Raw genomic sequence first — 65,318 nt, forward strand, 5'->3', positions numbered from 1 at the left:
CACAGGGACAAATAGCCAAATGAATGGAAACACATGAACTATGAACCAATGGCTGAGGGGTCCCCACTGGATCAGGCCCTCTGAATGGGTGAGACAGTTGATTGGCTTGATCTGTTTGGGAGGCATCCAGGCAGTGGGACCGGGTCCTGTGCTCATTGCATGAGTTGGCTGTTTGAAACCTGGGGCCTATGCAGGATTGCTTGGCTCGGCCTGGGAGGATGGGACTGGACCTACCTGGACTGAGTCTACCAGGTTGATCTCAGTCTGTGGGGAAGGCTTTGCCCTGGAGGAGATGGGAATGGGGGAGGGGCTGGAGGGAAGGTGAGGGGGATGGGAGGCGGGAGAACAAGGGAATCCGTGGCTGATATGTAGAACTGAATTGTATTGCAAAATAAAAAAAAAATGGGAAACATTTTTTACAATGGAAGGAAATTAGGCTTTGTTTGATAACACATTAGGCAGTCTAAAAATGGAACAATAAAATGAGAGGATAATTAATGTTCATGGGATGTGTGTAACATCAATTATGACTATTATGTGTTTAATTATCCTTATATTAGTTTTTAAAAGGTTGGTCAATTTAAGTGCCAAGATAAAAGTTTTAGAAAAACCTGTTAAAATGAATCATGGAGAAATTCACACCCAGACAGTAAAATTCAAAGGTGAAACTAACTCCGGAATGACTTTAGAAAAACCTGTTAAAATGACTTATAGAGAAATTCAGACCCATACAGAAGAATATAAAGGTGAAATTATTTCAGGAGTGAATTATACAGTTATAGAGAGACAGCCTATTTTCAAACAACCAAACTTAAACTATTTGGTAACCGTACAAGAACTATGCTCAAGGGCATGTACAAGATAATTGGACTCCAGTGGAAATGTTAGATTTAAGGAATTTAAGGAAGCTATAATATCATATCTCATACATTCTTCATCTGTAAAGCAAATGTTAAACTCGTGGTCAATTTGTAATATGATTATTCCTCAGGACTGGAAGGAATTGGTTGCAGTGGTGCTAGAAGCCAGTGAAACCCATCCATGTGCCAGATTTCATTCTTCTGAGTACCCTTTGGGTTACATCCGGCTGGTAATGGAGTCTGATTGTAAAAAGACATTTACAGTGAAAAATTTAGTTTAAGGAGGAGGCTAAAATGATAGAACACCAATGTAGAACTAGAGGTGTGGAAATTTCCCACGATCAGCTTCTTGGAGAAGGCAAATATTTGGATATAAAAATACAACGTTTATATGATAACCAAACCCTAATTCTATGCCACATGGCAGCCATGAATGCATGGGACAGAATTGAGGAAGCAGGGAAAAAATAAAATCATTCACAAAAGTTATACAGAGCCCCAGAGAAACCTTCACAGATTTCTTACAAAGGCTGTCTTCAGCAGTAAATAGAATGATACCAAATTCAGAAGCTAGAAAGATAATAATTGAATCTTTGGCTTTTAAGAATGTGAATGCAGCATGCAAAAGAATAATCAGGCCATTAAAGGCAAGATTGGCATCCTTGGAGGATTGGATCAGGGACACAATTAATATTGAGTCTCTTGACCATGATGATATGTGGATAGGGGAGTGTAGCTAAGTTTTCCTGCCTGGCCCACAGTCAGGATAAATCTCTGCCACCCGCCAGTCCCACAACCGCTCAGACCCAACCAAGTAAACACAGAGACTTATATTGGTTTCAAACTGTATGGCCATGGCAGGCTTCTTGCTAACTGTTCTTACAGCTTAAATTAATCCATTTCTATTAATCTATACCTTGCCACATGGCTTGTGGCTTACCAGTACTTTACATCTTCCTTGTCCTGATGGCGGCTGGCAGTGTCTCTCTGACTCAGCCTTCCACTTCCCAGCTTTATTCTCCTCCTTGTCCCGCCTACACTTCCTGCCTAGCCAATGGCCAATCAGTGTTTATTTATTGACTAATCAGCAACACATTTGCCGTACAGAACATCCCACAGCACTTCCCCCCCCCCCTTTTTTCTTCAAAAAGGAAGGTTTTAACCTTAACAAAGTAAAATTACATATAATTTGGGAATTTGGGCGTAGCTTCTCTTACTACTTCCTGCTGGAGGGGGGCGCTGTATCTTATGAGGACACAAAGAAAATTTTAGGATTATGGAATAGTCCATGTGGCTGTATCATCTGAGCCAGTTGCCTTGAAACCATTCTGGATGTTGGATCATCTGGGCCATGGTGTCATCGGAGACCTTTCAGGAGGTCTTGGCTGGTCAAACCTGATGTATCTTAATCTGGAACAAATTCATAGCCTCTGGCTTTCTGTGGGAACAAAAGCAGAGTCTCCTTTCCAAAGTAACAAATCCTTATATCCAAATTTTGAAGTCAAGGTACCTTTAAAATATACATATTGGTTTAACTCAGCTTCCTTTACAATCAAATATCTCTCTGCAGTTAAGAATCCCAAAGACAACACAATCCAGATTCTCTGTGTGATATCCATCTTTATGGGGCTTATTTTCTATATTAATTTTACTGTCTCTTTAAAGACTTTATTTTTAAAAACTATGTATTTGTTTCTATAACTGTATATATCACCTTTTTTGTCTCTTTCAAGCCTACGTATATTTTACACACATTTTAAACTATTACATCTGAATCTGTCTTATTGTGAATCTATTGCTTTAAGCTGCAGCAGCTGTGGCTGCTGGCTGCGCCCACCTCAGCATCCCAACATGGCGGTGGTTACCGCCAGCTCTAGAGCTATTGTGGGTCTCTATGTTTTTATCCAAGCAGCGTGTAGCCCAGAAACCTCTTTTTTTGCTTTGTACTAGCAAAGGCTAAATCCACCATGCAGCTTAATGTGACACTTGTAAAGACCTCAATCCCGCCATACTGCAGGTCCAGCGCACATGCTAGGAACCCACCAGTAGCTCAAACCGGCAGCTGCCGCTCATTTGAGAGAGACAATTAGGAACTGTTTTTAGCTCCGTTTTAGAATCTTTTCTCAGTTTTTAGGTGGAAACTCTTGCCACCACGTTGGACACCATTTGTAACTAGAGTTTTCCTGCCTGGCCCACAGTCAGGATAAATCTCTGCCACCCGCCAGTCCCACAACCGCTCAGACCCGACCAAGTAAACACAGAGACTTATATTGGTTTCAAACTGTATGGCCATGGCAGGCTTCTTGCTAACTGTTCTTACAGCTTAAATTAATCCATTTCTATTAATCTATACCTTGCCACGTGGCTTGTGGCTTACCGGTACTTTACATCTTCCTTGTCCTGATGGCGGCTGGCAGTGTCTCTCTGACTCAGACTTCCACTTCCCAGCTTTATTCTCCTCCTTGTCCCACCTATACTTCCTGCCTAGCCAATGGCCAATCAGTGTTTTATTTATTGACTAATCAGCAACACATTTGCCATACAGAACAACCCACAGCAGGAGAGAGTATATAAAAAGTTTTGAGGGAAAATATCAGATGTTTTGGTTGTGATAAACAAGGCCATTTGAAAAGGGAGTCCAAACAGGACATTTCTAGAAAGAATGTTTATTCAAGGAACAATGGCAACAGAATGCCCTTCCCTTCTAGATTATGCAGAAGGTCTGGTAAGGGTAAAAATTAGACCAACCGATGTAGATCAACAAGGACAGACAAGGTAATCCTTTGCCTCAGCCCTCTGGAAACTCCCAGAGGCGCCTCATGCAGTCTCCTACAGCAAATCCAGTTCAGACCATTACTGCCATCAGAGAAGAAACCCCTTCTCAGAGCAATTAAATAACTAAATGCCTATTGGAATAAACAAAGGCTGCTCAGGGTGATAGAACAGCTCCAGCAGAGCGAACAGGAAATTCAGGAGAAACCATAAAGCAATTTTTTTTGGGAGAGATTAACAGCAAGTATCCCAAAAGCTATAGAATTGAACTTATAAAGAGAGTTGATTGGATTCTGCCTTGCATTATATGGGAAACACCCATATCTGGAGTTCGTACATTTTCTACAGATAAAAAAAAAAAAGTAAAGGCAGGTTACAAATCAGAAAAGTTAGGTAAAGTGGTTCAAAGTCCTTATAATTCAGTTCAAAAATTGGAATTATATGCTATTCTGTTGGTATTAATGGATTTTTCAGAACCTCTCTACATAGTTACTGACTCTCAGTATGCTGGAAGAGTGGTATTATATATTGAGACTGCAGAATTTATCCCTGATGAGTCAGAATTAACTTCACTATTTATTCAGTTACAAGATATAATCAGGATTAGGAAGCATCCCTTATATATAATTCACATCCAATCCCATACGAGTCTTCCAGGCCCTCTAGCACAAGGTAATAATGAGATTGATAAATTATTGATAGGAAATATGCTGGAGATCTCAGAATTTCATAAAAAACATCATGTTAATGGTAAAGGTTTAAAAAAGGATTTTTCCATAACCTGGCAACAAGCCAAGGAAATTGTAAGGAAGTGTCCTACTTGTTCTTTTTACAATCAGACTCCATTACCAGCAGGATGTAACCCAAAGGGTACTCAGAAGAATGAAATCTGGCACATGGATGGGTTTCACTTGAGAATTTGGAAAACTGAAATATGTACACCACACCATTCATACTTATTCAGGATTTCAATGGGCAACTGCTCAGAGTTCTGAAAAGGCTGATTCTGTAATCATGAATTAGCTAGAAGTTATGGCCATCATGGGTTATCTGCACAAATTAAAACTGACAATGCTCCAGCATATGCTTCTGGTAAAATGAAACAGGTTTTTTTTTTTGGCTTATTACAATATAAAGCATATTACAGGTATACCACATAATCCTACAGGCCAAGCAGTCATAGAAAATCAAATTGAACTCTAAAGTATATGCTAAATAAACAGAAAGGTATAACAAACCCCCCCGAAATAGATTACATAATGTTCTATTAACTCTGAATTTTCTTAATGCTAATGAGAAAGGAACATCAGCTGCACAGAGACATTGGATAATAGAAAAAACTACAGAATTAAATCAGCCTATATACTTTAAGGATGTGCTTACCTCAGAATGGAAACCAGGATATGTGTTATGTTGGGGACCAGGTTTTCCTTTTGTTTCTACAGAAGAGGATAAGCTGTGGATACCATCAAAATTGATAAAAGTTCAATTTGAACAAGAGAGACCTCTTAATTAGAAGAGGTGATAGTTCATCACCCAGCATGACCGTCCAATTTACACTAATTTATACTACTAATAAATGTTTTTCATTTAATCAGATATAACTTGCCAAAAGGGAACCTCCACAAAGTTAGGTTAGGAGAAGGGTTTTGGTTTTTGTCTTTCAGGAGAATGAAGACTAAGGAATCTGAAGAACACTAGACAAATGAGACATCTGAAGAAAAAGGACAAAACATCTAGAACAAAAAGTCCCAAGAAAAAGAATAAATTGGCCTATTGGTATATCACATATAAAATTTCATAAGTCTTCCTAAGGTTTGTTTCTGCTCTTCTCTACAGACACTTAACACAAATGGTCTTTTTGTAGTCCCAGTTAAATTAAAAAATAAAGCTGGTGTTGGAGTTGGAGAATGGCTCTCTACTTCTCTAAACCAAAGCATGTTGTTAAAAGGAAAATGCAAAATCTCTGTATCATGTCAAAATAAAGCACTATCTTCCAATATGGGACAGAAGAAAGTCAAAAAATTAAGGGACTATTCTATTGCCACTAATCTCAATTCTTTGGTTCTATTTTTATTCTTTAAATTTCTCTTGTTATGAATTTTATATCAAAATTTATAAGATACATATACATATATTTTACTTTTGTTTTGATATTTATGGTCATATAGAGTACTAACTAATTCTAGAAAACGGGCTTCATTTAGCTGCCTATACATGTTTTTGTGTTTGAGTCTCTATCAGTTTTCTAAGGAAATCAGGACCAGGCCTAGCAGCAAATTTGGAGTTTCCAGAATGATGATGGGTCCCCACAATGACGATTCCACGTGGAAAATAATAATACCACTAAGCTGACAAACATCACCCAAAGATCAGCTTTGGACTATAAAACTATGCAGAGCAATTTTGAGATTGCAGCTGAGATGATCTAGCCTCATAGACTACTTGAACAATGACTTGAGATAAGCCATGCACTTTGGCATTATGCAGAGACTGGACAACAAATGATATAGCCACCTCTCCTGGAACTTGACAATTAACCCAAAAATTTTCTATTCAGGATCCCCTAAAGATGCCTTCACCCACAAACAGCAGGAAGCAATTTTAAGAACACAACGCCCACATTCCCAAGAGGTAGGGTAGGTCAGGTGGGTTTTGGTCTTTCAATTGGTTTCAGGTTTGGGATAGTTGTTACTGTTTAGGAGGGTTGGTTACATGTTGTTGTGGTTAATGCTCAGGAAAAGGGTTAGACAAAGGAGGTTAGATTTAAGGTTCTTTTTGAAAAAAAGAAAAGGAAAGGAAAAAGAAGATATAGATAAGAGGTAGATTATTGAATCTACTCTAAAAAAAGAAATATAGAAATGATAGAATAAAGGCTAGATTATTGAATATACTCTGAAAAGAAAAGAAAGGATATAGAAATGATATAGATAAAAAGGTAGATTATTGAATCTACTTTTAAAAGACAACTGCTAGTTTTAAATACTTTATATTGAATTGGATTTTTATATATTGTATACAAATTATATATATTGAGATTGAGGTTGCTAGAAAATGCTGTACCTATATTTCTAATCTTGTTCAGGATATTGTACTTATATAGTTCATATAACAATATAATACAATTTGCTAATCCTTGAGAGTTATTATTACCAAAATTTTGGGGTATAAAGAAATGAAAGTTAGCAGTTAGACATTACAATCAAACTTGTAGTCATATTAGGTATATTTTCAAGGTCAAGCAGAGATATATTTTAGATAGACAGGTCATCTTCAAACCCTTCAGAGATCTACAGAATATGGCATTTAAAATGTTTTAATAACTTAGATTTTTTTTAATTTTTTTTATGACTATGGGACATGTCAGCTCCTGGCAGCACCAATCTACTTCAGAGAAGGTATGGGCATTGAAGAATCTGCATATGTAGTTAACTTTTATTGTGGTAAAAGTTAGCCACTGGTCAACAAAGTGCCCTCACATTGCCTACTGATAGTATGCTATCCAAAATGGACAGACAAGACATAAAACAAAGGACTACCAATCCTTGCAAAACAAATGCAGTTTCAGCTTTAGCAACAGGAGTCCTCTGAGCCCAGAACAATATGGCACCACACTGAAGTGCTTTGCAATTCATAAAAGGAAAGGTGCCCCTTTCTTCGATGGCATCTGAACAGGCAGTGTACCAATGTCTTCTGGTGTGCAGTGGAACAGTAGCTGAAACAGTTATTCTTGAAGGAGTAACTAGGCTGACAGAGTCTAACCTCTCAATGGTAGACTGGCATTTAATAAAGGAAATGAAACCACCTAAAAATCTGAGAAGTATAGGCACCTGAATTCCCAAAATACCAACAATTTCCAGAATTTAAAATTCTGAATCATGACAGGACACTGACCAAATTCAAGTTTATCTGGTACATGGAATACTCACACCAAATGTGAGGTCAAGCTATAGACTTTACATACATCCTGCTTCACAAATGAGTCTGTCAGATAAGCTAAGCCTGTAGGCTGAAGATGATATCCCAACTTGTGGAAAAACCTCAGGTGACTGTCCAGGCAGCTGGCTGTTTCTCTCAACTCATATATTTTGGAGGTCACTTATTTGCACTTTCTGCTTTACTAGGTAATATTATTTACTTCTCAGATTTCTGAGGAAGTTGAAGATTAGATTGTTTTAGTTATAGTTTCTTTGTTAAGAATTTCAGAAAAAAATCTCACTAAGAGGTGTCAAGTGTATAAATCTGAAAAAATTGTAAGATAGTTTTCTGTTAGTAATATGTTAGGATAGAAAGTGAATCAGGTACATTTTTGGACTTACCAAAATAGGGTAGATAATGGAATATTTTCTCTGAATTTGTCAAATGCAAATGGACTAGACATTGTTGTTGTATTTATTACTTGTATATATTATATATAGTTATTGTACTAATTGTATATAATTTTTCTTTAATTTTTTTATTTTATTAGACAAAAAGGAGAAATGTGGTGATAATTTATCTGTGCCACCCAATAAAATTTATCTGAGGATCAGAGGATAAAGGTCAGCCACTATAAGTAAAAACAAAAGTCATGCAATGTTAGCATATGCCCTTAATCCATCTGGACATCTGTGTGTTCAAGGCCATACTAGGGAACAGAGCCAAGTGTGGTGACACATGCCTTTAATCCCAGTACCAACCATAGAGACCTGGAGGTCTGTACAGACAGACAGTGACAAGGAAGTGAGGTCGCTGGGCTAAGATAGCCAATGAGAGGGCAGAACAACAAGGCAATAAAGGCATGGGAAAGACAAGAAGTAGCTCACAATTTGGAAGCTGAGGTGTGGTGAGGTAAGGTTAGCTAATGGCTGTTCCAATTCACCTGATCTCTGTCAGATTTTCACCCCTGTTTCTGGCTCTGTGTTTTTTTTATTTAATAAGACTGTTTAGTGTGGTGATATTTTATTTGTGTTGAAATGTGATATTCTATTTGTATGTTAATAAATAAAGTTGCCTAAAGATCAGAGGTCAAATAGACATAAACAAAAGTCAGGTGGTGGTAGCACACCCCCTTAATCCGATCACATGGCAGATGGAGTCTCTGCATGGTCAAGGACACAGCCAAGTGTGGTGACACGAGCCTTTAATCCTACTACCAAACATAGAGACCTGGAGGTCTGTATAGACAGGCAGTGATGAGAAAGTCACATGGCTGGGCTTAAAGCCAATGAGAAGGCAGAACAGGAAGGCAATAAAAGCTCAGTTTAGACAGGAAGAAGCTCTCTCTGTGGAAGACACTGCTGGTGGTAAGCTAAGGTTAGTCGTGGCTATTTGGTCTGATCTCTTCAGCTATTCTCTCTGTATTTGGCTCTGTGTTTTTTATTTATTAAGACTGTTTAGAAATTCATCTACACCTTAAAAGTTTGTCTACAACTATAGAATTTTCTAGGCAGGTCAGTTTTTCTTAAAAGTAGGCACAGATCTTATATGCCCTTAGGAACCATGCTTTGAACTTACAGGTATTGATTACTCTGTTGAATGATGCCCAGCTCAGTCTGTAACTACCAATATGTGTCATTTAACAGATGAAAATTTAACAGAATTCTTTTTCGTTAGAAATATTTTTATGTATTTATGTATGTCTATAAGAATGTATGCCACATGTATGCAGTTACCTGAGTAGGCCAGAAGAGGATATTGGATCCTCTGAGCTAGAGTTATGGGAGGCTTTGAGCCATCTGACTTGATTACTGGGAACCAAACTTGGGTCTTCTGTAAGAGCAGCATACACTCTTAACTGCTGAGCCACCTCACCAGCCACTTTTATTTTCCATTAAAAATATATTTTAGCCGGGCGGTGGTGGCACACGCCTTTAATCCCAGCACTTGGGAGGCAGAGTCAGGCGGATCTCTGTGAGTTCGAGGCCAGCCTGGGCTACCAAGTGAGTTCCAGGAAAGGCGCAAAGCTACACAGAGAAACCCTGTCTCGAAAAAAAAAAAAAATATATATATATATTTTATTTTCTCTTAACTTCTCATTTCTTTAAAAAGACATATTTTAATATTATGGACATGTTAATTTCTTTTCTTTCTTATTTTAATAGTAAATAGAAAGTTGATTTTAAATTTAGCATGTAAATAATTGTGGTAATAAATTTCTTCTGTGTGGTTGAAACTTAGCTAGCCTTACATTTATGATTTTTAGTATTATCAAAACATCTGATACATAGAATGTGTACCTTGTATATGATAAATTATATGCATATGGATTCTATATGGATACCTTAAAATATATGGCAAAGAGCCAGAGAAGAGAAATTATGTTTTAGTTCTTTAGTTCCTAGAGTTTTGACAAAAAATGACCAGCTTTATTAAATTAATAAAGTGTTTTAAAACATCTAGCAAATTATGGAGCTAAACATTTTCTAATAACATTTACTATGAGTAAAAATATACAATATTATTGTCAGTGTATATACTGACTATAAAGCCATGTTAACTAAAACTATTTTCTGTCCTTAAAACATACACACATACACACACACACACACACACACACACACACACACACACACACACATGCATGTATTCAAAATATCTGTGCATTTCAGTGCTTCTTAGAATGCTTTTATTACTAAACTCTTTTGTATGTCAACTTTAATTTTTCTTTTGAAGACATAAAGAGAAGGACATTCTGTCCAAGCACTTCTCAAAGAGGCAGCTAAAAACTTTCAGTTATTAAGAGTTGAGCAATATTCAAACAGCTTAGCTCCTAATGAACCAGAGCAGTAGCTTAGGGCCCTGAACTGCCCACAGAACTGACTTTTAAACTGATAGCAGTAATTAGACTAACTGTGCCTTCCTGGCACCCAGCAAGCAAAAGCTACAGGGGTACTGGAGGTAGCAAATGTGGTTGGCCTCACAGAGTAGCTTTAACTGACTTCTGCATCAAACCAAGATGATGGAAAGTGGTTAATTGTTTGTTTCTCCATTGGCCCACGGAAGTGGAGGTCAGTTTTAACACTCATGATCCTAGGCAGAAGAGTTTCCATTCTCACCTCTATAAAATCCCCAGAAGACAAAGACTCAGGCATTCTGATATTTGTACTCTACTGTATCCACCTTGACCTTTCAAGGATTTCTTCCTACACCCACCGTATTGTAATCTCTTCTATTCCTTGTTTTCTGCTTCATTCTTTGTGGAAGTGCTCAGGGGTAGATGTTCCTAACTTTAGGCCACTTCACTCAAGGACTGAATATCCAGTATTACTCTCGTGTGATTTTGGCCAAGGAAAGAGTCAAAATGCAAAATTTGTGGTATGATTTCTAAGGAATGAGTGTTGCCTTTGTATCATTTAAAGCTATTCACAGGTCATCCCACAGCAAGTAATGGAGGTCACAGGTGTTTTCAGACTTGAATTTAAGTAATTCTTCAAAAAGCATTTGGTTTCTATATTTACCACAATGGTAATGAACTGTCAGCTTGGTGGGATTTAGATCTAGGAGGCAAATCTCTGGGCACATCCTGAGTTTGTTCCAAGAGGTTTGTTCCACAAAGGAGGGAAGAACCAAGAATGTGGGTGGCCCTATTGCATTCATTGAGGTTTTGCACTGAATGGAAAAGACAAAGGGAGCTGAGCTCCAGCTTCTCTTTATGTTTCCTGACTGTGCCATATGACCCGCCACCTTACTGTCCCCTTTTCAGGCTTTCTCACCTCTGCCCTTTTCAAACTGTGAGCCAGAATAAACCCTCCTTGGTGAAGCTGCTTCTCTAGGGTATTTGTCACAGCAATAAGAACAGTAACTAATCCAGGTGTTACCCAGGGTTTTCTGATATTTGCAAGCTAAAAGTTCTGAAGTTCATCAGTACAAACTTATTAGATTAAAAGATAAAACACCAAAACCCTCTCAAAAAATTAAATAAATAAATAAACAAAAAAGACAAAATATTGCTAAACTAAAATCTCACTTTTATTCTCAAAATGAAGAAAATACATTATCGGAAGAAATAAAAATTTTCTTGTAATTTTAATCTTTATAAACTACATGCTTATGATTCTAGCTAACCCTTCAATGGTCATATGTACTACTTTCTATCTCCTCATCTTTCTGTATATATCTTATACATATATACATATGAATATGAATCTGGAGTCATGGTGATATAATTTAGATAATTTGGAGTTTGTTTTGCTTCTACAAAGAAGATAAATTTGGACTAAATTACAGATACTTGCAGATTTTTAGAAAGTATTTTTATTTATTCTTTGAGGGAAAATATATGCAATGTATTTTGGTCATATTAACCCCTCACTTCTCTCCCCAGTTCTTCCTGCACCCCAACCCCATCTCTTGCTTGCTGTGGAATAGTCATTGCACACTGTGAAAATTTGTTGCTCTCATTGTTAGCAAAAAGCTGATTGGCCAAGAGCAAGGCAGGAAGTATAGGTGGGACAACCAAACTAAGGACTGTGAAGAAGGAGGGTAGACAGACTCAGAAAGACAAACATGGTATGTACTCACTCATAGCAGGATGCTAGATGTGGAACAAGGATGACTTGTCTGCTACTCACATCACCAGGGAGGCTACCTGGAAAACAGGACCCCAAGAAAGACGTGGGGATTGCCCAATGAAAGAGAAATGGAATGAGATCTACATGATCAGCCTGGACATGAGTCGGGGTAGTGAAAGGCGAGGGTCGAGGGAAAGAGAGCTTGGGGGAGCGGGAGATCCCAGCTGGATCAACAACAGAGGGAGAACAAGGAATAGGAGACCATGGTAAATGAAGACCACATGAGAATAGGAAGAAGCAAAGTGCTAGAGAGGCCCACAGAAATCCACAAAGATACCCACACAACAGACTGCTGGCAATGGTCGAGAGACAGCCCGAACTGACCTACTCTGGTGATGGGATGGCCAAACACCCTAATTGTCATGCTAGAAACCTCATCCAACTACTGAGGGATCTGGATGCAGAGATCCATGACAAGGCCCTGGGTGGATCTCTGGGAGTCCAATTAGCGAGAAGGAGGAGGGTTTATATGAGTGAGAATTGTTGAGACCAAGGTTGGATAAAGCACAGGGACAAATAGCCAAATGAATGGAAACACATGAACTATGAACCAATGGCTGAGGGCCCCCACTGGATCAGGCCCTCTGAATGGGTGAGACAGTTGATTGGCTTGATCTGTTTGGGAGGCATCCAGGCAGTGGGACCGGGTCCTGTGCTCATTGCATGAGTTGGCTGTTTGAAACCTGGGGCCTATGCAGGATTGCTTGGCTCGGCCTGGGAGTAGGGGACTGGACCTACCTGGACTGAGTCTACCAGATTGATCTCAGTCTGTGGGGAAGGCTTTGCCCTGGAGGAGTTGGGAATGGGGGGGGGGGGCTGGGGGGAAGGTGAGAGGGATGGGAGGGGGGAGAACAAGGGAATCCGTGGCTGATATGTAGAACTGAATTGTATTGCAAAATAAAAAAATAAAATAAAACAAACAAAAAACAACAAAAAAAAAAGAGGGTAGAGTCAGAGGAGTCACCAGCAAATACAGAGAAAAGCAACATGGGCACGCCAAACTGAGAAAAGGTAAGATAAGAAGTGTGGGTTAATTTAAATGTCAAAGTTAGCTAGTAAAAAGCCTGAGCTATTGACTGAGCATTTATGATAAAAATTAAGATTCTAAGTGATTATCTGAGAAGTGGCTATGGGAACAGAAAATCTCTACCTACATTCAAATCCCTGTCCTGTTTTTGTCTTTCTTTCTTTTAAATAACACAGTGAGTCTATACCACCCTTCATCCTTGTGTAGGCTCTGTACTATTCTAAAACCTCATGGCTTTCCTGAAAAGCATTTCCAGCCCAGGTGATTAACAGGCCCATTGGATTGGCTCTGGAGGGAGTAAAAACTGAATTCTTTGTTCTTTACCAGAAAGCCCCTGCTAGATAGCAATCTGGTAATTGTCCTGGCAGTTCAGAAAGTCATGTCTCGACCCAGGGCCAGAGGTAGGATGCAGATAGGATGTGACAATGAAGAAAAGAATTACATAAGAGACATATTGAAAGGTACCAAAGAAGGGGAGGAGAGTTGATTCAACGTATCTGCTGCTCCTGAAGAAGACTTGGTTCAGTTCTCAGCACCCACATGGAGGCTTACAAATATCTGTAACTCCAGTTCTAGGGGTCTGGCACCCTTTTCTGGCCTCTGAGGATGGTAGGCATGAATGTGGCACATATTTATACACACAGGCCAAGTACTTATACACATAAAATAAAAATAAATGAATCTTTTTTAAAAAGAACTTTTTCCATTCCCACCTTCATTCTCTTCATAAAGAATTCATTTTGTCACAGTCCAAATTCTGCCTGAGGATTGGTTTGGATCTTGTCAAGGGATGATGTCTTTTATTGTAGTCTTCCCTTGAGGAGTAGCCTGGCCAGGAATATAAGTGTTCAGCTTTCTGAACCTTAATATCAATAACTTCTAACAGTTGGTATTTCTCTTTCTTACATTAAGATAAGATTTAGTAGTTTGGAAGAAGGATACTCTATGGATCCTGCAAGGAATATAGAACAAAAATAGAGATTATGACTTAAAGAAGTAAAACAATTCTACACATACATACAATTTGCAAAATCTAATCATAATGAAAGTATGATTTTGGGTTGGGTGTTTTGGCACATGCCTTTAATGCCAGCAAGCCAGAGGCAGGTAGATCTCTGTGAGTTTCAGGCCAACTTAGAATTCACAGTGAGTTTCAGGACAGCCAGAGCTACATAGTAAGACCCTATCTCAAAAAATTATACTTGATTGCATGTAAATTCTGGTCTTAAAGTTAGAGTTATGAAAAATGGCATACAGGCTTGAGGCATGCAGAACTGCTGCATATTTTGGATAAGCTAGAACATGTGCTATACTGCTCCCCAAATGACTAGGCATCCTGCAAAAATGGCCAAAAGGGGGCCTTGAGGCCAGCAATGGCCAGCAGATTCCAGAGCCTATCAGAAAGCACCAACTCAGCAATGAACACTAAAGGAGACTTCATCCCCAGGATGAGGTATATAGAGTATATAAGGCTTACCCTTTCCTAAAAGTAAATAAGCTTGTTGCAACCTCCCGGAGTCTGTGTTATTGCCTCCATATCTACTCACCCCTGCCCTCAGGGCCTAGAGACCTCACCAGGCAAACAGCAACACAGGCTGAGATACAGAAGAAAAGAAAGGATAGGCTTCCATGAGATGCCTATAGAACTCTTTGTCACAATTGTAATCTGCATAAATAAAATGTAGGCATAAAGTGAGTTAGAACAACACTCAGAGCTCTCTATCCAATATGGTGGCTTCTGGTCCCCCATACCCACTTGGTAGCTAGAATGTGCCTGGTCTAGATTTAGAAATGCAATAAATGTGTAAGATGCACTAAAATTGAAGATTTGATTTTAGAAAAGCATGCAAACTATCTCAACCACATTTACATTGACTGTACACAGAACTAATGATGTTTTAGTATTAGAAATAAATAATGTAGAGTATTAGTTTTTTAAGAAGAAGGAAATTTTTGAAAAGATATGAGACAATTTTAGCCCATTGTCAAACTCCTCTACACCACAATATAGTCTTTAATGTGGTAGCACCAACAATTTCACAGGTAGCGGCCAACACTTTTCATCAGTGTTAAGTTTCCTATAAACAAAATACCAATATAACCTGAGTGGGTTTTGGTTGCATCTAATAGCAATACTACTCATTCTGTAGTTTCATTTTTAATCTATATCCTTCTGTGAATAACAATTTATCAGATAACCGTCCATTTGAGAATTTGCCAATCCTTCCCTGCAATTGACACATTATCATGGATAGTGTCTAAACACTGTCCTTTGGGTGTATTTCTGCAAGGATTCTAAGAAATATGCACTCTGTTCTTTTGACAATGTAAAGATACAGCTAAATAAGGTTTTCAATGGAAAGTTCATTCCTTCAGGAAGGGCAGGATAGCTCAGCCTAAAGCAGTGATTCTCAACATATGGGTTGCGACCCCTTTGGGGGTTGCATACCAGACAGATATCCTGTATATAAGATATTTACATTATGATTCATGGCATCAAAATTACAGTTATTAAATAACAACAAAATAATTTATGACTGGGGGGTCACCACAACATGAAGAATTGTATTAAAGGATCACAGCATTAGAAAGGTTGAGAACCATTAGCCTAATGACTTCATGCTGATACATGGACCCATGATGGCTGGAGAAAACTGACTCCTGAAAGTTGTCCTCTGACCTCCACATGCTTTTTTTTAGGAGAGTCTTCCTTGGTGGGTTGACCGTGATTTAGTGAATGGTGAGGTGGTCTCTGTAATGACTCCTTTCTTCATTGCTCTTCTCACACTTAAAAGCCCCTCATGTTATTTGGTATTAAACACTGCCTGTTTCTACCCTACACCCTGTCTCATCTAAATTCATTCAACTTATATCACAAATACTAGAGAGGTAAGCAGACTTGGGAGTGAGATCCCAGCAGCAATTGGACAACTGCTTCCTCAAAGTTTACTCAAACAAATAGGAAAAATATGACATACAGTTAAATATTTGATGGGTTCTAGACAGCCTATGGCTTGTCTATGTTAACTCCCCACCATCACAAGAATTGGAAGGCCATTATAAAACATTGTATTATTGATTCTATAAAAAATAAGATGTAAAAATAGACCAGGTATTTCCTGAGAGGTTAGCACAACTGAGGAAAAGAAATATCTAGAGTGACTTAAGGCATTTGTGCTAAACCACACAGGAAGCCAAAGGCTCAAAAGCTTACACTGTATACTCCACACCCAGTGCAGAGAACTTTAACAGAAGGGGCAAGATGACCCTTACAATGCCATCTCTTTTCTCCCTTTCATCCATACAGTAGAAAGGGTTTAAAATTTTTAGAAGTAGTATATAATATATGAATAATATTTATTCAAATCTTACATTAAATCCTTGGAATGATTCAAACTTGTATTCTTTGGGTGTAGGTTCCCACAAATATTAACTTTAGCATTCATGGGAGAATGTGGAATTGCACTAAATTTTAGATTATTAGAAAAATAGTGCTTGTCTGGGGTGGAGGGATGGTTTAGCAGTTTTCTTAGTTACCTTTCTATTGCTGTGACAAGATACCATGACCAAGGGAATTTATAAAAGAAAGCATTTAAACTGAGGATTCAGGATTCCAGAGGGCTAGAGTTCATGACCATCATGATGGGGAGCCTAGCAGGAAGCATGATGCTAGAACTGTAACTGAGAACTTACATCTTATCCACAAGCACATGATGGAGAGCTAACAGGATATAGCATGGGCTTTTGAAAGCTCAGTGCCCACCCTCAGTGATACACTTCCTCCAACATGGCCTTACCTCCTAATTCTTCCCAAACAGTTCTAACACCTAGAGACTAAGCAGTCAAATGCATGAGTCTGTTAGGCCATTCTCATTCAAACCACCATAGCAGGTAAGAGCACTGACTATTCCTCCAGAGAACCTGGGTTGGGTTCCTAGCATCCACATGGTAGTTCATAACTCCAGTTCTAGGGGTCTGACATACTCTTCTGGCCTCCAGAATCAATGAACACATGTGACACATAGATACATATGCAGGCAAAGTATCTATATACATAGAACTTAATTAATTAATTTTAAAAAATATAGTGTTTAGGTCCAAGAGTTGATTTTTAAAAAATTATTGCATAGGAGCTGTCCAGTATATTTTTAAAATACATATTTTATTTTTATTTTCTGTTCATTGGTGTTCTGCCTAGACCAATGTCTGTGTGAGGGTGTCAGAAGCCCTGCAACTAGAGTTACAGACAGGTGCAAGCTGCAATGTGGGTGCTGGAATTGAACCTAGGTCCTCTGGAAGAGCAATCAGTGTTCTTAACTGATGAGCCATCTCTCCAGTGATTTTTACAATGATTTTTCACAAAAGTTTTGCTTTATATTCTGTATCATGTAAGTAATTGGTTGATTATATGTTTTACTGAAAGAAAATAACAGAATCCTTTCATCATGATCAGCTCTACAGAAATCAGCCTTGGGTCATTCTCGGTGCTGTCACCCACATTTCATCCTCAGGAAGCTGAGTCAAACTGGTCTGTACCACCTTCACGGTCTAAATAGTTGGTTTGGGGGAGGGTTAGGGTTTTTTTTTTTTATCTTTTTTATCATTGTTGTTTGACATAAATCATTATACTGATTCCTCACCAACAGAATAGTAGGGGTGTTATTATCATTTCTTAGTGAGAAAAATCTGAAATTTAGGAATATTAGGGGGCTCATGATAGCATCTTCAATGGGTAAATACACATTTATACATTTGTGTTGCATACTTGTTTGTTGTTTTTTAGATAAGGAATGAAGGTCAATAGTGAACATTGAAATAATGAAAAAAGAAAATAGGAGCAATGAGGGAAAATGACAGAAAATCTTTTGGAATCTTGCTACAAAATTATACCAATATATCTTCTTTCTTTCCTCTACAGAACACAGCAAGTGTTTCACATTGCTTTGTAACCTTGCTTTCTAATTAACATCATATTAGATGCTTCTATTAAATCATTGATTATTTATCTTAAATTTTCATCCTTATCAATTATATGATTACATCAAATATTGTTTTTGTTTGTTTATTTGGTTGAAATTTTAGTTTTTAAATTTTGCTTTTGTTGTTATTGTTATTATTGATGTTTTCTTGGTTGTAGATTTTTGTTTGTTGTTTTTCAACACAGGATTTCTCTTTGTAGATCTGGTTGTCCTGGAACTGGAACTTGCTCTGTAGATCAGACTGGCCTCAAACTTGGAGATCCATCTGTCTCTGCCTCCCAACTGCTGGAAATAAAGATGTATGATAGCACACCCTGTTGACTGACTTTCTAGGTCCCACTCAGCCCCATTTTGTCTTGCCCAGGCAGCAGCCATTTTTAAAATAATCACTCAGAGGCTTAATATTAATTGCAAATAGTTTGGTCTATGGATCAGGCTTATTGCTAACTACCTATTACATATTAAATTAACACATTTCTGTTCATCTATATAATATTGTCATGTGGCCATGTTGTTACCGGTCTACTGGCTGGTATCTTGCTTCTGGGAGGCTGGATGGCGTCAGTCGTCTTTCTGCCCTTCTTCTCCCTGTGTCTCTGCTTGGATTTCTCACCTGCCTCTTATTCTGCCTTACTACAGGCCAAAAGCAGCTTTATTTACTAACCAATGGGAGCAACAAATATCCATAGCATAAAGACCATCCAACAGAATTTCCCCTTTTCTTTCAAATCAAAAATGACGGTTTTCATTTTAAACATAGTAAAATTACATATAACAAAACAATTATCAAGCAAGAATTACAGTTATAATATTTAGTCTATTTATATTTGGCAAATTTAAAGAAGACATTCTATCATCTATCCTATTTTTATGATTCTAAAGTTTTATATCTGATTTATCTTTTATCATGACTAAGTAAACTATAATTATAAATATCTAGTCTTCAGTTCCATCAAAGATCTGTATTTCTTAATTATATATTCCAATGAGTTTGTAATATATAATTTTAAATTTTAAAATGAGTTGCATAAACATAATACCTTAAACAAGATTAGAATTATGCATATAGTATAACAAAATTAACTTTAAATTTGTGTCAAAAACTAAAATCTATAGCAATGTAAGATATTTCAAATGAATTGTTGCTTTTTAAAAGTAGATTTAATAAACTACCCTTTCATCCTATTATATCTATAACCTCTTTTCTTCTATAGAAAGAGATTGTATTTATAATCAACCCCCTTTAAATAAAAATAAACGTTAATAAACAATGGGAATTTGGGCACAGCTTTTCATACTATTTCTTGCTGATTTGGCATGCTAGCAATCTTATGGATATCCTGAATAAATTAGAATTATAGTTAAATCTTGGCTGTAGTAGTCTGTGAGGCCATATCATCTCAGTCAGTTGCCTTGAAGCTGTTTTGATGTTGAATCATCTGGGCCGTGGCTCTCATTTGAAACCTTTCAGGAGATCTTGGTTGGTCAAAACATATTAGCCTGGAAGCAATCCACAGGTTCTCATCTTCTGTGGAAACAAAACAGAACCTCTTTTCCAAAGCAGCATATCCTTAGACCCAAATTTTAAAGTCAAAATTTACCTTTAAAACATATATGTTTGTTTTACTCAGCAGCCATAACAATCAAATGTCTTTCTGTAGTTAGTTCATTAACAGTGAAAAATTCAAAGAAAACACAATAATAGACATAATCCAGACTATCTGTGTATTTTCCATCCTTACATGGCTTGACTTCTACATTATTTTCATTGTCGATTTAAAGACTTTATTTTTTAAGGATGTTTATATCTTTATATAACTGCCTATATAGCTTTTGTTCTCTCTTTCAAGCCTACGTATATTTTCAAGCATCTTTAACCTGTTTAGAATTTTTTTTTCCATCTCAATCTATCTTATTGTGTATCTGCAGGAGATTTTTTAAACTGTTAAACTTCTTGGCTAGTATGAAAACGGCATCAGCCCTGGCTGCTTGCTCTGCCCTGATCAGCTTTCCAACATGGTGCAGGTACCAAGAAGTCATGCTTACCTCCCTAGTTCTGAGAAGTGGTATTAAGTAGTATGGCTGTGTGTTTTAAGCCTGTAGCTGTACTCCCAAGCCTGTAGGCAGCAGCTGGGAGAAGCCTCTTAGTATCTTGGCCTGTGAGAGACCACAGGAGCTTGCCATGTTGCTGCTGAAGCCCACTGTGGCCAGAGAACGCGTCTCTGTACCATGGCTGGAAATGAGAGACATGAACTAGGAAGCTGATTTTAGCTTCATTTTAGAATCTCTTTTTAAGTTCTCTCAGGTTTTAGGTGGAAACTCTTGCCACTACACCTGGGTGCCAAATGTAGCTGGAAGTTTTCCTGTGTGTATCTGTAATCCTTTTCTAGCTAGCTCAGTCAGTAGAGCATGAGACTCTTAATCTCAGGGTTGTGGGTTCATGACCCATGTTGGGTGCCCAATGTAGACTGAAGTTTCTCAGTCCTGCTCTGTCCCATCCAGGCAGCAGGCATTTTTAAAATAATCATTCAGAGGCTTAACATTAATTACAAACTCTTAGGTCTATGGCTCAGGCTTATTGCTAGCTAGCTATTATATCTCTAACCCATTTCTATCAATCTATTTACTGCCACATGGCCATGTCATTATCAGTCTGCTGGCATTTGATCCTTGGACAGCTGGATGGCATCTGCTCTTACTCTGCCCTTCTCCCTGCGTCTGTGCTTAGATTTCCCACCTGGCTCTTATTCTGCATTACTCTAGGCCAAAGCAGCTTTATTTACTAGCCAATGGAAGCAACATACATTCACAGCCTACAGAAAGACATCCCACAGCAACACCCAGCATGATTTTAGCTTTTTGAGATAGGCTATCACTCTGTAACTGAGGCTGTTCTCAAACTCGTGATAATCCTCCTACCTCAGCGGCCCAAGTTCTGGGGTCATAGGCATAAACACTGTGATCAGGTTTATCAAATACTCTTAACCTTTACTGTTGGGCACGGGTTTTATCTGGTATTTGGCAATATAACAGATGCTAAGGAGAAGAAGTATGGGCATTTTATAATATATGCTATATTCTGAAGATGGATTTCAAAATTTACTTTTCATTTTCAAGGTATTAATATATTTTGCTAGTTTATGTGCACGAATACTCTACTAATATTCCCAATTGCAGCATCTGAGAATAAACTTATTAAGACTCATTTCCAAATTTCTGAGCCTTGAGTTTATGTGATTTATTGCAGATGCCCTCTGGTGGCCACTATGAAAAATCACAATATCTGGTGAGCTCTTGAGCAAATTTAACACAAAAGTGGACAAACAATACAGGTCTCACAGGTTCAAAAGACATACTTTCTATTTGGATCTAAAAATTCCCCAAATCCATTTAAAGTCATGTTACAGACTGCATCACATGGTGCTCATTATTCATCCATTATACCTGGATTCCTGACGTACCTTCTACATGATGGGTTTTCTGCTCATTGACTTTACAGTTTACTGAGGGTATCTATAAGAGAATGTACATTAAAAGGCTTGACCAAGGGCTTTAGATTGTGTGTGTAATTATCCTCCCTTTATAAAATGCACAGTATTTAGTTATTGTTGGCAGTTCTAAAACAGCCACCACCAGTCATCATCACAGCACCCCTTGGCATGCCACTGTGTTATTCTCATGTGAGTTTTCATGCTGGCTGTGGAAGCCCAAGACTCAATTTTGTTACTCAGAAGACAGTTGCTGGAGGATCAAGAGTTTGAGTCCAAACTGAGCCGCATAGAAAAATCATTTCTCAAAAAACAAAAAAAGGTCTTTTTATAGAGACATACCATGCGTGTGTAGAATATGTATATACATACTTGCACATAAGTCTAACTTCTACCAATTATTTAGTAGTAAATGTATACTGTACATAATTTTAACATTTAATCAATCATTAAAGTGCAATTATTTGACTCTTATAACCTAAATACAATTTCTAAATTTCCTTCACTGAAAGCACATTTATTTTTCATTTTTCTTTGGTATTTTAAATAACTTCTAAGTTTTTGTTAGTAAAAATAATTACAAATAAGACTAAAAAGTTTTCATATACAAGGTGTTTTGAACCTTCCAGAATTCCAGGACCATAAAAAACAAGGCAGTTCCTTTCAGTGTTTTTACCAGGATGGCTGGCTGTTGACATAGGAAACATGCTGGGTGTGGGGGGGTGGGGTGAAATCATGAAGATCTAACAAGAAGAAGCTATTGGTATCATTGAGCACAGTCAATGAAAACACAGTGAGAGTTGGGAATGGCAATATCAGTCCAAATGTAACCGGATAAAGTTGTCAACATTATTGTCTTCATAATATCAAGGGCTTGAACAAACTCTATTTAAATCTATGTCAAATAAAATGGATCTTTCTTGTGTTTTCTGTATGTTATCAGTTGACAGATCAAAGAGAAAGTCCTCTTATTTGGAGATTTGGACTCTGCTTTGAAAATCACTATGGATATTTTGAGTATCACTTCTTCACCACTTAAAGGTTCCAAGTAGCATTTGTGTGTATCAAATGGCTGATAAATACTTAGCAGTTAAGCTATGAAGAGAAATACACAGATTTCCTGGGTTGTTGGGCCTGTGAGGTCCTGTTTTAAGCTAATGATTCTTTGAGCATGGTTTTTATCACAATAGCAATAGCATCAACTGCCATAATTTGGGAATTACATTAGCTTCTACCTATTGCCATGAGATTTTACCACTGTGAGAACACCCCACTTATCCAATTCAGAAGAGGAGAGAAAAGCAATGAGATAGAAAAAAGTTAAGGGATCTTCCTCTACAGATGTGCAGGAAAAACAGTACACATATCCACATTATATGTCACATAGAGTTCCTAATAAAAACCATAACACATAGCACACACATCCAAATTATATGTCACAAAGAGTTTCTAATAAACATCACAGCACCCATACCCACACAATGTGTCACTTAAAGTGGCTAGTAAAAAACATTTTTTTTCCATAGATTTTCTTCTCCATCTAAAGAATTCCTCTGAGGGGCCTTTTAGAGTAAAACCTACTTCAACGTTCCCACCCTCTGTGTCGGCAGGCTTGAGCAATGATGTCTGTTGGTGATGAATGAAAAATTCTTTAAGTTCAAAGGAACAAAATTTTAAGGTGTTATCTCTTCAAGGAAATTCTCCTTTTTCTGTGGCTAGAAAAAAATATTAAATTAACAGATCAGTGGACATAAAACAGAGATCTCAGGAAGAGGCTAGAGGTTTGCAGCTTTGAAGGCCTGGGAGACCTAGGGTCCTATTAACTCTTCAACCATAAACAATAAAAATTTCCTTTAGATTGCCGTCTTCTGTGTGTTATAGATCATCTTATTTTGCACATTGGTATCTTTTCAACGTACTACACTGCCAGGTTATAAGGCTAAATTTTATAGCTACAGGGGTAATAAATCCAGAATGATTATGAGGGATCCAAATGCTTTACTTTGCCTATGAGGCCATTCCTACTTCTAGAAATTGCAAGTACTGTTATATTTTTCTGTTTTCAGAAGCCCACTGAAACTCATAACAACTATAAGTATGTAGTCCTTAGGCATGTATTCACACACATATAATGAAAAGTCTGTTTCACCCAGTGGCTCAAAAGCATTTTGAGACCACTGGCTTTCTAAATATCCCTAATTTTTGGTTCTTGTCTTTCTGACAATGTGTGGCTATGGTATACCTGCCATAGTATGGGTCAAGATAGCTAAAATAAAAGTCAGGAGAACACAAGGCATCCAGAAAGTCTGCAGCCAACTTTATCATAGGTTTTCACAGGAGAGGTGGTATCAGTGGCCATGAGGGCAACGAGGCTTCTGGAAGAGTGAATCACTGGTGGGGATGGCAGAAGAAAATGTCCTTTGGGTGGTTTTAACTCCAAGTTGCTACCAACTTATGATAATGGTTATGTAAGATTCAACCAAACACCACTAAAATTTTGAGGCCCTTCCAGAATATGAAAAAGAGAAACCTTATACTGTGTTATTTCTGTAGTATTCTTATCCTCCACTTGGTTTCCTGTAGTAAGTTTCAGTCTAAGAAAGGAAACAAAGTAATTGTGTAAGAGGAAATGTAAAGAGAGAGTTGGAAAAATACTATCTTAGATGTGTCAGGAAGGGATTTCTTGAGGTCTGACAGCTTCATGTGGGAATGAAGGAGTTCTGAGTTTATGGGGCTCAAATCTAGAGATTAAAAGCATAGTTTGGAACTACATAGAATCCTTAGCTTTTTGTTTATTTTAATATTTCCATAGAATTAATTCTTATAGATATTATCTAAGTCACTAACTTCCCAGGGACCCAGTGGCTACAGGTGACCAAAGGTCACCATTTTGGATCAACAGCTCTAAGTAAAGGTCTAACTCAGTTTATGCCTACATTTTATTTATGCAGATTACTGTAGCTGGAAGTTTTTCTGTATCCTACCTGTCCTGCAGCTACTCAGACCCAAATAAACATACAGAGGCTTATATTATTTTCAAACTCTGGCCATGGCAGGCTTCTTGCTAGCTAGCTCTTATATCTTAAATTAACCCATTTCTATAAATCTATACCTTGCCATATGGCTTGGGGCTTACCGGTACTTTACATCTTGCTTCTCCTGGCAAAGGCTAGCAGCATGTGCCCCACTCTCCTTTCTTCTCTCCTATCTTTTGTGAATTTTCCCTCCTGGCTCCATCCTGCCCTGCCATATGCCAATGTAGCTTTATTTATCAACCTATCAGAGCAACACATATTCACAGCATACAGAAAGACATCCCACAGCAGATTACAATTATGGCAAAGGGTTCTATAAACTTCTTGCGAAGGGACTGAAGCAAAGAGAGCAGTGATAATTTGAACCACACGATGAACAGTACTGTTTATTTATGTATATCTCATGAACTCTGTTTAAACCTAAGCCTCGTTTTAGGAACAGCAAAGATGGACTTGAAGTTCACTGAACTGTTTTTTTTATCTGTTCTCAGTTATAGTCACATTGAACACATCTCTTTTCTCTGTTTTTCACTAAACTTGTCACTTTAATAAATCTTCTAGAAACATGACTAAATTGTGAATACCACCAAGGATGGTTTAAATGAGATGTACCATATAAATTTCAGATATTTGAATACTTGATTCCAAGTTGGTGGCTGTTTGGGGAAGATTAGGAGGTATAGTCTTCCTGGATGAAGCATGTCACAGAGGGCAGGCTATGATTTTTCAAAAGATTTCACTACATTTAGAGTTAGCTTGCTCTGCTTCCTGTATGTGATTTGAGATGTAAGATCTCAGTTATTTCCTCCAACATGTCTATGGTCAACCATTATGGAACCTAGCCTTCCTGAACCATAAGCCTAAAATAAACCCTTTCTTCAAAATGTGTCTGAATCATGGTGTTTTATCAAACATTAGAAAAGTAATTCTTATATGAACTTAGGAGGAATGAGTGGAAAAGATACTCCAAGCAAAGGGAACTAAGAAACAAGAAGGTGTACTTTTCTGTTATCTCACAAAATAGAGATGAAACCAAAACTAGTGAGAAGCAGCAGGGGAGGTCATTTCATACTCACTAAAGGAAAATTCCAACAGGCGGATATTCCAATAAACATTTGCTGGCATCATAAAAAGATTTCGGAAGTGTTCCCCTCTCTGTGCTCCAAACTTATGGGTAGCCAGTTTTTATATGAGTGAAATGTAGATTTTTTTTAAGGTATGTCCTTATGATTCCCTATATTTTCTCAGTGTCCATCATGTCTCCCTTTTCATCTCTGACTTTATTAATTTCAATCCTCTCAGTATATTTTAGTTAATTTGGCCAAAGGTTTGTCAATTTTATTAATATTTTCTGTGAACCAACTCCAGGGCAGTCCTAATATCCAAAGGTAGCTGACCAACACAACTATACTCAATGGGTTTTAAAAGGAAAAAGAGAAAGAAACAAGGAGTTGAATGGATAGGAACAGGAATTGAAACAGGAGAAGTGAATATGATTAAAAATATGGCAAAAGAATATGGCATGAAATTACCAAAGAATTAGTAAAAAATATTATTTTTAAAAAGAAGAAATTTGCCAGGCGGTGGTGGTGCACGCCTTTAATCCCAGGACTCAGGAGGCAGAGGCAGATGGATCTTTGTGAGTTCGAGGCCAGCCTGGTCTACAGAGGGAGATCCAGGAGAGGTGCAAAGCTACACAGAGAAACCATGCCTCGAGAAGAAGAAGAAGAAGAAGAAGAAGAAGAAGAAGAAGAAGAAGAAGAAGAAGAAGAAGAAGAAGAAGAAGAAGAAGAAATTGTCGGTTAATGTTTAAAATGTTATGAGGAAAAGAAGGTAGATACAAAGCTGTAATGGGAATAGAACCAACTTACTGTGTAAGAGTACACCGAGGGACAAGGAGAGGGCAATGTTCTGCTTGGATTTAATGGAGGATAAGTAGTGTACTTATTAAAGTCCATATTTCTCAGCTGGACATAGTGTTGCTTGTCTTTAACCCCAGCACTTGAGGGGCAAAAAAGTGTATCTCCATGAGTTAGAGGGCAATCTTGTTGATATAACAAGATTTAGAGTGGCCAAGGCTATATATCTCAGTACTCAGGTGGCATAGGCAGTCAAATCTCTGAGTGCTGGGTCAGCCTGCTATACAGAGAGAATTCTGAGACAGACAGAATAACACAGAGAAACCCTGTCTTGGAAAAAAGGAAGAAACAAACAAAAAAACTATCACTACCAAAAAACATAAAAAACTATTCAAGACTAAAGAACACAAAAAACGATATCAGTACTGAATGCACGTGAACCTGAACATGAAGGAAATACCTAGAGTGACATTATCCAGTCAGTAGATGAGTACATGGATCCTAGATTAGAACAAATTACTGTATCAATACTAAAAGTCCTAAGTTTGATTTCTTGGGGACAGTTGTATAAGATTAAGTGCTGTCCCTGGAAAATACTTTGGAACTTTTAGGCCTCAATTTTGTTTGGTTTGTTTGGTTCCTTGACACAGGCACTCACTGTATTAATTTTTTTAGCAATCTTGTCTTAGCCTCCTAATTGCTAAGATTACAAGTGTAAGCCACTACATCTAGCAAACTTCAATCATTACCATTTCTATAAGGTTTCAACTTATCATAGATGGTTCAAAGAAGGATGGGATAAACTGAGGTTTTGGATAAAATGTATTCAGTAGTTCCTTGAACTATACTTGCAAATGTTTACCAAATTTGAAACTAAATTTTATGGGCAAGTGAAATGTTTATAACAATGAAGAAAACTTCTATGTGAAACAAAACACACAAAATAAAACAGAACAGCAACCAACTAACAACTAAGAAATTGAAGCTTACAACTACACTGTAATTCTTAAGTGTGCTTTCAATTGAGACGATTTATCTTATTGATAATGAAATAGTCAGACTGTTTTTTAGGGTTCTTTATTTAGTTCTATGGGTGTTTAAGTAAACAGAAAGAGCAGATTCTTCAGGGCTTGGGGCAAAGAGTGTCCATGCACCAGAGAAGATGTGTTCTGTGTCTTCCAGGAAGAAAGATGGCCTCTGCTCTGCCAAGTCAGATTTGGGAGAATATTTTCAACCTCTTTCAGCTCATCTCCCTGTTTACACAGAGAACCCAGTCCTGTGACCAAAACACTTGTTCATAAGGAGTCACAAATTATTATAGGAAACAAATGAGGATCAGCACATTCCATTTTGCCTTTAGCTCCTGCTGCAGGATGAATCAGGGAATTTATCCAGTCTCTTCTCACAGATACAGTGGTAGAGTCGATCACAGTTATCATTATTTAGTCTTGCTCTAGATAAAAATGCACATCTTTCAGTAGAATGATCAAATTTCGCTGTGTTCAAGTCACTAAAGTACAAAAATAATAGTCAATTATTTAATTTTGAACATTCACTGAAATGTCATGAATTTAAAATTTCTATTTGCCAAAATATACAGAATATGGAACTATTAATCATAAGTTCATCACTAAAATGTTTTTATTTTCTAAGTTCATTAAAAAGAAATGATCTCTTGATCATACCAAAATCCCCATCTTATTTCACACTTGCAATTTTTGATTAGCAGGTAAAATTGATTTTTAATATTTCCAAGGAATTATTTTATGCTAAACCTTCTTTCCCACTTATATTTTGTCAATAAATGTGCTAGGTATAAACAAATATGTGTAGCACACATAACAGGGTCTCATATGCTTGGGTTTTAATGAGAGAGGGAAGATTTGGAATACAGGCACAGATGAAGGCTTATAACTAGTATTTTGTGCTATTTTCCCTTTCTTCTTCCCCCATCTCATAGTTAATGGGTCTCCTCTGAAACATGATAATCTACTGAATTCCTTGCATGCAATACAACTATGATTTCTACAGGATTGTATATTAGAAGCCATAACTACCCTTCTTTGAAAAAAAATTAAATGCAAAATAAAAAACATATTAAAAAATTAGAAAACAAAGTACATTAGTACATAAGCTAAAACAGAAGGACTGTTAGTTCCAGTTTAACCTGAGCTATGTAACAAAACCAGAAACCAAAAGGTAATTAATTAATAATTAAGATCATCCTGTAAAATCTGACAGAAATCAGATTCCTGCTCAGGCTGAGGTGTTAGCAGATGCTGGAAAAAAAAACTCAAATGGTCAGAGAAGAACTGTAGCCCGTTTTCCCCCTGATAGAGGAAGCTGACTACAGAATGAATTCAAAATGGAGATCCTCAATAATAAATCCAGCCTGGCATAGTTGGGCACAATTATAGTTCCAGTATTTTGGAGATGAAAGTAGGAGAATCACAGTTCAATACATAGGGATTTGAGCACACTTCAGTACATAGGGAGTTTGAAGCTAGTGTGGGCTAATAAGACTCTGACAAAGAAAGACAGAAAGAGAATGAAACCCACTCACACTACATGAAACTGAGAATTCAAAGTCATCAGTTTTTAGCAAAGAAATCATGTTCTTTGAATCTTGGATTTAAGATGGAGAGAAATGGAATATTCAAATTTACCATAGGAATTTAGAAGAAAATAAGATAAATGAAACCAAGTGGCTTGTGGGACACAGATAGGCAAGGTTAGATACATTAGGAATGGAATAAACATTAGACAGCCATAAAACATGCTCATGGGTACAGTCAGGAAATCATGTGTGTATATTTAATGTGTAAAAGGAAGAAATGACACAGAAGATAATAACTGTTCACAAAAGATATTTACTACAAAGAAAAATGTATGCTTACACAGTGACTTGTACACAACTTGGCATGATAGCTTTCATAATTGCAATAACTCATAATTGTCAAAACTTAGGAACACACCATATGTTCACATATGGAGAAATATCATGGTATATTTGTGTAATACAAAAGTGCTTTGTAACAAAAAGAATGAATCACTGGTCTGTGAATTTCAAGAGCCATGGCATTATACAACAGATAGCAGTTGATAGTTCAAGCATCAACACACCAGATGAATAATTTTCTGATGCAGGAACACTGTTCAAGCAAAGCTTATGGTGCCACAAACACTTTGCTTCTGTCTGTAATTTCACATCTGCAAAAACAGCTGTGGTGTCTCCCTAACACCTGCACTATAATGAATAATCTCATGTGATGTGTATATTTAATCTCATGATTACATCTCAATCTTATGGGCACATATATCTGTGGATGGTTAGGAAGATGACTTCTCATTAAGCTGTATAATTCTGATGAATAGAAAGAATACCAGGATTTTTTCATAACTCAGGCTGACATAGGAAAAAAACAGTATTCTCGGCTACAAAGACAGCTTTTTTTAAAAGCTGAGTTTAGACTTTAGAGCAAATTCAAAATGAACTAGTTGCCCCTGCAAAGTAGGCACAAGGACAAATTCCAAAGTGTCTGTTTGTTGAACTTAAAGTCAAGCACAAAGCAACTTTAGTAGACATAATTCTCTCAGCAACTGACTCTCTGCGCAGACTTCCAACCTCAGTTTATGACACAAGGCTTGAGGTTCAGCCACTGAATTGTTTATTGTTTAAGTCCTGAATTTCAATGTCACTTTCTGTTGGGAAATGCTGACCATTCAGTCTATGTGCCTCCTACCTGCTCACCAAGGAGCTTGGTTGACAGCCAAGCATTTCCACTCACTGACTGGCTGGCCAATGTGACATCCCTAGCCTGAAAGAAACTATGATTCTCATGTTATTGAATGGCTCTGACTCTCATAATGTAGCTCATATATTTGTCTGGAATTTTTTTCTCAGAGAGAACTGCTGCTATGTAGAGGAGCTGTGAGAGAGAGAGAGAGAGAGAGCTATGAGAGCTGTTTGAGAGAACTGTGTGGAGAGGAAGATGAGTATTTATGTAGAAGACAGAGCTGTGTAGAGAGATAGAGAAACATCTGTATAAAGATATATGTAGGAGGAGATATGTAGAAGAGAGATGTATAGAAGAGGGCTGTATATAGAGCATATAGAAATAAACAGAGCAGGAGCACAATCTGATGCATGCCATTGGCAATGACAGAAGAGCTTCAGATGGCAATTGACTGGACATCAGGAAACAAAACCTTAATGGGTAAATTTCAGACAGAAAAGTCCCCAAGACCACAGACTCTAGAATGTCTTTTGCTTCTGCTGGGCTTTTACAAGTTTGCTGCTGCCCTCTTCCTCTGGTATCTGGCATAGTATGAATGGGCGTGGGGAGATCCCCACTTCTCTTAATGCAGTATGATCAACTCTTAAAAATATTCTATTCTACTGGGCTTTTTTTTACCTGAGGATTACTTTTGAGATGATATCCTTCTAAACTGTACTGTTTAACTGAAGTAATGATTTTATACAATAATAGTGTTAGTTTGAATAGAATTTCATGATTGGTGGTCTTTAATAAATATAGTAAGGCATTATGATGGAGATTATTTTAGTAGAAAAATTAACATAGGTAAATGTAGGATAAAATGTTGCCTTTCCTCTGATAAAGCAGGGGCTACAGAGGATAAGAATTAAAACAAGAAAGTGTCACAAAGCTAAAACACATGAGTTTTGATTGAGGAGCCATATAGACTGTGGGTAAGGTTAAGCTTAAGTAACACAATTGAGTCCAAGTAGCCAAAATAGCTTAAATTCTTTTAATCTTAATGTAGATAGATGCATTATAGCTGAAACAAAGCCTTAAAATATCTTCAGGTTAAATTAAGATGTTTTGATAATAGCTTTGAGATGAAAAACCCTAGAAAACACTCTAAAGTTCACAAGGACACATAGCTAATTTAGGGATCAAAAAACAAAGCAACCCAATTATTCCACCAAAAGTACTTTCCTTGCTCGGCTTGATTGTTGATCAAAGATGTTGGTTAATTCCTTGTACACATTTCTACCCCCAATCTCCTGATTTTAAAAAACAAAAACAAAAACCTACTAATGAGTGGATATGTACTCTAAGTATTTAAAGTAGGGCTAATTGATTGTTTTCCATATGTAAAAGCCTAGGTTTTTGATTCTTTTAAAATTCCTTAAAAGATTACCCTTTATTATAAGTAATAAACTGATTGATTCTTTCTTTGTAAGCGTAATATGCAGACTGCCAGCAAAAAAACTGGCTGAGAAAAATACCATGGTTGCTCATACCCTGTTAATCTATAACAAGTTATTTAGATGTAAATGTATGTGAGTTCTTGGAATAACTTAGTTTTAATCATGTAAGACAGATGAAAAACACGTTTTTCCCTGTATTCAATATAATCATTCACTTGAAGAATAGAATGCAACCTGCTGTGAGATGTCTTTCTGTATGCAGTGAATATGTTTTATTACTCTTAGTTAAAAAAAAAAAACTGCAGAGATACAAGGAGAAGATGGTGGAATCTAGGAGAAGGCAGTAAACTGCCCAAGAAGCAAGATGTGAAAGTACCAGTAAGTCACCGGCCATGTGAAGATACATAGATTAATAGAAATGGGTTAAGTTAAGATGTAAGAGATAACTAGTAATGAGCATGAGCTATAGATCAAACAGTTTGTAATTAATATTAAGCCTCTGAATGGGTATTCAGGAACAGGCAAGCGGGAGAGATACATCTGTCTACATCTGGTGCTCAGGTGTTTGGCAAGAATTTCTACATAAAACCTGAGAGAGTTTTAAAAAAAGAGAGAGAGATTCTAAAACAAAGCCAGGAGTGGTTTCCTAATTCATGTCTCTCATTACAGGTTGAGGGACAGAATTGTATCCCCTGGCCATGGTGAGCCTCAGCTGAACATGGTGGACTCCCACAGCCCCTCACAGGCTGAGGTATAAAGAGACTTCTTCAGCTGCTGCCTGCAGGCTTGAAAGCACAGCTGCAGGCTTAAGAACACAGCTGCATGATACTTAATACTGCTTCCCAGAGTTGGGGTAATAAATGTGGCTCCCACTGATACTTCCACTATGAAGGTAGGCACTCAGGGAACAAAGGAATGGAACAGAGTCAGCCACCAAAGCTGCTGCTTTGGTCCTAGTGCTTAGCAGTTTAAAGTTGTGGTCAGAAAAGGATTACATATATCCAATGAAGACAAATTCAGATGGAAAAAAAAACTCTAAATGGGTCATAGTATGTCCAAAAAATGTACATAGGCTTTAGAAAAAGGAGAGAATGGGTATAGATAGTCATAAAAATAAAGTCTTGAAAAATAATAAAGTAATACATAAAAAAATAAGCCATGTAAAGATGGAAAATACACAGAATCTGTATTGTGTATGTTATTGTGTTTTCTTTGAATTTTTTGACTGTTAATGAGCTAACTGCAGGGAGACATTTGATTGTGGGTGCTACTAATTTAAACTAACATGTGATATAGGTATAATAGGATAGAAGGGTAGAGTAATGAACCTACTTTTAAGGAGCAACAACTTGTTTAAAATGTTTTACATTGGTATAAATTTAATATTGAAACAAATTTAAAGTTAATTTTGTTATACTGTATGTATATTTCTACTCTTATTTGAGGTATTATGTTTATATAAATCATTTAGATTGTAATGGATAATGAAAAAATATAAATTAATAATTAGTCATTTATGATAATCATACTTGTAGCCATGTTAGTTATGTTTTCTAGGTACACATAGATATAATTCAGTTAGGTAGGTAATCTTCAAACACTTCAAAGACCTACAAAATATGACATTTAAAATATTTTTAAAAATTTAGACTTTCTGGACAATGAGACACATGTCTGCTCCTGACAGCACCATTTTACTTCAGAGAGAAGGATGGATATCAAAGACAATCTGTATGGAGTTTATCTTCTTGACAAAAATAGCCATTTGGACAAAATCTGTTCTTGCCTGGACTGCTTAAAAAAATGTATCAACTGGACATGCAGGACTCAGAGAAAGGTGACCACTAAACTTTGCTTGGCGAAATGGTCCTTCAGATTCCTGTTTTACAGAAAAAACTGCCAGACATTCTACAAGACACAAAAAAGTGACTAAAAGACTCTAGGCCTGTGGGCTAAAGACAGATGCCCCAACTTTACAAAGAAATTTAGATGACTGTCCAGGCTGCCAGCTGTCTCTGTCTACTCTCAAAAGACTCCCCAAAATTGCTTATGTCCTTCTCCCATTTCTCAGGTAATAGTATATCCTTCTGGGGTCTTTGATGTAGTTAAAGACTAAATAGTTATAATTTCCTTAGTTATGATAAAAAATAAGTTAAATATAAAACCTTAGATTCACAAATATAAAATAGATAGGATAACTTCCTTAATTTTGCCAAATACAAATAGACTTGATATTATAAATAGACTAGATACTGTAACTATAATTCTTGCTTAATAATTATTTTGTTATATATATTTTTACTATGTTAAAATAAAACCTTCCTTTAAAAAAAGTGCTATAAATGATTGATTGATAAATAAAATGCTGATTGGCCAGTAGCCAAACAAAATATAGGCGAGACAAAGAGCAAAGAGAAGTCTAAAAAGTAAAAGACTAAAACAAAAAGATACTGCCAGCCACCACCATAAAAAAATGTAAAGATACTGGTAAGCCACAAGCCACATGGCAACTTATAAATTAATAAAAATGGATTAATTTAAGATACAAAAACAGCTAACTAAAAACCTGAGCCATTAAGCCAAACAATTTAAATAATGTAAACATCTGGGTGTTTATTTTATAAGTGGATTGTGGGACTACAGGGGCATGGCGGGACCTGGAGAGAAACTCTCTAGCTACAAATATGTATATTTTAAAGGTATCTTGACTTCAAAATTTGGGTCTAAGGATACGTTGCTTTGGAAAACAGGCTCTGCTTTTGTTTCTACAGGAAGTAAGAGGCTGTGCAGTCGTTTTAGGTTAAGATGGATCAGATTTGATCAAGCAAGGCCTCCTGAACCTTGATAGATGGTGTATATCAACAAAGGTTGTAGCTGATCTTCACAGGACTTGACCATTATCTCAAATTTTCTCAGGATCCCCATAAGATTACCAGTGTCAACAATCAACATGAAGTAGTATAAAAAACTATGCCCAAATTCCCAAAATAGTGTTTATGAATGTTTGTTTTCATTGAAAGGGGGTTGGTTATATGTGATTAATGGTCATAGTCAGTCTCTCTCTAAAGAAAAAAGGGGGGTATGATATAGAAATTATAAGAAAGAGGTAGATTATTAAATCTACTTTAATGTAAAAAATAACTTAATGTCAAAATACTTTACATTGGTATGGATTTTGGTTTATTACTACAAATATATGGTCAATTTTGTTGTACTATATGTATATTTCCACTCTTGTTTAAGGTATTATGTTTATACAATTCATTTAAAAAGGTAATATATAGTTAAAATACAAATTAATAGTCATCTGTAATAGTCAAAATTATAGTCATATTACTTAGGTTTTCTAGATATGTAGAGATATATTTCAGATAGGTAGGATAATCTTCAAACACTTCAAAATATAGCATTTAAAGCGTTTTAAGAACTTAGACTTTTCTGGACATTGAGACATGTCTGCTCCTGGCAGCACCAATTACTTCAAAAAGTGATGAGCAATAAAGAAATTCCATATGGAGTTTGCTTTCAATGTGGCAAAGGCTAGCTATTTGGGCAAGAAACTGTTCTTTCCTGTACTGCTTGACAATTTGTTATATAAACTGGGCAGACAGGACCTATAGGAAAGTGAGCACTGAACTTTGCTAAAACAAGGCAGGATGGTCATTCAGGTTCCTGCTTCACAGAAGAAACTGCAGACATTCTGCAAGACACAGAGGAAAGTGACTGATAAACTCTGCCAATGTAGGCAGGACAGAACTTCAAATTTCACGCTTCACTGAAATGTCTGCCAGATACTGTAGTCTGAAGATGGATGTCCCAACACAAAAGAACTTTGAGTGACTGTTCAAGCAGCCAGGTGTCTCTATTATACCTAAAATTTTAGAAGTTGCTTACAATTCTCTTTCTGTTTACTCAAGTAAATATCCTCTGGGGTCTCTGATGGAGTTGAAGACAGATAGTTATAATTGCAGTTTTTCTTAGTGATGATAAGAGGTAAATTAGAGATGAAACTTCAGAGTCATGAAAACTGGATAGATGATAGAGTATTTTCTTTAATTTTGCCAAATAAAAATAGACTAGATATTATAACTATAATTCTTGCTTGATAACTGTTTTGTTATATGTAATTTTCCTATATTAAAGTTAAAAACTTCTTTTTGATTAGGCAGAAAAGGGGAAATGCTGTGGGATGTCTTTCTGTATGCTGCGAATATATGTTGTTCCCACTGGATGATAAATTAAGCTGATTTGGCTTAATACAGTGAAAAAGGAGGGCAGAGTTGAAGCAGATGCCAGTCAGCCAAAGGAGGACCAAGATGTACTAGAACACTCAAAATATTAAATATTAAATATTTGCCATGAGACATGTGGCAAATTATAGATTAATAGAAATGGGTTAATTTAAATTGTAAGAGCTAGGTAAAAATAAGCCTGAGTAATAGGCAGTTTATAATTAATATTAAGCCTCTGACTGGTTATTCAGGAACAGGCAGGTAGGAGAAAGTTATCGATCTACAGTAACCACATTGTAATTTTTATATTGCCTGAAAGAGTTTGTTGGGGTATATAAGCTGTAGAGGAAATATAAAATCATAGAATACAGAATAGAGAACCCAGAATAAAGAATACAGAAGAAGAAAACTATCAAGAGAGTGTGTGAATGTCTTTCCATTACCCCCTCAGATAAAAAAAAAAAGGTTGAATTTTGCCTACTCTGTGGATTTCTTTCAAGCCCTACACTGCTGGAAGCTGGACCCCAGGCAGGGATAGATGCATATGTCATAAAGGACTGCAGCTTACTGGCCCATTCCCCAAATTTTCTCAGCCTACTTTCTTATAGTCCCCGACACTACCAGCCTAGAAGTGATATCACCTACAATGGCCTGGGGCCTCCCACATTGGTCATTAATTAAGAAAATACCCTAAGGTTTGCCTACTGCCAGATGTTTGTTATTGAGGCACTTTCTCACTTGAGGTTCTCTCTTCTCAGAGGAATCTAGCATGTGTCAAGCTGACATAAAACTAATTTGCAGAATGTTGATTGCAAAGGGATACATATTTGCTAAAACTCATTCCTCATGACCTACAGTGGGTGCATTTTATCACATGCACACTCTAACTTCAAGACTTGATTTTTTTAAATGTAATTGTCAACAGAAAGAATGAAAGAAAGAGAGAAGTAAAGGAATAAATAAAGAAAGTTATGAAGAAAGAAGAAATGAAGGAGGAAAGGAAGAAAGGAAGGAAGGAAAAAGTAAAGGAAAAAAGAAAGAGAGATGGAAAGAAAGTAAGGAAAGAAGAAAGGAAAAAAGGAAGTAAGAAAACAATCATGAGTCAAATCGTTTCAGAACTAATGGACATCACACATAAATGCACTGCATGATACTGAATACAAAGAAATATCAACAGTGACATGACCCAGAAAACTGACAAAAGTGACTAATAAGACCATTGATTATGGATTAAAACATATTAATAAATCATCTACATTTATTGAGTTTGTTTCAGTATGATATAAAAGAAATTGCTTGCCTCTAAAAATATTTATGGATGGCTTATTATTATTATTATTATTATTATTATTATTACCATTATTGCTATTAGGCTTCATGATTCAGAATCTTATTCTGAAGCACACAATGTCCTCAAACATACTATGCAGCCTAAGGCTACCCTCAAACTCATTTACCCATGAAATTATAAGTCTTAACCCAACCAAACTAGTGGGAACTCATGAGCTATGGACCAATTGCTGTAGAGCTTCTATGAGACTGGACTAGGCCCTCTGCGTAGGCAAGACAGTTATGTAACTTGATCTGCTTAAGAGGCCCCCTAAAGTGGGATTAGGATCCATCACTAGGGCATGAGTGGGTTTTTTGGAGCCCACTGCCTATGGTGGGACACCTTACACAATGTTGGGCCAGGGGAACAGGCTTGGACCTGCCTCAACTGAGTGTATCAGGCTCTGATGACTCCTCATGGGAGGCCTTGCCTTGGATGAGGTGGGAATGGGGTTGGGATGGGGGGAAAGACTGGGGTGGGAAAAGGGAGGGGAGGAGATCTGTGGTTGGTATGGTAAATGAATAAAAATTTCTTAATAAAAAAGAAAAGAAAAGATGATTATAAGTCTTGAACTTTCACATGCAGCTGGCCTCACTGAATATTACTGTATCTACAGAGTTTCAACTCATAAACAAATGGATCAAAGAGAGAGAGAGAGAGAATGAGAATACATATGGATTGTGGAAGGTTGTATGAGTGTCTTTTTTTTTTAAGATTTATTTATTTATTATGTATACAGCATATATGACTGCAGGCCAGAAGAGGGCGCCAGATCTCATTACAGATGGTTGTGAGCCACCATGTGGTTGCTGGGAATTGAACTCAGGACCTCTGGAAGAGCAGTCAGTGCTCTTAACCTCTGAGCCATCTCTCCAGCCCCTATATGAGTGTCTTAAACTAGTCTGGAAACTATTCACTAAGTCTGAAATTATTTTTTGCAGCAAATAAATGCACTCTAAAGATGATAAATTCTTCCACAGACAAAAAGTGTCAACCAGTAGCTAACCAACTAACAAACAAACAGAAACCCACAACTGCACCCTAGTTCTTAACTGTGCTGTCAAAGCCATGGATGTTGGAACGGTTTGTTCTTGTGATGATGAAATATGTGTGCTATGGTGATATTTTATTTGTATTAAAATATTATTTGTATGTTAATAAATAAAGTTGCCCGGGGGTCAGAGCTATTAGCAAGCCATAGGAAAGCAGGGCAGTGGTAGCGTACACTTGTAATTCCAGCACTTGGTAGGCAGAGCTGGGTAAGTCTCTGTGTGTTCAGGGATACAGCCATTATTGGATACACATGCTTTTAATCTTAATACCAATCATGGAAAACCTGGAGGCCTATACAGACAGGCTGTGAGGAGGCAGTCATGTGGTTGGGTTTACAACCAATGAGAAGGCAGGACAGGAACTCTATATAAAGACTTTAACACAGGGGTAGCTCTGGTTCGGAGAGGTAGGACCACCGCAGGAGGAAGGGTAAGGTTTTAGCTCTTAGCTCTGACCTCTTGGCTTTCTTCTTTGCATTGGTTCTGTGTTTATTATTTAATAAGAAGGTTGGATACATCTACATTTGGCGCCCAACGTGACAAGAATTCATTAAAAACCGCTTGGCTTGGCTTGGCGGGAGGTCCGGTTTCCAGCCTGGGCGGCCCGGCTGCCTAGCTTGGGCCCAGGCCTGACTGACCCGCAGCTGGAGCTACTTGCAACTGCTACAAACAACTCAGACCTGCCCTGCTGAACAGGGCCCCTGCCTGTAAAGCCAAGGCTTGACTCAGCTCAAGTGGCTACACTTTCTCTCTCTCTCTCTCTCTCTCTCTCTCTCTCTCTCTCTCTCTCTCTCTTGCTGGATTCACACCTCGAACACCAGGTGGCTGTGAAATGCCCTGGGATTCTACTGTTCTACCCAGACTTGGTAAGTCAATTAACATATCTATTTAAAAGAGAATTTTTTTCTACATTAAAAAAAAATGGGCTTTATGTGTACATTGGAAGAAAATTGGGCTTTGTTTGAAATTTTAGGCACTCTGACAATGGAACAACTATATGAAAAGATTAATATTGATCGAATTATTCAGTTTATTACTTTTCTTATCCTCATTTTACTATTTAAAAAGATCGTCAACTTAAGTGCCAGGATAACAGTCTTAGAAAAACTTGTTAAACCAGTAAAAATGAATTATAGAGAAATTCAAATTCAGACAGAAGAAATAAATAGTGAAGTTGTTTCAAAATTGGATCATAAGGTTACAGAAAGAAAGCCAGTTTTCACACAATCACCCTTAATTTATCCAGTAGCCGTACAGCAGCTACCTGATGAAGAGAATGAACAAAATACTTGGGTTCCAGTTGAAATGTTAGACTTATGAAGATTTAAGGAGGCAATAGCATCTTATGGCATGCACTCCCCATATGTAAAGCAAATGTTAAACACCTGGTCAACTTGTAATAGGATTCTACCAAAGGACTGGCGGGAATTGGCACAGGCTGTTCTTGAACCCGGACAAAATCTCCAGTGGAAAATGTGGTTCAGTAATGAGGCTAAAAATATAGAAAGACAATGGAAGAATAGCGGAATACAAGTCTGCCAGGATCAGCTTATTGGCGAAGGCCAACATGCTTCAGTACAAACACAATGTTCATATGATGTCCAAACCCTAGTTCTATGTAAAACGGCAGCTTTGAATGCATGAGACAGAGTTGAAGAACCAGGAAAAAAAAACTGAGTCATTTACAAAGGTTATACAGGGCCCCAAAGAATCTTTCACAGATTTCTTACAAAGATTGACTTCAGCAGTACAAAAAATGGTCCCGAATTCACAGGCTAGTCAGATAATAATTGAATCTTTAGCCTTTGAGAATGCAAATGCAGCGTGCAAAAGAATAATTAGGCCATTAAAGGCAAGATCTGCACCTTTGGAAGATTGGATTAGAGATACAGTTAATGTAGAGGCTTATGACCATGATGATATGTGGGTAGGAAAAGCAATTTCAAAAGGTTTGAGCAATGTTAGATGTTTTGGATGTGGAAAGCAAGGACATTTGAAAAGGGATTGTAAACAGGTCATTCCTAGAAATAATGTTTCTTCAAGGAACACTGGCAACAGAATGCCCCTTCCTTCTGGAGTATGCAGAAGGTGTGGTAAGGGAAAACACTGGACCAACGAATGTAGATCAACAAGGGACAGACAGGGTAACCCTCTGCCTCGAGCTTCGGGAAACTCTCAGAGGGGCCTCAGGCAGGCCCCCACAGTAAATCCAGTTCAAACCTTTCCTGCAGTTGTAGAGGAAACCCCTACTCAAAGCAACTAAATAACCAAATGTCTATTGGAATAAATCATGTTAGTCGAGATGATGAAACAGAGAAAATAGGAAATACAGGAAAAAACATAAAGAAAATTTTTTGGCAAACTTCTATTAATGAACAAAGACCAAAACTAACAATAAAAATAAATGGTGTTTTGTTGTCTGGTCTGGTAGACACAGGTGCTGACATTACCATAATTGCACCAGAATTTTGGCATCCAACTTGGCCTCTTCAGGAGGTAAACATTCAACTCTTAGGAATTGGGACATTATCTAGAGTGAAACAAAGTGTAAGATGGCTTGAATGTATAGGTCCAGAAGGACGGAAAGGAAAATTAAAACCATATATGGCTAACATAGCTATGAACCTGTGGGGTTGAGTCTTGTTACAACAATGGAATACTCAGATTAATATCCCTCCAATCTCAGAAACAAATCATAAATTAGTACATGTTTCTGAGAGAAATATTAAAAGATATTATTCTAATGAGTGCTCACCAGCCATCCATGTCATACAAGAACAGGGCACAACAACTGATAATCTTCCAAAAACATTAACAGCTCTACCTTTAAAATGGTCAACAGACAAGCCTGTATGGGTTCAGCAATGGCCTTTAACAAGAGAGAAACTCCAGGCTTTACAAGAGCTGGTGGAAGAACATTTAAATGCTCATCATATTGAAGAATCAACCAGCCCTTGGAATTCTCCTGTATTTGTTATAAAAAAAAAAAATCTGGTAAATGGAGAATGGTAACAGACCTTAGAGCAATTAACAAAGTAATTCAGCCAATGGGCTCTTTACAATCTGGAATTCCTTTACCTACTCTGTTACCAAAAGGCTGGCCTCTCAGTTATTGATTTAAAAGACTGTTTCTTTTCAATACCCTTACAAGAAAAAGACAGAGAAAGATTTGCTTTCACAGTGCCTACTTATAATAATTCTCAACTGGTTAAAAGATTTCAATGGAGGGTTCTCCCACAGGGAATGTTGAATAGCCCAACTTTGTGCCAATATTTTGTAAAACAGCCATTAGAAGTGGTACGTAAAAAATTTCCTAAATCTATAATTTATCATTATATGGATGACATTTTATTAGCTGATTCAAATGCAGATACTTTAGAAAGAATGTTTGAAAAAGTAAAGAAAATTTTGCCTTGCTGGGGATTACAAATTGCTTTAGAAAAGGTACAAAGAGGAGATTCTATTAATTATTTAGGATATAAAATAGAACTTCAAAAAATTAGACCTCAAAAAGTGCAAATTAGGAGAGATCGACTACAGACTCTTAATGAATTTCAAAGGTTATTTGGAGACATTTCTCATCTAAGAACTATTGTTGGGGTAAAAAATGATGAACTGAATAATTTGTTTAAAACCTTAGAAGGTGATAAGGACTTAAATAGTCCAAGAGAATTATCACCTGAAGCTGGGAAAGAATTGGCCTTGGTAGAAAAGAAAGTACATGAAGGGCACGTAGATCGTATTAATCCAAAGCTGGATTGCATTTTGGTTATTTTACCTTCTAGGCATTCCCCAACAGGAATATTAATGCAAAGGGAAGATATTATATTGGAATGGATATTTTTACCAAATAAATCAAATAAAAAATTAAAAACTTATGTGGAAAAAATCTCTGACTTGATTTGGAAAGGAAAATTGAGACTTCGTCAATTAGCAGGAATAGACCCAGCAGAAATTGTCGTACCTTTAACTAAGGAGGACATTGAAAAATTATGGATAGAAAATGAAGCTTGGCAAAAAGCTTGTAGTAATTTTTTGGGAGAAATTAACAGCAAATATCCCAAAAGCAATAGAATTGATCTTATAAAGAGAGCTGATTGGAACTTGCCTCTAATTGTGAGGAAAAAACCCATATCTGGACTTCGTACATTTTATACAGATGCCAACAAACAAGGAAAGGCAGGTTACAAATCAGAAAATTTAAGTAAAGTGGTTCAAAGTCCTTATAATTCAGTTCAAAAATCAGAATTGTATGCTATTCTGTTGGTATTAATGGATTTTTCAGAACCTCTCAATATAGTAACTGACTCTCAGTATGCTGAAAGAGTAGTATTACATATTGAGACTGCAGAATTTATCCACGATGCTTCAGAATTAACTTCATTATTTATTCAATTACAAGATACAATCAGAAAAAGGAGTCATCCTTTATATATAACTCACATCCGATCCCATACTGGTCTGCCAGGCCCTCTAGCACAAGGCAATGATGAGATTGATAAATTATTGATAGGAAATGTGCTGGAGGCCTCAGAATTTCATAAAAAACATCATGTAAATAGTAAAGGTTTAAAAAAGGATTTTTCCATAACCTGGCAACAAGCCAAAGAAATAGTAAAGAAATGTCCTACTTGTTCCTTCTACAATCAAACACCATTACCAGCAGGATGTAACCCAAAGGGTAGTCAGAGGAATGAAATCTGGCAGATGGACGTGTTTCACTTTGCAGAATTTGGAAAACTGAAATATGTACACCACACTATCGATACTTATTCAGGATTTCAATGGGCAACTGCTTTGAGTTCTGAAAAAGCTGATTCTGTAATCACTCATTTGCTAGAAGTTATGGCCATTATGGGTATACCTGCACAAATCAAAACTGATAATGCTCCATCATATGTCTCTGTTAAAATGAAACAGTTTTTTGCTTATTATAATATAAACCATGTTACAGGTATACCACATAATCCTACAGGTCAAGCAGTTATAGAAAGATCAAACAGAACTCTAAAGGATATGCTAAATAAACAAAAAGGAGTAACAAAAACCCGCAGAAATAGACTACATAATGCTCTATTAACTTTGAATTTTCTCAATGCCAATGAGAAAGGAACAACAGCTGCAGAGAAACATTGGATAATAGAAAAAAACTACAGAATTAAATCAACCTATATACTTTAAGGATGTGCTGACCTCAGAATGGAAACCAGGATATGTGTTACGTTGGGGACGAGGTTTTGCTTTTATTTCTACAGGAGAAGATAAGCTGTGGGTACCATCAAAATTGATAAAGGTTCGATTTGAACAAGAGAGACCTCTTAATTAGAGGAAGTGATAGTTCATCAACTATCGTAAACATCCAATTTAAACTAACTTACACCAGTAACACATGCCTTTTCATTTAATCAGATAACTTGTCAAAAAGGAACATCCCCAAAAAACCTTGGGGAAAGGTTTTTGTTTTTGTCTTTTAGGAGAATGAAGGTTAACGAATTTGAAGAACACTGGACAAATGAGACAACTGAAGAAAAGGAACAAATCATCTATCCTAAGAAACAGAGTGAAATGGCGTATGGGTATGTTATCTAAAAAAATTTTATGTCTTCCTAAATGTTTGTTTCTGCTTTTCTTTAAAGATTTAACACTATTTAACTTCTAATAGTCCCAGTTCAATTAAAATTTAAAGCTGACTTTGGAGTTGGAGAATGGCTCTCTCCTTCTTTAAACTCAAGCATGTTGTTAAAAGGAAAATGCAAACTCCCTGTATCATGCCAGAGGAAAAGAGCCATCTTCTGCTATGGGACAGGAGAAAAGCCAAATTAATTAAGGGACTATTCTATTACGAATCTCAACTCTTTGATTCTATTCTGATTCTTTAAACTTTTCTTAAAGTATGAATTTTATATCAAAATTTACAAGATCAATATATATAGATATATATACATTTTAAACTTTGTTAAGATATAAATGGTCATATAGAGTACTAACTAATTCTAAAAAGTCGCATATATAGTCTTTGTGTTCGAGTCTCTTATCAGTTTTTTGCAGGAAATCACGGTTAGACCTAGCATCAACTGAAGTCTCCAGGAAGAAGATGGGGCCCCACAACAACAACAATTCCACGTGGACAATAATAACATCACTAAGCTGACAAACATCATCTACAGATCAGCTTTGAACTACAAATTGCTCAGAGCAATTTTGAGAAGAGCTAGCTGAGATGATCCAGTCTCAAAGACTACTTGAATAAGGATTTGAGATAAACCCTGAATTTTGGCATTATACACAGACTGGATAACAAAGGATATATTTACCTTTCCTAGAATTTGACAATTAGCCTAAAATTTTTCTTTCAGGATAAAGATACCTTCGCCCCTACCCAGCAGGAAGCAATTTCAAGAATACGACGCCCACATTCCCAAAGAGGTGGTGTGGAGTGGTTGGTTTTTTTTGGTCTTTTAATGGGTTTTGGGTCTGGGATAATTTTCATTGATTAGGGGGGTTGGTTACAAGTTGTTGTCAAGGGTTAGGAAAAAGGCTAAGCAAAGGAGATTAGATTTAAGGTTCTTATTAAAAAAAAAAGAAAGAAAGAAAAGAAAAATGTAAATACTTTACATTGGATTGGATTGTTTTATATTGTATACAAATTATATATATTGAAATTGATATTGTTAGAAAATGTTATATATATTTTTCTAATTGTACCGTTCATCTAACAATGTAATGCAATTTTCTGATCCTTGAATGTTATTACCAACTATTAGGATATAAAGAAATGAAAGTTAGTAGTTAGATATTATAATAGAACTTGTAGTTATATTAGGTATGTTTTCAAGATTGAGTAGATATATTTTAGATAGACAGGTTATCTTCAAACCCTTCAGAGATCTACAGAATATGGCATTTAAAATGTTTTAATAACTTAGAAAATTTTTCTTTTTTGTTATGACTATGAGACATGTCGGCTCCTGGCAGTACCAATCTACTTCAGAGAAAATATGGGCATTGAAGAAACTGCATATGGAGTTAACTTTCATTGTGGCAAAAGTTAGCCACTGGACAACAAAGTATCCTCGAATCAACAGGACAAAATGGACAGACAGGACTTAAAACAAAGGATTACTGATTCTTGCCAAAACAAGTGTGGTTATGGCTTTATCAAAAGGCATCTTCAGAGGCCAGGACAATATGGCACCATCCCTGAAGTGGCCTTCGCAATTCAAAAAAGGTACAGTGCCCTTTTCTTCGAAGGCAGCTGAACAGGCAGTGGGCCGATGGCCTCTGATGTGCAATGGAACAGCAGCTGAAACAGTTATTCTTGAAGAGTAACTAAGCTCATGCCTCTCAATAGTAGACTGGCATTTGATGGAGGGATATGGAGAAGAATGGGATGCTGAGATGAAGCCATATATACACAGCCAAGAAGAATGGACAGCTGAATTAAAAAACCATCAACAATTTCCAGAATTTAAAATCCTGAATCATGACATGACACTAGTGGAATTCAGGTGTTTCTGGTACATGGACTACTCTCACTCAATGTGAGGTTGAACTGTTGACCTTGTGTACATCCTATTTCACAAATGAGTCTGTCAGATATGCTAAGCCTATAGGCTGAAGATGATGCCCCAGCACTTCGGAGAAACCTCAGGTGACTGTCCAGATAGCTGTCTGTTTCTGTCAACTCACAAATTTTTTGGAAGTTGCTTATGTGCACTTCCTGTTTTTATTTTTGTTAGCTAATATTATTTCCTTCTTGGGTCTCTGAGGGAGTTGAAGATTAGTTAGTTATAGTTGAAGATTAATTAGGATACATTTTGGACTTACCAAAATAGGATAGATAATGAAATTATTTTCTCTGAATTTGTCCAATACAAATGGACTAGACATTGTTTAGGTATTTATTACTTGTATATATTGTATATAGTTATTGTACTTTTGTATATAGTTTTTCTTATATTAGTTATAAGCTTTTTCTTTTTTTTCCTTTTTATTAAAATAGAAAAGGGGAAATATGGTGATATTTTATTTGTATTAAAATATTATTTGTATGTTAATAAATAAAGTTGCCCGGGGGTCAGAGCTATTAGCAAGCCATAGGAAAGCAGGGCAGTGGTAGCGTACGCTTGTAATTCCAGCACTTGGTAGGCAGAGCTGGGTAAGTCTCTGTGTGTTCAGGGATACAGCCATTATTGGATACACATGCTTTTAATCTTAATACCAATCATGGAAAACCTGGAGGCCTATACAGACAGGCTGTGAGGAGGCAGTCATGTGGTTGGGTTTACAACCAATGAGAAGGCAGGACAGGAACTCTATATAAAGACTTTAACACAGGGGTAGCTCTGGTTCGGAGAGGTAGGACCACCGCAGGAGGAAGGGTAAGGTTTTAGCTCTTAGCTCTGACCTCTTGGCTTTCTTCTTTGCATTGGTTCTGTGTTTATTATTTAATAAGAAGGTTGGATACATCTACAGTGTGCTATTTATTAGACTTCTGTATTAAGTTCTGTGTGTCATTCAGGAAAAAAAGAGAGTGATTCCTTAGGGCACTGGACCAAAGGCATCCATTCTACAGACACAAGCTGCTGTGTTGCACAAGGAAGGAAAATGGCTTCTGCTCTGTTAAGTCAGATTTCAGAAGAACGATTCTTCCCTTTCCAGCTCACCACCCTATTTGCACAGCAGACTGCGACCTGTGGTTAAAACATTTGGTCCTTAAGTAGTCACAGTTCACCACAGGAAGCCAACAAAGATGACCACATTCCACTTTTAACTTTCCTACCCACTGCACACTGAATTAGACAATTTACCCACTTTCTTTTCACAGACACAGGAGTGAGTTCTAACACAGTCATCATTATCTACACCTGTTGAACTGAAAAATGCACTGCCTCCTGTCTTATGTGGTGGTCCCATTACTGTGAAATTACTATTAAATGAAAAATATAATGGGAAATTATTTAAATTCAAACCTTATATTGATTCAGGCCAAAGTCTTTAAAACAAGATTTATTTACCAAAATGTACAGAATATGGCATTAATCATAAGTATATCAATAAAAGATTTCCATTTTCTCTAAATGCATACAATTGGTCTTGGGCCAATGACATGGTTCAGTGGGTAGAGGCCATTGGCATCAGACCAGACAACCAGAGTTCAGACCTCAGATTCCACACAATAGAGGAGAAGTGACTCTTTGAACAGTCCTTTAACTACTCCTGTGCTGTGACCTGTATGTCACAGTACATGTGAATATATGCACAAAAATAAATGGAATAAAATGAAAAATAAAAATAGTCTTTTGATCACAACTAAGGTTCTTATCTACTTCACACTGTTAATGATTTTTGTGAGTAAGTAAATTTAATTTTCAGTATTTCCATGGAACAATTTTACACTAAAATGTTTTCCTCTGATTTTTTTTTACAATAAAGATAGTTTAAAAAGAAGAAATAAATGCATGTGGCACAGAGGACACAGTCTTATATGCACACATTTTGAGGAGAAAGGGACATTTATAGAATAGTCACAGAAGAGGGTTTGTGACTGTTGTTTTGATTGATTTTTCTCTTTCCTCCCCCTCCTCAGAGCTATTGGGACTTCCCTGAAACATGGTGATCCTCTGACTTCCCTGTGTGCAACACAACTGCCATCTCTGACAGATAATGAATACTAAATCCTCAACTACCTTCCTTTGAAAGATAATTCAAAATGTTAAATAAAAACTAAAACACAATGCCAGGAGGTGGGAGCACATGCCTTTAATCCCAGCCCTTGGGAGGCAGAGGATCTCTGTGAGTTCGAGGCCAACCTGGTTTACAGAGCTAGTTCCAGGACAGTCAATACTACACAGAGAAACCCTATTGAAAAATCAAAAGAAAAAAAAAAGAAAGATGATACATGACTACAACCTAGCTCTAGGGAGGCTGATTTAGAGGATTATAAACCCGAATAGAGTGGGCTATGGAGCAAGACCCTGATCAACTAAAACTGAATTCAGTTCATTTATGAACAGGCAGAAAGCAGATTCCTATACAGTCTGAGGCTTCAGTAAAGCTAAGACTCCCAAAACATCATTAAACATGACAGCCAGTCTTTCTACTAATAGGCAGGGCAAAATAAATAGTGAATCTACAGAAAATGATCATTCAAACATCAAATAATGAATCCTGGAGTATAAGGAGTTCAAGGCCAGTTAGAGAAATACAGTGAGTTTGACCCAGGCTAGCCTAATGAGAATCTATGTCACAGAATACCAGACAGAGAATGAAATCCACCAAACTCCATGGAACTAAAACAGCAAAGGAATAAAACTTTAACAAAAGATCACCTTCATTTAACATTGGATTTAAGCCAGGTGGAAATAGAGGATTTAGATTTACAATAGGAATAGAAAAGGAAGATAAATGAAACTAAGTGGCCCATGAATCATATAAAGAACAGGTAATGTATAGTAGGGATGAGTATACATATTAGTCAGCCATAGGCTATGATTATGGTACAATCAGTAAAGCGTGTGTGTTGAACATGGACAAAGAGAAGAAGACCCAGGAGACACTAACTATTCACAAGATCCACATGGAGCACATATTCTGCTTCGTGAGTTCTTAACTTTACCTCCATAGTGATGCCTACCTGGACTTTTACCAAGAAACACAAGCTCACAGTTTCTCACCAGGTTCCTTAGAAGCTGACATTGTAAGCAGGTGTACAAGCTTCCGCACCTTCCCACTGGAGAAAATACATGTGGTGGCCACAGAAACCTTCTGGCCACTGGACTTCCTGACAGACACTTCCTGACATGTTTAGGCCCAGTAATCATACCATAATCAGGGAACAGTTCTGTAACATAGTCAAGGTCTACAAAGATCACTTAATCTGGATACAGACATCCTTTCAGTCACTAGAACCTCACTATAAATATTACCACATGCTCATATCACTCTGCTTGGTGCTGTAGTATACAAACAAATTCATTAACTCTGTGGCCTTTCATAGTGGCAAACACCAACAATTCTAGTGCTTGGGAGGTAGATGCAAAGGAGCAGAGCTAGCCTGTATGAAATGATACTTCCTATAGAAGTATAATTATAACTATATAATTAATAACAGTGATAATCTGTATGATTTGTACGTATTAATCATCATGTAAGGTCTTCTGTCCTCTTGCCACCTTTGTGACAGCCTGCTTGAGAGTTCCCTTGGACTAAAGAGGAAGTTATCTTTCTGCAGATTTGGAACCTAACTGTCCACACTGGCAGGACCACGTTCAAATAGAAGTGAGCCAGACCTGCGATGTTCTCAGGCACTGAATGAAAGCTTCCTGAGAAAGTTACCACTGTTGATGCCTCAGATAGTTTTTGTAGCAGCTGAAGAAGAAATTCACTGAATACCACAAAGATAATTCCATAATGAACAAAATCCAGCAGAAACAGTACGTTAAGCCCACAAAATTATAGGCAATAGGATTACCAACTAACACATGTAAAATAAGTACGTTTGATATCTTTAAAGGGATATAAGATAGTCATACCTGCCTGTAGTTTCAGCACTTGAGAGATGGAGATACAAGGATCAAGAGTTCAAGACCAGCCTGGGGACACAAATCTCTGTTTCAAAACAACAACAAAACAATAAAAATTAAATTTATTTTTAAATGATATAAAAGGCAACTTGAAATTTATGAAGCTAACAAGGTTATTAAAGGACAAACAGAATTATTAGGGGATTTTTAAAATTTGTATTTCTAAAAAAATCAATAATCAGGAAAAATGATGAATATGTGATATGAAGGCAAAGAGGGGGTTCTGAGGATTAAAGGATAAAATTGGATGACTACTGGAAAATAATGGACATGAGAGAATAAAGGATGGATCAACCAAAACTAAGGATGTATAAAAGGCCTATGGATACCCACTAGTTCACCAACACTAAGCAGACTCCTGTGTGTGTGTGTGTGTGTGTGTGTGTGTGTGTGTGTGTGTGTGTGTGTATGTGTGGTTTGGGGACTTTTATATGTTGCCTTTTTGTTTGTTTTAGGCAATTTTTGTCTTGCTGGAATTTTTTTTTAGTTTGTTTTTATTTTCCTTTCTTGTTTTGAGTACATAGGAAGGGAGGTGGGGAGTAACTGGGTATTAAGGGGGAGAGGAAAACCTGATCAAAATATATTCTATGGAAACATAGTTTAAAAATATCAAACTATAATTTAAAAAAGAGTTAGACTGACAGAAAATATGAGTTATTAAGTGAAAATCAAAGTGCAAGGCAAAGGATACCTCCAAAGGAATCACCAGTCGGGGAGACCACAGAGGCCTCCAAACAACCAGGCTGCGGCTGTGCCCTTGGTTTTCCACCATAACTACTGGAAACACCCTATTTCTGAAGACACCACACACTTGCTATCAGGACATAGAAAAACAAGTCTCAAACCAAAGAGGAAATATCTTCCCTTAGGCTGTCTTTCAATGGGTCAAAAGGTCCTGTGCAGGTTACTAGGGGAGTGCCTTAGCTAGGGTTTTTATTGCTGTGAAAAGACACCTGACCTCAGCAACTCTTATAAAGAAACATCGAACTGGGGAGTCTCCCTTACAGTTTCAGACCTTCAGTCCATTATCATCATGGTGGGGAGCATGGGATTGTGCAGGCAGACTTGGTGCTGGCTATCTCTTGATATGCAGGCTACAGGAAGTCTGCTGACACACTCAGCAGTATCCAGAGCATAGGAAACCGCAAAGCCCACTCCCACAGTGACACATTTTCTCCAAAAAGACCCCACCAACTCCAACAAAGCCACACTTACTAATAGTGTGACTCCCTATGAGATTATGTGAGCCAATTGCATTCACACTTCCAAAGGGAGAAAAGATTTGAATGGTCTTATCCAGCACTGGACCCTGCATGCCACAATACTGACCTGCTAGGCAATATGTCATATTTGATACTGTTATCCAAATCAAAAGCCCACGATTGCAGAGGTCATGGGCTCTAGTATGGAACCTACTACTATCATTTTGCTAAGTGGTCACATAGTCAAATTTCATTTTTAATATTTATGTTTATGGCCTGGACCTGCATTGCTCTCAACCTCCATCAGAGAAGTTTCTTTTGGCAGTGGTCAGTGGTCATTGCAGAGAAGCAGAACTGGTCAGAGTGCTTAGGAGAAGAGCATATGTGCTCAACCTTAAAGGGGTCATCTTCATAAACCTGTTTCCCCCAGAACCACCACTACCACGCAGGAAATAGGAAAGAAGAGGAAACAGAAAGGTTGTAAGAACCAGAGAAGGAAAAAGCACTGTGAACAGCATGTTCTGGACATGACAAAATTCCTGCACAGATGAGGAGGCATATACTACCACGTAAGGAATTGCTATTGTTAGGTGACGGCTGCTGGAAAAGGGAGATTTGCTCTTTTCCGGGGAGGGGGGTGGCCTCCGGTATGTATCCTTTCTCCAGTGGATGCCCTACCATGCACCTAGGGACAGCAGCAATTAAGAAAACAGGAGTTAGAGAGGCACATGTTAAACAGAAGCAGAGGAAGCTTGGGAGTTTAGGGAAGGATATAATCATATTTTATTTTATATATATGAGATATATTCAAGAAAAAGAAATATTCTTAATAAAGATAATCAATGAATAGTTTTCTACCAGATTATAAATTAACATAACACTTGGAGTCTACAATATGACATCTTGAAATGGAAGGTAGATATACATATATACATATAGATATGCAAAAAATGTTCTTATATTTATAAATAAGAAGCAATTTATATAAACTAACTCCTGAAACAAATGAAATGAATATTTCAAATATTCATACTTATACTATCTATCAGGATGATTTAGTCACTTTCAAGTGATCTTAAGTTGTTGATTTGCTTGTGTTCTCTGCATCTTAGAACACACAAGTCTTAGCTGTGTTCATTATTACATCACTAGCAGTCAGCTTCTAGACTGTTCTGTTCCTCTTCCCTGTCTAATGCTTGCTCAAACACTGCCTTGTGCATCTTATTCTTAGCTGTAAGCTCTATTGAAAAAGAGAAAAGCATTGTGAAATGAGAGAAAAGCCTTTGCACACAATCCTCCCATTTCTGCACCAAGTTAGAGTATGAAGGCTCAGAAAACTTACAGTTTAGATGGGCCATCATCAATCCATTGCCATTTCCTTGTTCTTGTGTCATATGATAACCCAATCCAGTAACTGTTCGGCTTAATTTGGAGCTGAAGGAACTTCTGTAAGAAAAAAAAAAGAACTCATCTGATGATAAAATTTCCCCGTGGCTGATGAAAAAGAACAACATAGCAGGCCCCAGCTATTGTTCTGTCAGTTCTCTGCTGTCCTTTCCTCCAGTGCTTCCTTCCCTCCAACCTCATTTTTAAAGTGATTTCCCATAAATGAGTAGCTCATTTATGTCAAAACCAATGTTAGTTATGTAAGTTATTTAAAATGAAGACCTCAGGTGTCTAGGGATGCTAGGTTCATGAAATGATTTATGTCTTTAGACCAAGTCTCACTATATAACCAATGCTGACCCTGAATTCACAATATTACTGCTGTGACTCCTATAAACCAGCACACTGTGTACATGGCTCATTAAATAATTTCTGACACTATTTGAAATTATTCAAATGTGCATTCCCAAAGACCACAGAGGCATGTGGGAAGTGTTCATATGGTAAGTAACGCCCTGTCTTCATAGCAAATTCATTAAGAGGAAAAGTACTGTGTGAAAAGCTGTTCATTAAGCTCCATGCTCCAGAGAGGAAGCTGTTCTGAAGTTTAGACTTGGAAGTGACAGAAATTGAGGAGGAAAGGGACAGATATTTGGAAAACCTTAGTGTCTTACATGTGACATGCAAGTGGCATGATATCTACTTAAATTTTTGAACATATCTTAAAATATGTTTTTAAATTTAATTATGATTAATATATCAAATGGCAAATCACATAATTATTTGACATTAAAAATTATTTTGTTGTAATTTTTATACATGTATTAAATTGCTGTACAAATTTTGTAAAATGTTCTAAATGAAAAAGTTTTCAAGCTGTTCCTGCAAGCATTTCTCTAGAAAAATATTGTCTTCATATTGGAAGAGGTTTTGTTAGGAATAATTTAAATAGAAAATGTCCACATCTTAGCACCTCTTTTTCATTCAATTACTCATTTCTGAAAATAGACATCTTTTAAAAAAACAAAAAAATATAGTATGAAGTAAAGATGATGGAGAGTTTCACTGACAATCCCGTTGGAGCTACCTGGTAAAACTACTTAGTTTCACAGTTCTCATATAATTTCCATTTTCCAAATTGCCCCAGAGGTCAGTTACTTTCTCTGTCATCTAATTCCTTATCTCAGCCAGTCTCACATCTGGGTTCCAAAGAGCAAGCCCTAGACTAAGACGTCACTGGGTGTAGTTGGCACTCTATGGAGATACATAACTGTCACTCACAGGATGTGCTGTACCAAAGGTTTAAACTTATTTTGGGAAAACATGCTTCTCTGAGGGACTCCCTTGCAGACACCTGAGAAAGAGAGGAGATTACAAAGACATGGCTGTTTCTTTAATGAGTCTTCTCATAATGGGCCCTGTGTCCTGACACTAAGCCAGCAGCAGGAAGGAGTAGCCTACGACACTCTTACTGCACAGGTTTTGCTCACGTTACAGGCAAACCATAAACAACACTTAGAGGTCTCTCTTTCAATAAACCTGCCTGGGCTTATTATCTCACTATCCAAGGGTTAATGACAGAGTCTAAGAGAAGAAATGGATATGTTAAGAGTCTACAGTACCAGTTCATCATCATCATCTATTGTCAATAGGGATAAGCTGCAGTCCCGGCAGGTCTGTTTACATCCACTCCAGCGTTTATTGTCCATGATGAAATAATAACATTTTACGCCACAGCAGAACCAGTGTCCTTCAACCCGTTCACCTACAACAGAGAAGGTAAACGGTGAAATTTCTTATTTTCTAATATTCTGTTATTAGATCACTGTTTTAATTAAACATCGATAAATAAGTAAAATTTCAGAGCTCTAAGAAATTTAAATTCCAGAATGTTAAGAGACCCTTTACACCCAGGCTCTATGGAGTGCTTTTTATAGCAGTAGATATATAGAAACAGCTGATGTGTCCACTGTGGATAAATCAGTAGAAAAAAAACATAGCACATGCACCCGAAAGAATATTATTTATGCTTTAAATTGGCTGGGCATGAAGACTTATGCTTATAACCTGAGCACTACACAGAGTGAAACAGGAGGATCAGCACCAGTTTGAGGCCAGCCTAGGCTAAGCAGTGACTTCCATGTCAGCCTTGGCTATAAAGTAGATTCTAAGACAGCCTGGCCTATGGATTAAAACCATGTTTAACACCTAAACACTTTAAAAGAGAGGTGCTCAACCAAATGACGAACATGGATGAACTGGAGGATGGAGTGCGAAGTGAAAAAGTCAGGCCCACGACCATACTTTATGGCTCAACTCAGATGAGGTTTTAACACAGCCCAACACTAAGAAGCAGAGGCTTGTGAGAGCTGGAGTACGGGGAACAAACACTTGCTGCACAGAGGCAGTTACAAGGATGATGGAATTCTAGACCTGCAGCAATGCACTGTGTTCCCAGTTCATCCTCACACACTGTGCACTTAAGGATGTGCTGTGGTCCGTGTTAGATGTTCTTACCTTAAGAGAAATAAGAGACACATGAGGGAGCTTTTGAAGGTGCTGGTCTACTCTCCTGATTATGTTGATGCCTTCAGTGATAAGCCCACATGCCCAAACATGTCAAGTTGAATACATTAAAATGTGTGCACTTTGTGTAGCAATACTACCTCAATATGATTATTTTGTTTAGTGAGGGACTGAGGATGGCCATGCTCTATTATCAAACTTTATCTGCATCCTGTGTTTTCCTGTGAAGAGGTATCATTGTGTAGCTCAGGCTAGCCTGGAATTTGCTGAGCTGTCCAGATTGTCATTAAATTTATAATCCTCCTGTCTCAGCCTCCTAAGGACAGGGACTACAGCAATATGCTACCATTTACAGATGATAAAGTTATTTTTTTAAATGAGACATAATATTTTTCATGGGTCTGAAATATTTCAAAAATTTTTGGCACTTTTTTCCTATCATATTTTATAATGTAGCAGTTTGAAAGATATTATTATTCCTTGCATAATAATGATTTTTAACCCCTACCATGGTGTAGTGAGATCATATGAAAAAGCTCTTTGTAAACTCTAAATTCTGAAAATAATATTTAATAATGAATGATAAACTGTGTCAATTAAAATTAACCAGTCACAACACAAGGTAAGAAAGGTTCCTTGTAAAGCTTGATATTTTCATCTTTCTGGCCTCATTCACTGTGTCACTGACAGTTACACAAGTGGGGACACCATTTTGAAGTTCCATAATGTGCTGCAGGGAGCTTCACTATGGTCACAAACAGGCCAACTCTCTCATACCAAGGCAGAAGGAAAACACACACACACACAATCATTTTTATGACTGCATCCATATAAATGCTCTGAGTCCATTCCAGCCTAAGAATTTGGTGAATGCACTCTTAATGGAAACTTCCATGTTCTGAAGATTCAGACTTGCCCACAGACAAAAAGAACCTGAATTGTCAGCTGTGCTGACTTACAATTACATCCTCTTAGAGCAGTAGAAGCCAAAACAGCCACTGAGTTCTAGAAGCTATAAGATTCTCCGAATTCAAACAGGGATTTCTGGGGTTCCAAGCCCCTCCATGAGAAAACGAAACCCCAAGCCATTAACCCACAAATCACCAGCATTTTAAGCTGCTAGTTGGACTTCAAATCTTCTGGAAAGGGGAAACATTAGAGAATAAAGCAATTCTTTACTCAGGATCCCCTCCTTACCTCTGTGCTGTTTGGAATCTACAACAAATTTAGTTTCCTGGTAGCATCTGTTCAGTGTTCTGTTGAGTGTGTCCAGATCTTGTTTGAGGGCATCATAATCTATAGACTTATTTTTCAACATTTCTTCAATTAAGTACCTGTCATTTTGCATGGTGCTGTTCTCTTGATGGGGAATATTTAGAGTTTTCTGCAATTCATGTTTTTCTTGACTATACTGAAAAACTAAATTAGTAGCAGTTATAACACTAAAAATGCTTATAAGGAGTAAATATTGAAATTTAAGATAACAGAGAAAGTCCAAATTGACAACTAACACATATTATTACTGGAACTGGTACTTTGACATTTAGAAAGTAACACCTCAATTAACTCACTATAGGAATGGAAATACAAATTTCTCTCTATCAGGGTATCATTAATGTAAAGCAAACAATACAGCTGGATAAAATTATGGTGGATGTACCACATTCCAATTATTTAGCTTTTCACAGCAAAACTTTCAAAAACATACGTAAGTAAAATAGTCAGTGAATACTTAACACAACATGAGAATGTGAACTTAGAAACATTAAGAAATGGCACAATTGTCATTGGACTGGAGGGAAAGCAAAATATCCAGATAGGTTGCCATGTCTTAGCACAGTCTGGGAGTGATTTCCTCTAAAAATGTGAAGAAATCCAATAAAGCTTAAGTATTAATGTCTCTGTACAGATGAAGTCTTTTCACTTAACCATGTCCTTAATATACACCGAAAAAAAGGAAAAGAACATCATCATTTCAACAGCCCCAGAGTTAATAGAATACGTATGCATGAGAACAGGACACTGCAGTCTGTCAGGCAAAAAACAAACTAAAACAAAACAAACAAACAAACAAAAAACACAGTTGAGAGCTATCTGGCACATTCCCTGATTATAGGCAGAAAAATGGACAGAGTGTGTTAACTGCATAATTTGTGTCTAAAGTTATTACTTAGGCAGGAAGGCAAAGAAGATGTATACCAATTACTCACTGTGTGTCACCAACACTGCAACTGTCACCAGTAGAATGGAACAAAGGACTCCCAGAGGTATTGCAATGAGGTGCCAAGGGACTGGACACTCTTAATCAACACAAACAAACAAACAAACAAAAAGCAAAACAAGAAAATAATCACTCTGAAAAGAGCACGTCCCAATACTGTTTATAATTTTGTGTAGCATGGAAATGAGGGGATATTGGACTCTAACAGTTTTACAGAAGCCCATCATACAAGCTGACTGAACATGTGCTTTCAAAATTTGTAGCACATCTACCTAAAATGCACCCACTACAGGAATCCTACATGTGTGAAGTTTCACAGGATTACAAACTTCTTTTAAATTTGGTCTTATATTATCAATCCTCCTACTTCAGCCTAAAGTAGCTAGATGACAGGCACAGGCCCCTCACCCAGTTCTCCAGGATCAAAAGTGCATCCTTCAGAAAGCAATGCATAGACATAGTCCAGTTAGACAATTCCAACCTAGAGCATACAGTCAACCAAGGATGTATAAGTGAGGATGAGAGGAAGGAAGGAGGGATGGATGTTCTTGAGAACTGTAGGTACCATAGTTGTTTTTGAGCTGACCTGTATACAGCTCCATCCTTTCTGGGGCCAGAAGTGAACTTTTTTTCCCATAAGTTCCATATTTTCTAGACAACCCTAAACATCTTCGTGTGTCTGATGTTTTGGTAAACTGAAAGCCTAGCCTCTGATTATCACTCTGTCAAAGAAGTTAAAGTTCTCAGCCTGGAGTTCAGCTGTTACAGTTCATGCAGAGTAAGCAGAAAAAGAGAGCAGAAAAGTGAGATTTCCTCTTTTTTATTAAATAAACTTAATTATTGTTTGACATTTCTGCAAATTCACAATGTGGTTTAGTCATCCCCATACCCACTACCCTCTCTCATCCCCTCTACTCCTCTGCACCTTCTCCTCAGTAGAGACGTCCACATCTGATAAACTACTTTTTTCTGCTTCATTGCACTATGTTAGAAATATTTAAGATGCTTAAAACACCTTCTGATAAAGGGAAAGTATTGTTTCTAAAGCATACTTTGCATTTCTTTAAGATTTCATTTCTCTAGGACATTTGGTGTTTCTTCAGATTCTAGTTTGTCACTTTTAAAGGTTTCAAAATTCTTCTTGACTAGACTAATGAGAAAAACCTCCTAATAGTTTCTCAAATTTGATGAAATGTATTCACTTCTCACCTGTCAATTTTCAAGAACTGTTTATTTATAGACATCTATTGATCTCCTCCATCCATCTGGCTTTCTCTGTTACCAGCTAACAGTTAAAAATAGAGGTATTGGTTTCTTTTCCTTTTAAGGATGATAACTTAATTTTTAAACTTATTTTTGAACAATTTTCTACATGATTACTCCCTCACTCATACTCATTTATCTCCCCCCTCCCCCGTGCATCACCAAGCCCAGTTAAAACGGAGGGAATTTTGTTTTCCATAAAAGCCAGTAGGATATTATTTTCAAAGGTCAAAAGTCAGAATGCATAAAACAGGTGAAATTAGACACTTAAAACACTTACCCCTGTGGTCAGCTTCTCTGGGCCCTTGAGTCTCATCTGACCTTTCTCGATTCTGCAAGTCTGAAGACTTATGGAATCTCACAGTTGTGTAAGTGATCTCCTCATCACTCATCTTGGGAGTAAGTGAAGTATGGTCTGTGTTACAATCTGCCTTGAGTGATTTCTAAAGAAAAAGGTAAAGTGTCCACCTTTAGGAAAGTACCTGGATCTGATTCTGCAGTGGGGTGGGAAGGTACAGGGTCTGATTCATTCCCCTAATGATCCAAACACCCTAAACCACATGTATTTATCCTGATTTCCACTAGACATGAGAAGTCTTTGGAGTTTTCTGTCATTTATACTTCTAATGTTCACAGCACTTATTATTAGGAAATACAAAAAGAATTAAAAATTTACTATTAAGTTATTGTAATATTGGCACAGCCTATTTGTTTAAAATATTTAACATATAAAATATGTTAGGCATAATTGGTACCACTGCAAATCTTTGAAGTATTTTTAAACTATCAATTCAACAACAGTCAGAGATTTCTGAATATATAAAAATTTATACATTTTTTTGAGACAGGGTTTCTCTGTGTAGTTTTGGTGCCTATCCTGGATCTTGCTCTGTAGACCAGGCTGGCCTCAAACTCACAGAGATCCACCTGACTCTGCTTCCCTAGTGCTGGTATTAAAGGTGTGTGCCACCACCGCCCAACTTATTTATACATTTTGATAAATATTCAAATATAAAAGTAAAATTCTTGTAGTCTTTTCAATTGCATTTGACTCTCAGAATTTCCCAGACACCACCTCCAAAACAGTATATGAAGGTTAATACTGCAGGTAATTACCATTTTGGGCTCCATAACATAAATACTTCTTGGGTTAAGTCCAAGCACCTAAGCTATCCAAACTCTCCACCCAGATTTAGACTACACATTCTTCTCCAGGGTCAGGCCTGGTGAATGCATGGAACTAGGAAAGATACTCCTGCATGGGGTAATCCAGATACAGAAAGAAAATGCTGCATGTTCTCTCACATTTGAGGCTCCTGGCTCCAACTCTTCAGACACGCTACAGAACCTGGAGTAACTGCAGCAACTAGGAAAACAAAAGGGGATTGCAGGGGGGTGGTGGTGGTGGTGGGGAACAATAGAGAGGGGCATAGCAGGAAAAATCCTGAAATTTTAATCTCAAATCATTCCATTTACATGATTATTTCACATATTATATTCTAGTATATGATGTTGCCATAGGACCCTGTATAAAAATGCATTTTGTCACTGTAAAGAAGAATTAGCTAATGCCCATGAAGGATTCAATCTGATTACAGATATCAATAATTATTAAATAGTAAATATGTGTAACTCACCTTGCCCTTTACATTCATCACTGAGATGGTACCCAAAAGATAAGAGAAAACAAATAGTGTGTGGATTGACTCCTCTCTAGTTTTTTAATCTATGAAGTCTTCTGAAATTATTCAAAGTTTCCCTTATTTGCTGAGAAAAAGGAAACTTTCTATTACAGAATTCTTCTTCAAAATCTTTATTTATTATTATTGGGGGTTTTTTTTTGAAGGGAAGGGGATGCCTGAGCCGAGGTTCATATGTCCAGAGGACAACTTTACCAAGTGAGTCCTCTCATTCCACCTTTATGTGAGTCCCAAAGATCAAACTCAGATGGTCAGTCAGGCTTGTGTAGCATGTAGTGAGTACTACACACTAAGCCATCTTACCCGGTTCCTGTTATGACTTCCTCAAGATGGATAATATATAAACATTTGACCCAGCTGCAGAGTAATGAACTCCATAGAACCCTCTAACTAACTCTCTTAGCACACAGCAGAAGTCATAGCCCACTCAAAAAGAAAATAACCAGTGCTAAACTCCAGTTTTCACATACTGCCAGAGTCAACCAGATCTAACACAACCAACACGGTTTCCCCAGCAATTCCAGTCTGTTGTCACAATATCTGATAGAAAAACAATAAAAGTAGCTGTTACCTGTTCTCGACCCAGAAATGATTTTGTTGCAGGGAATTTAATCCCTCAGGTGGGGGAACAAGTTGGCCTTCCTGGACTGATCCTCTCAGAGGCTCCAAGAGAAAAGGCAGAACTGAATCGCCTCTGGGTGATACTTAAGCTCAGGATTTTTTGCCCCTCCTCTTAACCAAAGTGAAAAGAGGAAATTGCATGATGAAAGCAGATTCTGATGTCAAAGGAAAGAAACAACGTATCATGTCAGATGCTGCAATCATGTTCATAGTTGATATTTGAATATTAAAATATAACACATCTGCGGAGAAAGTGAAATCAGTGTGTTAGCAAAAAAACACTAGTACAAAGAAGTGACTGACGTTCCTCCACTCCTAATTTTGTAACAGACTCTTGGAAATTTTCCCGTATGTTACCAATAGGAAAGAAAAGTTATTTCCTGTTTTTTGAATTATGCTTATTATACCTGTGTGTTTTAGGGTGCCTTTAAAGCACTCACATTTCCACTGTGAAACTTATTGTAAGCACTTCTGGCTTTTTATTCATATATAATGTTTACTGTGAACACTGATTTCAATCCATATGGAGTAGTCTATTGCTGATATTTTCATGGTGCTAGGATATCAAATCTAAGACACTGAGCATGCTCCGCAAATACTTTATCAGTGAGCTACAGACTTAGGCTTTGTTTCTGTTTTTTTGCTTTTTGATTGTTTATTTGTTTTTGTGTTTGTTTTGTTTTTGTTTGTTTCTTTTGAGACAATTGTTGTATCATACTTACTATGTAGCCCAGGCTGGCCTCAAACTCACAGTACTCGTGATTCAGTTTCTTCACTGCTGGGATTACAGCTATATACCACCACACTGGTTTACACCATGATTCTGGTTGATAGTTCCTATTAAATGAAAAGCATTTCTATGTTTTATAAGTACTGATCTATGAACTTTTTTAGCTATTAATCACTTGTATACAGCACAAATTAATTAATCCTCTATTGTTGAACATCTAAATTGTTTTACAAAATTTTGTTGTTGTTAGTTTAAAAACTACATGGGATATACATTAGAATATACTTAGAAAGACATTTTATGCCTTGAAGTCACAAGATTATCACAATCCCTCTAGTTCATTTATAGTCTACCAGTTGTGTGTGAAAACATTCATAATTCATTTTTTTAAAGATGAGATAAGGTTAATTTTCTTCTATGTGAATTCTGCTCATAGGTTTGTGAATGAGAATTCCTGGGGGGTGGGGGGAACTGTGTCAACAAAGACTGATTTACTAATTAAAACCACAGTGCTGGGGAGAGGTTGGAATGTTGTAGATCTAGACGCATTAGCTTACCAAAAAATATCTCTAGCACTTTAGCCATTTCTTGCCCACCTATGTCAGAACTAATGTCCTGTGACTAATAGATAAAGACGTCATGAAATCTATTAACAGACCACTAAGTTCCACCAACCTGAAAGCTAAGAATGTCATCTGATGGCCTATACATTTTCCTCCATCTTTCTATAACCACCTCTTGGGTGTACTCACCAATATATGTTAAATTTTCGATTTAGAACTTTCTCAGTTCTGTAAAACTACAAAACTCCATGAAACTGTTTCCACCTTGAACATTAGCTAGGATCACTTAAAATGGCTCCAGAATAAACTACTGTTATTCCCTCTAAGGTGAAAACTGTTTTTATATCAGCAGATCTCCATTCAAAGCTCTTGCTGTGCATATTTCCAGTGAGGTCTCACACTCTAACACTGAATGCTGAAGACTTTAGAAACTTCATTGAGACTGGAGATACAGTACAGAGAAGGTCCTTGAATGGCATTTGCAAATATCTAACTGTGATACAATATCTCCTGGCATTTTTCCTTTTGTAGAATTAAAAAAAATAATTATATATCATTATAATGATGATAATAAAACAATTATAATAGCAACAACAATGATAGTAAAATCAACAAAAAAATAATAATAATGGGGGAAAGGGAGAAAGTAAAAGACTATTTGATTTCTAGTCTGTTGCCATGAGCTAACCCTTGGCAGAATACATTGAAATCTCTCACTAAGCTTTACTTTCATTTTATTGTAGTTTTTCCATCTTGCTGCTGGTTTTTGATGACACCAATTTAAATTGTTATTTTAACAAGTGACAGAGGTTAATGGAGCACTGGGGGATGGGAAATGGGCTGGAGAAGAGAAGAGGAACTGAGGATGCAGTGGCAAGGGTGAGCTCCACTTGACAAGGCCAGAGGAGAACTTCGTGCTTCTCCCTTCCTTTACAAACTTCTAGCCAGCCCTTAATCATCACTCTTAGCCTTCATTCACTCCCACCTCCAAAGTTTCTTTCTAACTGTTTCACAGTCTACCCATGTTCTCACCACTAGGATGTACAGCTTGTGTCTTATATGACCAGATTCTATCTTCGATATTGTTCCTTGTTTGAACTTTAAAAAAAAAACTTTCATATTTATTAATATTGTGTCTAATATGTGTGTGTGTGTGTGTGTGTGCGTGTGTGTGTGTGTGTGTGTGTGTGTGTGTATGTGTGTGTGTGTGTAAGAATTCAAATGCATCCATGCCACGAAGTGTTCATAGCTGTCAGGGGAAAATTTTGAGGAGTTGGTTTCTTTCTTTCTTCTACCATTGGTTCCATGGATCAAATTTAGGGATTTCATCAGGTTTATATGAATCTGGGAGCTAGGAAGACATGAGTGGAAACACCAAACTCTTGTGACTTCAGGTAGGTACCATCATTCACAAAGTCTTTGACCACAGTAAACAAAAGTATAATTTCTCTTCAGAGTTGCTGTGAATTTTTTAATAGGATATACAAATAGCTTTTTGTTTGAGGCAGAGTATCACTATGGAGTACTGGCTTGTCTGGTCCTCACTATGTAGACCTGGTTGGTCTAAATTTCAAGAGATCACCTGCCTTTGCCTCAAAATTGCTGGGATTAAAGGTGTGAGCCAACACACCAAGCTTCACAAATAAAGTTTATGATCATAACCTGGTAAATGGATAAATACACTTATGTTCAACATTAAACATTGTTATTTGAAGTCCAAAACTCCAGTCTTTGCTTGCCATAGAAATTGAGCAAAACACTGAATCTTAAAGACTTTTATCATGTGGTCATTGGGAGTGTGTCACCTACCTCCAGGGCTGGAGTAACTGCCATCAGGAATATAGACAGAAACCCTTAGATTAAAAAAATTTATTTGAGCATTCTAGCCTCCAGAAGCTTCTCTAGGACACAAATTAAGCTAGTTTTCCTACCTGACCTTCTCAAAGAGTGCAGGTGTTTGGAAGAAACAGGATGCAGAGGGTATGTGAGCCAGTGAGGAACTGAGAGATCTACAGCAGTGAGGAACTGTTTGCCTCCATGACAGTTATAACACTGTTGCAAAAGTGGACGTAACTTGCCCTGGCAGATTGTTTTCTAGCTATAAGGTTTACACCTGCATAAGAATGTTGGTGGATTTTCTCCCTCCATAGCCTATGTCACTTCCTGTGTCTGTGTACACCAGCCAGCAGCAAGAAAGCTTTCAGGTGTTTTCCAACTTGATTTCGCAATGCCCTACAAACTAGGTGTTCAGCAATAGCATCTTATAATACAGTTCTGGTGAAAAACTGGAAGCAAATCAATATCCTGTGCTGTTTCTGGGAATTATCCTACTTCTGCACTGGGAATTTTCTTTGATGCCCTGTGTCTTCTGGAATTGCCATTATCAATAATCACAAAGTACTTCCATTCAGCTACAGTTGCCAGTACTGGGCCCCACAAGTTTCAGTCTGTCAACAGTCAGTCTTGGGTGGGGAAAAGATTCATGGGACATTATCCCTCCCTAGGAAACTATTGGTATTGACAAATGCTGGGAGAGGGATAATTATTGTCTTCCCTTTTGTCCCTATGAGTGAGCACACCAGACTCTATGGATATAGTTCTTCACCTGCACCCTGCAGTCTCCAAGGATTGACCTAATTGGTTCAGTGAGCAAAAGAACCAGAAGACAGATAGAGCAAGGCTGTGATCCAGTGATCTGGGCTCTGTAATGGAGGAGATGTGTCACCCTGGAAGCATGGCTTGTTTACAATACAGAATTAAACAGGAAGACAGAGTTATTGCACGCAGCTGAACAAGTAGGTAGTGCTTATGGTATACAGAAAAACATGGAGTAAGATTTAGCTTATCACAGAAGGAGCAGCACTCTTTAGGACATAAAAGAATGAGGATGAGATTAATCAGAATGCATTTGACACAGATATGAAACTGTCAGATCTATTTAAATTTTTTGAGATGGAAAAGGGAAAGAAGTCAATGCAATTTACTAAATTTAATAAAAGTATCAGATTTCTGTTGCTGTAATAAGACATCTAAGCTGGTTGATTTCTAAAGATAAGTAATATACTATGCTCATAGTCTCAGAGGTTGGAGGTGCACGACTTGGCAGCCCCATCTGCTCATCAATATGATAGATGGCGTTATGGAGGAACCACATGAAAA

At 37.2% G+C, this 65,318-nt stretch overlaps 1 protein-coding gene across 1 annotated transcript; it reads right to left on the reverse strand.

The window, feature by feature from the left end:
* Positions 1-27,928: 27,928 nt before the first annotated feature.
* LOC128099782 (killer cell lectin-like receptor 2) lies at positions 27,929-58,963 on the reverse strand. The gene is made up of 6 exons (XM_052721600.1): positions 58,826-58,963; positions 57,272-57,361; positions 56,259-56,480; positions 54,158-54,300; positions 52,492-52,595; positions 27,929-28,082 (listed from the first exon to the last, which is right to left on the reverse strand). Exons 1-6 carry the CDS (start codon positions 58,935-58,937, stop codon positions 27,929-27,931), a joined length of 825 nt encoding a protein of 274 aa, XP_052577560.1. The 5' UTR covers positions 58,938-58,963.
* Between the last annotated feature and the right edge of the window lie 6,355 nt (positions 58,964-65,318).

The sequence above is a fragment of the Peromyscus californicus genome, unplaced genomic scaffold, assembly GCF_007827085.1.
Source record: "Peromyscus californicus insignis strain IS unplaced genomic scaffold, ASM782708v3 Scaffold_6__1_contigs__length_162567912, whole genome shotgun sequence".
Lineage (NCBI taxonomy): Eukaryota > Metazoa > Chordata > Mammalia > Rodentia > Cricetidae > Peromyscus > Peromyscus californicus.

Bases quoted from the DNA above. Each gene is read 5' to 3' on its own strand.
- LOC128099782 (XM_052721600.1), bottom strand. From the start codon at position 58,937: ATGAGTGATGAGGAGATCACTTACACAACTGTGAGATTCCATAAGTCT. The intron at 52,596-54,157 runs GTACTGTAGACT...TTTTTCTTACAG, and splicing joins TAGATGATGATGATGAACTG to AAGTTCCTTCAGCTCCAAAT. The intron at 28,083-52,491 runs GTAAGTTTTCTG...TTTGTACTTTAG, and splicing joins GATGATGGCCCATCTAAACT to TGACTTGAACACAGCGAAAT.